The following is a 72089-nucleotide window of genomic DNA, read 5'->3' on the forward strand; positions in this document are numbered from 1 at the left end:
ATATAACTTATCAGATTATACCACAATTTCCTCTGCCTGTAAGCATACTGGTCATGATGGAGTCAGTGTCTTCTTTCATAATACTCTGAAAAATGTTGCCACTGAATTTATTGAATTTAAGTCAGCCAATGCAATAAAATTAACCTTTTTTCAAAACAACTATAAATATCATGTACTAGCCATATACAGATCTCCATCATTAAATGATCTTTTATTTGTAAAAGAATTAAAATCTTTTGTTAGAAATCTTGACAGAAACAATTTTACTTTTTCCATTTTGACAGGTGACATTAATATAAATATTAATGATAACAATATAAATGTAAATTGTCAAAATGAGTATCTAGATTGTTTATCAAGCTCTGGATATATGTCATATATTAGCTCACCAACTAGAGTAACCTTAAGTAACTCTGCATGTTTAGACCACATATTTGTCAAGTCGCACAAGGCGACCAATATTATCTCTTCAATTCTTGAAACTAATATCACAGATCATTACCCGACCTTTTATGGACACCATTTCAAAAATACATCTTTAAACCAAAATTCTGTAACTCTAGAAAAAGTAGACATTGATTATAAAACTTTAAACTCTTTACTTCAGTCAGAAAACTGGGAAAATGTTATATCAATAGAAAACTCACATTTAGCATTAGAGAATTTCTATAATACTCTTAGAGATTATATTCTAAAAAGTGAAAGTAAAATAGTTGTCACTAACAGAAAATATAAAAAAATTAAACCTTGGATTACAGTTGGATTAATTATATCAATTAAACAAAGGGATAAATTATATAGAGAAATGATAAAATATCAAATGGATTGCCAAAATAATAATCTCAGAACAATGCCTTATCTGAAAACAAAATATCTAATGTACCGAAACTTACTAAATAGACTGATACGAAACTGCAAAAAGAAATACTATTGCGAACAAATTGAAAATGCTAAAAATAATACTAAAAAAACTTGGAATATTATAAATGAAATTGCCAACAAAAAAATTATGTCTTCAAATATTGTAAATGAGGTTAAAATAAATAATGAAATAATAACTAACAAATCGACCATTGCAGAATGTTTTAATAACTTCTTTACAAATATAGTAGACGAGGTACTTCAATCTTCCGGCGTTAATGTTAATCATGATTATATGGAGACATCTCCTCAATTAGACTCTAATAACGATTCAATTAACTCAATAGAATATTTTTCTCCTATTACATTTAATGAAATTGAAAAATATATTGATAGCCTAAAACCATCCAACTCTAAGGGAAATGATGGCCTATCATGTGATACATTAAAAAAATAAAACAACATGTATTAACGCCATTACAACATATCTTTAATATATGCCTCAAAGATGGTCATTTTCCAGAACAGTTTAAAATCTCCACTATAATACCTATTCATAAATCTGGGGATACGCATAAATTAGACAATTACAGACCAATATCCCTTGTTTCAAACCTATCAAAAATATTCGAAAAATGCATCAAATTTAGAGTCATTGAACACTTAGAAAAATATAAAATTCTATCGAAAAACCAATACGGCTTTCGTAAAGATCTAAGCACTGAGGATGCCATATATGAATTGACAAAAAATATTTATACATCTATCAATAAAAAAAAAGAAATGTCTTGCCATATTCCTAGATTTAAGAAAAGCTTTCGACACCGTTAATCAAAATTTACTCATTAAAAAAATAACTCAACTGGGCTTCAAAAAACACACACTAAAATTACTATCAAACTATCTTAAAGACAGAACACAAAAAACAAAAATTGAGAATAATTATAGTTCAGAAACACAGATAAAAAACGGAGTTCCGCAGGGAACTGTTCTTGGCCCGATTTTATTCTTAATTTATATTAATGATTTATGTAATTTTGTAATCCCTGGTAAAATTGTTTCTTACGCCGATGACACGGCAATAATAGTGGATGGTAATAATTGGACAGAAACTTTTTCGAATGCAACTGTATGTATTTCACTTGTTTCAAAATGGTTAAAATACAACAAACTTGTCTTAAACTACAGCAAAACATTTTACTTACCTTTTTACAAAAACATCAAAAACAAACCAAAAGACAACATTAAAATTAGAATCCATAATACAACTTGCAATCAAGAAATGTGCTTCCTGTGCAACGAACTCGCTAATGTCAAAAATATAAAATATTTAGGAGTATCAATAGATATTAATCTTAATTGGAAATCTCATATTAATCAAACCACTTCTAAGCTAAGATATCTAACCTACATATTTTATAGACTCAAGGAAATATTAAACGCTGAAAAATTGAAAATGATCTACTTCTCCCTGGTGCAATCTGCAATCACTTATGGCATAATAGGATGGGGTGGTGCACCTGATACATTTATTAAGCCTCTACAAATAATTCAAAAACACATAATTAAAGTCATATATAACAAAAATAAAACATTTTCGACCAACCTATTATACAAGGAATCTAAATTATTTAACATTCGTAAATTATTTATATTACAAACTATGAAATATCTATTTAAAAACAATTTCAAAATAAATGAAAACAGAATGAGCAAAAGAACAAATAATATATTTTACACCCCCCAAACTAATACTAAATTAATGCAGACGCATAGCAGTTTCATTGGTCCTCGTACATTTAACCTTCTACCACTACAAACTCAAATGATAAATAAAAAGATAGAATATATTAAAGAGGTAAAATTATGGCTGATTGACGCAGATATTGAAACGCTTTTACTTTAAATTTATTTATCCTTTCTACAACTCACTTGCTGAAACTTCATAAATTATTGTACACAATGTTTTTCTCTTTACTTTTTATAATAACTATAAACAAAAACAAAAAAACTTTTTCTACTAATGTATATTATACTTTAGGTACTTGAAATATAGTAATCGTTTTATATTACCCACACTCAGGCAGTCAGTGCCTTAGTGGGTTTTCATTTCTTTTGTAAACTATTTGGTATTATATATTATGTTATTTTATACTATCTATTAATATGTATAATATGTGTAAAGAAATGAAAATAAATAAAATTAAAAAAAAAAAAATTAAAAAATAAAAAAAATAACGCCTCTTTTTCCCTGTTTCTCATCCCAAGTGTTTTGTCCTCTTTAAGTTCAGCAATTTTTAAATTGTAAACGGCTAGCTTTGAAATTTATTAGTAGGAAGACGCCTCCCCCTGCGGACATGACAGCACTGCCTGTAGGTCGTATACTGCTACGACGGTTGAATCTGTGCTTTTCTTGTCATTCTCCTTTTCCAATCTGGACAAGCCCTTTTCTAGAATATGATTCTCATATTCTCTCGTATTTTGTTTCGTGTTTTGGTAAATGAGATAAACATCACACTTATTTCTTTGGTGTGAAAAAAGAAAGGTTGTATCACTTGAAAAAACCCTGTGCTGGTAGTAGCTGATTCCTGCAAGGTTTCACTCCTTTCTTTCTTTTAGATAATCTCTGTGAAGCTCGGCGATAGATTTTCCACCATCGATATACTCCCGATATCTGCAGTAATGACTAGGAATTTTGGGATTTTTTTCTATGTGAACCTTTGCGCTCTTCACGAGTACTTTAGCCAACTTTCGATCCTTTTCATACTTGCCTCTCATTTCCAAGTTTATCACACCTGTGCTTTTGTCTGTTTTTTCAAAGGTTGTACGAATAGCTCTGCCCGATAGGTCAAAAATGTTTTTAAAAACTTGTTTGTATACCCGTATTTTTCACCATCTTTCGTTATCGAGTATGATTGTTTATAGCCCCTTTCCTTTTACGATTCAGTGTAATCCTCTGATTCTTGGGAACAACTGCCTGTGTGCTATCTTTTATGACTTCTTTTTGTCTTTGTAAGTCGCCCATTCCTCGAAAAATTCCAAAAATCTCTTTCCGATAGTTTTCATCAATTTTTTCAGTGCACTTGAGTTTACAGTTGTGGCAAGGAGGCTTCATGCTTCGTTGGTTCTCTCTTCCACGTGTTTTAGACTCGTATTCCTCACCGCAGTTGGTTTCGCATCTTCTTTGCTAAAGTTTTTTTGTTAAATTTGCGTTTTTTAATTTATTTTTTTAACCGGGATAAATTTTACCCGGAAATGGACATTTTGCTTTAGTTGGTTCGGTTTGTTTTAGTTGAGGCTTCTATAAACACTTATGTTAAGTGCACACCGGATTATCTGCCAATAAGTCATACAATAAGTCATATCTGGGTAATATTATTGTGAGATAATTCAGTTTTACTTACATGATAGACGTCTTACCCCTTGAAGGTTTTGAAGCAACTGGCGTATTGCGAAATAGATCAGTCTTCTGCTCAAAAAGGCGATTTCCGCGTAAATGCATACCGGCTCAACGCCATGTGATGGATTTTTATTCAACTATACGATATGCCGGTTCGATGTAAGTATAGAAGGGATAAAATAATTTTTTTGACAACAATTACTCAAAAGCTCAATTTTTGCACATATGCCGGTTTGATTTAACATCGACGATTTGTACCCCGTCAATCTAATAGATGTTGTTTGGCTACTAAATGCAATTTGAATATTTAACTATAGAACCAAGCCTACCATCATATCACAGGGATTGCAAGTAATAGTGCCCATGATCCCTCGAAATAGAAATCATGCTTCTACCCTCAGAGGGTGGCACCCAGGAAGCGCCCGTTAACATAATTCCCTGTCTCTTGGGAATTTTAATAAAGAAACGTAATAAAGTTCACGGGTCCTTCCTGGTAAAGCGGCCTTCGGCTGAGAATGCCACTAATACATATACCAGGCCCTGCCGCCGTAACAGTACGCTTTTACGTTGTTTTACGCGTAAATGTTTTAGCTGTTTAATCCAAGGGTAGACAGGGAGGATAAACCGCCACACAACTCTGTGTTGGCACACACTCCTTACTTCACGTACGTTCATATAGCGTCTTATGATTACGACTTCTGTTATTCTGACTCTTGACCGGACTCAATTATCGTATCTAGTATTGTCTTACTATCGCGCCCTTACTTCTACGGTTCACACCTGCGGCATATAATAATGCAAGACCCGCACGGTGGATTAATTTTACGTTTGTACCTGAAAAGTACCACTAACCACTGGAGCGACCACGCGAAATAAATAATTTTGCCACGATTGCTCGAGATATCCAGGCGATCATTTTTGTAATTTTTCGCCAACATTAAAAAAAACATAACTTAGAATTTTTACATGGAGTCATACAAACTTATTATGGCGCTATATAGCCAATGAGTTAACCTGTATTTTGTTGTTTGTTACATTTTTGTAGGATTTATAGAAATTATATTTTAAAAAAATCCGTAAAGTTTATAATCGCCCGAATCCTGCGTGTTTGTTACTTTGAAACTGCTGTGACAGCTACTTTTTCGAGTCAACATTAAATATTTTATATTTCTGTATTTTGTCTGTGGTTTACTTGATAATAAATGATACAAGTCTGTGGAAAAAATACTTTATTTTAATCGTAAACAGCCTATCAGAAATCGTGGGGGGAAAAAAATATTTTAAAGGATTTGATCATGGACTGTCCAAATGTAATGAATTAAATTACTATATTTAGTACATTTAACACACTGAAACTGTATTAAATTAGAAAGATAATTTTGTTTTTGAAAAATACCTCAGAGTCTCAACTGCTCCCAGCCTCTTGGAGCAATTGGATAAAATTGTGAGGCTGTAGGTTACAGGAAGGAGATATGCAAGTGGAAGGTGCTAAGAACCTTGCTATTCAAATCTGGTCACTGTTTTATTTGTTAATTGATCAATGTTTTATTTGTTATTGTGGAACCCGGACGATACTGTGAATATTTTCCGTATCTTTTAAAGGGATACATTGTGAAATAACAAAATTATGATAAATCATCTAAAATTATTGGCGCACGCCGGGATTTGAACCCGTGGCCTCATTATTGCTAGTCGAGAGCCTTACCCCGACCAAGGAAACCGCTATTGCCAACGATAAGTTCCCAATTTCTCAAGTTTTCACCTCATCCTATTTGGGACGTGATGTCGGTTATGCGTAGTTATATGAATTAAAAAATCGTTAACATTGATGTAAGAAAACTTGACTCCATTGACCTGACCTAACCAAACTTCGTACCGAAAGTGTCCTTCTTAAAGCACCGGTCTCTGAAGTGGTTTTTTCTTAAATTAACCTTCCACTCTCTTATCCTGACTCTCGCTTCTGTATCGTTAATCAATTAAATATTTCATTCCTAAATATTCTAATAAGTTTATTTTAAATTTGGGGGGGATTTACTTACAGAGATTGACATAGACCTTCCGGATGTTAAAGAGGAATGCTTACAATGTCTTGAAAGAATTACCCAGACAGCAGGTAAAATCATTTTTTTTCTTAAAATAAACATTTTCTTCCATTCTATTTTGTTAGATTTTTTGGTACTTACTGTCTTTTATAAACGTATAATTTGTAAATTTACCGACAGATCTGAAGACGCATCCTGTGGAAAAACGATTCTCTTGTCCCCATTGTAACAACTCCTATTCTCATAAGTCAAAATTCAAAAGGCACTTACGCACTCATACTGGGGAAAAACCCTTTTCATGTTCTGAATGCAACTATTCATATTTTCGAAAAGAACATCTGATGAGTCACATGCTAACTCATAACGGAGATAAACCTTTTTCATCTTCCGACTACAATGATTCATGTTCTCTGAAGGGGAATTTGACGAGACACATGCGTACTCACAGTGGAGAAAAACCCTATTCGTGTTCCCATTGCAGCAATTTATATTCTCAAAAGTCACATCTGACGAGCAACATGCTGACTCACAGTGGACGAAAACCTTTTTCGTGTTCCGACTGTAATTATTCATGTTCTCAAAAGGGAAATTTGACGAGACACATGCAGACTCACAGTGGAGAAAAACCTTATTCATGTTGAAAACAACTACTCATGTTCTCAAAAGGGACATTTTAGGAAACATATGCCGACCGACATAGGAAAAAACCCTTTTTATGTGCCCGAAAGGACCATCGACTCTTTTATTGATTTATTTATTTATTTTATTGATTTATTGTGAAAAACAGTATAATCCATTTACATTTCACAAATAACAGTTTATAAATTAAGTAAGTACATAGGTACATTTATTTGCATGGGTAAGTATATCAATACTATCTGATTAACCAGATTTGTTAAATAGTATGCTTATTGCCGTCTTAAATTCTCTTTGCTTCAAATTGAAAATGTCAATCACAGAAGAAATGTGATTTAACAAAGTAGTTATTCTCCCCAAAGGCATGATCATTGGTAGGTTGGTCCTGCCCCTTGGAAAAATAAATAATCTGTGCTGTCTAGCTCTGATGAAATTATCAGGGACATAAAAAGAAATTCGTTTCAGAATATCTGGATTGCAAATGTGCATTTAGCAGCTTGTGCGCCACTAACACCATTGCAATATTTCTCCTAACGTCTAGACGTTCTATCCCCAGCATTCCGGCAAGAAAATCAAAGGGATACAATAAGGGGTAATATCCGAACTCTTGCATGTAGAGGTATCGCATAAACTTTTTTTGCACCTTTTCTACATCATTTGAGTAAAGGGCATCTTCGGGTCCCCATATTATCGATCCACTCTCAAGAATACTGCGAACCAGAGAAAAATAAAGCATTTTTATGACTGCCGTATTCGTAAAAGATTTCGAATTACATAGGTATAACAAAACCCAGCATTCGCATTGCAGAGCTGCACACAGAATCGATATGAGTTCGAAAAGTCAGACGCGTGTCAAAAGTGATTCCTAAATCCTTCGTTATCGAAATATGTTTTAGAGAGGTACCAGAAATTTTATAGTTAAAATATAAAGTACGCTTTGCCCTTGTAATGCACATAATTGTACACTTACTACTGTTAAAATGAAGTTTATTTTGATGACTCCACTCTACTATACCGTCGATATCGATTTGTAGACGAATGGAGTCTTCATTTGTTGTTATACAGGTGTATAGTTTAATGTCATCCGCAAATAATACAAATTTTACAAATCTTATAAACATCCCTATGTCATTAATAAACAATAAAAATAATAGTGGTCCTAAATTAGACCCTTGAGGGACCCCAGAATTTGTGGCGTAGAGTTTCGATGTGAACTGCCCGTAAACAACGTATTGTTTTCTGTTAGACAAATAATTATAAAAGAACAAAAGCAGCATGTATGAGAAGCCGAAGCTTTCAAGTTTATCCATTAATATGAGGTGATCCACTTTGTCAAAAGCTTTCGCAAAATCATTATATGAGACATCTACTTGTTCGCTATTGTCCAATATATTTGAGACGTAAATACCATTAAGTTGGTCGTTGTAGACCTGCCCTCTCTTAACCCATGCTGCTGGTTTATGAGAAATGGTTCTACTTTATAGTATATACGTTTTTGTATTACGAGTTCAAATAATTTGGCTGGTGCCGAAAGAATTGCCACAGGTCTGTAATTAGATACACATGATTTATCGCCGTTTTTGTGTAAGGGCGTGACTTTTGAGATTTTCCAGCGGTCGGGGAACTTACCGGAGTTAAGTGAAATATTAAAGATATGTAAAAGCGGTACCATTAACGGATCTGCATATCCCTTCAGGACAATTGTGTTAATAAAATCTGGTCCAACAGATTTTTTTGGCTTTAGTTTTTTAATTGCAGCTAGGTAATCATTTTTATTTACACTTAAAATTTCAACATTTTGAGCTAGTGAAGAGTAACCGCCTGGGGTGTATGAGTCAAATTCTGCACTATGTTCGCTATAGACTGACTTAAAGTAATTCGCAAATGCTTCCGGAATATCGGGCCCAGTATGAGTACTTCCGTTCCATGACACTGAGTTTAGAAACCCACCGTCTTTCCTCTTTTCGGATACAAATTTCCAGAAGGATTTCGGATCACTCTTGACGTTTTTTCGATATTATTTATGTAATCCTTATACGCCATATTTATACTACGTTTGATTTTAGATCGTAGAATACAAAACTTTTCCCGATATCTTATCAATCCGGTGCGCCTCCAGTTTCTGTGAAGTTTGCATTTCTTTTTCAGGTCACTAATGATTTCACCGTTAAACCATTTAGGGTATCTTCTTTCAAAACAAGGTACACGCTTTCTCTCAAAACACATGTCAAAAAGGTCATAAATTACATTATAAAAATATTCCACTGCTAAATCTACATCTTTAAGTTTTAATAAGGGTTTCCAGTCGTGAGAATTCAAGTAAACATAAAAATATTCGAAATTACCACGTTCTAGATTCCATCCTCGGTTAACACAATTTCCATTGTCGTCATTTAATAAATTCCGACAATAGGCTTTGCTTACATTTAGCGCAAATTCTATATATAAAGATGGGTGGTATGAATCTTCACTAACAAGTGAGTATACGGATTTGAACACTTTTAGGTCAAAATTACTGATAATAACGTCCAGTGTCCTGTTCGTCATATTAGTGATTAAGTTTTTCTGTTCCAATTGAAATAGTTCCATAAAATATAACAAATCTGTTTGAGTTGCTTTGTGACTCACACAGGAGTGTAAGTTAAAATCGCCAACAATAATAATTTTTTTATCTACTAAAAAGTTAAAATTAGCTAAGATTTTATCGAAAAAATCAGAGTAAGTAGTTCTCTGTGAAGCCGGTGGAATGTACACTATACATATATAAATACTAATTTCATTTATTTTAGCCTTAATCCATAAGTTTTCGCCATAATTTTCTAGAAACGTGAGTCTCTGGCATTGTTTGACGCGATCACGTCTCGCGGCTAGTAGCACTCCTCCTCCTCTTGATTGGCCTGAAGTTCTGTCCTTTCTGAAGACGTCATATCGTTGATCGAACAGTTGACAATTATGAATACCTACTGTCATTGAGCCAGGTCTCTGACAATAATATAAAGTCGTTGTCAATAACACTATGTAAGAAGTCATCGGTCTTGGATCTCAATCCCCGCACATTTTGATAATACATTGTGCAGGGGAGTGAATTTACTTTAACTCTGCTCTCTAGTCATTTAGTGGCCACAGAATCGTTTTGTTTGCCTCGGTTTTGGTTAAGATCAACCGGATTTTGTCTCGGTTTTAAGTAACGGTAGTTTCTTACCGGTACTCCTCGGGGCCACAAATCTTCCTGCAAAAGTTTATCGTATAACTCATCTGTTACTCCTATACGGAACGCTGCGTATTCCTGAGAATTAGCGATGAATTTCTCTATCTCACAGTTTTTTATATTATTTTTCTCTAGATGCGCTCGGATATCATCTACTGTGGTGTCCTTTGAAATCCTAGATACTATGATATTCCTTATCCTTGGACATACCTTGATACTAGAGGATTTATCGCCATTTCCGACAGTCAGATTCTTGCTTGTCCGTTGTCTGCGTTTGACGTTCATCCATTCTTCCTTATTTGGCGCGGTTTTCGATTCAGATTCGGAAGTTAGAATGCGTGGTTCCGTCGTCTGTATTTTGGGGATCGCGCCACTGGTAGTGGGGACTTCGAGATGACTTGCGTTATTTTTGGCCTTGGTGGCTGCCCTAGTGCGCATACGTTATTTGGTTAGTGTAACAGCGTGCGGGTTGGCGGGGGGGGGGGCGGCGGGCGGTGCGGCGACGTCAGCCCAGCTGGCGGTAGCGGGAGGTGTAAGTAGACCATTAGTGTTTACACTGTTTGTCGCCTGTCGATTTAATATTTCTTCCACGGACTTCACACGGATTAATAATTTCATGTTCTGACTGCATTTATTCGTATTCTCGAAATGGAGATTTGAGGATCAACGTTTAGACCAACTTAAATATGAAAAAGTTACTTTTTTATAGGCCAGTTGTTTCACAGAAATTCAAACGTAACATTGTCATCGGATGGCTGTTTAGCGTATTATTTCTTTTTTTTTTCATTTTTAAGTTAATCATTACACGCTGATTCTGGGTGCTTTTCTGCTTTCCATCAAATTGTAATAAGCTGACCAGCCAAAAAGATAGTTGTTCTCTTCTTCTGAAAACAATTTGTTCGAAACCCGAAACGGACTTGACCACAGAAAAAACGGTCGTACGGTCCAGAATGGTAAATATTTCGTAGACCATAAATAAACCAATCATATCTCAAGGCCATTTAAAAAAGAGCAACCATAGACAATATAACTTCACCCAGCGAACATCGTTCATTCACTAGCCCAAAGAAAAGTATTTTAAAAATAAAAATATTGGAATGCAGGAATAGGAAAATAAAAAAAAAAACCTACAGCTATGCACACATCAAAATATTTTTTATTTTCAAAAAGACAATGGACAGTAATACAAAACAGGGTCAGTACAACCGATGTAATGAGCATTGATTTATCATTGAAGTAGAAGAAAATACTAATATATCTAAACAAAATATGAAACAGAACAAGACACATAAAAACAAAAAGGAGCGGTCTCAACTAGGAATCGAACCTAGGATTTTTGCCTTACTGCAACAACTTAATAGGATTTTATTTAACCTTGCACAAAAATAAAAGAATATATACTCAAAATACATAATAATATTCAACTTTTTGAAAGATATTCATTATGTCAAAATAAAAAAAAAATAATTAGAGGCCGGGCCGACCCTGTGCGGGCGCAATTAGAGCAGTCCGCTTCGGGCGCTGAATTTCCAAGGGTGATAATACCTAAACTAACGTGAGATTATCTTTCATAAAAACCATGCTACGCATACATACAAATCATCAAAATATAATTGATTACAGCGATCGCCTATCTACTACCTAGGGCTTAGGCATCTACTGGTTTTGACAAGGAGCGCTAAAATTTTACTTGTGTCATGCGCCATTTGGCTCAGGGCCGACCCTGACTAGACGAACAACAATAGTAACGCCTTTTGACTTTTACATGGTAAAATTTAAATCATAATACATAAACCATAATATAAGAAATAAAAATCGTGTACATAATAAAAGCTTGTAAAGAAATATAGCTTGTAAAACAACAAAAGATATTATATAATAGAAGTTAAGAACATGTAATTAATATTTCTATTTTTCATTTGGAGTTTGCATCAGTTGTTTGGTCTCCATTTTACAAAATCCAAATAAACAAAATCGAAGCAATTCAAAACCAATTCCTAAAATATATTTGATAAAAGTCATTTGTAAGATTTAATAATTATGCAGAGGCAGCTTCATACTTTAAAATTGATTCATTGAGTATAAGGAAACATAATAAGGATGCACTATTCCTGTATAAAGTAGTTAAAATAATATTCAATGCCCAGAGTTGATAAACAAGATTCCATTCAATGTACCTGCGCGTTCAACAGGCTCTTATGTCCTGTTCAGGGTTGATCAAAGCAAAACGAACACTAAGCAGAATTCTTGCCTGAGCAGACTATGCAATACATTTATAGCCATGGAGAGAGGTTGTAGATATAAATCAAATCTTAATAGAGATATAAACAATAGAGACATAAACATTATTCACAAACCATCAGAGAAATATTGCTGTCTCAGATAAAGTCGCAAGGAGGAAATCCATAATTGGTTTTATTTTACTAAATAACACGTACAAACTGATTAAATGTAAACTGTAGATTTCTATAAAATTAATAAATGAATGAATAAATAAAAAACATTAATATGTGGACTTATGGAACATAAAAAAATAATTTTCCCCACTGTGAGTCCGCATGTCTCCGTGAAGGTCGGTTTTTTGATAAAATGCATAAATTCACAAGGAACATGAAAAAGGTTTTTCTCCACTGTGGGTCAGCATGTGGATCTTGAGGTTGCTCTTGCGATAACTTGCATAGTTGCACACGGAACATGAAAAATGTTTTTCTCCACTGTGAGTCAGCATATGGCACGTTAGGTCGCTCTTTCGAAAACATGCATAGTTGCATAAGGAACATGAAAAAGGTTTTTATCCACTGTGAGTCAGCATGTGCAACTTAAGTTGACCCTTTCGATAGCACGTATAGTTGCACAGGGGACATGAACAATTTTTTTCTCCACTGTGAGTCAGCATGTGGGCCTTCAGGTTACCCTGTTGATAACTTTTATAATCACACTCCGAACATGAAAGAAGTTTTTCTCCACTGTGAGTCAGCATGTGGATCTTTAGGTTGCTCTTGCGATAACTTGCATAGTTGCACACGGAACATGAAAAATGTTTTTCTCCACTGTGAGTCAGCATGTGTCTATTTAGTTTACTCTGTTGATTACTTGCATAGTCGCACTCCGAACATAAAAGTGGTTTTTCTCCACTGTGAGTCAGCATGTGTCTCGTTAGGTTGCTCTTTCGATAAAATGCATAGTTGCACACTGAACATGAAAAAGGTTTTTCTCCACTGTGAGTCAGCATGTGTCTCGATAGGTTGCTCTTTCGATAAAATGCATAGTTGCACACTGAACATGAAAAAGGTTTTTCTCCACTGTGAGTCAGCATGTGTGCCTTCAGGTTACCCTGTTTATAACTTGTATAATCACACTCCGAACATGAAAGAGGTTTTTCTCCACTGTGAGTCAGCATGTGGATCTTTAGGTTGCTCTTGCTATAACTTGCATAGTTGCATACGGAACATGAAAAAGGTTTTTCTCCATTGTGAGTGAGCACGTGTCTCTTTAGTATAATCTGTTGATTACTTGCATAGTCACACTCCGAACATAAAAGTGGTTTGTCTCCACTGTGAGTCAGCATGTGTCTCGTTAGGTTGCTATTTCGATAACATGCATAGTTGCACTCTGAACATGAAAAAAGTTTTTCTCCACTGTGAATCAGCATATGCTTCTTCAGCTGACCCTTTTGACAACATGCATAGTCGCACTCTGAACATGAAAGAGGTTTTTTTCCACTGTGAGTCAGCATGTGCCTCTTCAGCTGACCCTTTTGACAACACGCATAGTTGCATACGGAACATGACAAAGGTTTTTCTCCGCTGTGAGTCAGCATGTGTCTCGTTAGGTTGCTCTTTCGATAACATGCATAGTTGCACACTGAACATGAAAAAGGATTTTCTCCACTGTGAATCAGCATGTGCTTCTTCAGCTGACCCTTTTGACAACATGCATAGTTGCTTACGGAACATGTAAAAGGTTTTTCTCCACTGTGAGAGAAGGAGTAGTTGCGATGGGGAGGAGTGAATCCTTTTTCCACAAAATGTGTCCGAAGATCTGTCAACAAATTTGAAAAATAACACGGATGAAAATGATTCAGTTAAACTTTGAGTAAATAAGTTCGTAGAAACGTTATAAAATATAAGAGAGGCCGTAGTTTTCAAGTTTACAATGATAATTGGTTTTACCTGCTGCCTTGGTAATTCTTCCAAAGCGTTCCAAGCATTCCTCTTTAACACCCGGAAGGGCTATATCAATTTTCATATAAGTAAGCCCCGCTTCATCTTGTCGGGGTCCAAGATCCGCGTTTATGGTAACTGTTTCCACATTTATGCTTCCTGGAATAAAAAAGGGGTATAAATAGAATGTATCTTTGTATGGCCAGCCCTGAGCTAAATGGCGCCAGGCGCGAGTTTTATTTTGGCTGCCCTAACAGTCTTAATTAGTACACGCCAAGGCAGGATATCACTGTATTCAATTAAATGATGATTTGTGGTTTTTTGTAGCGCGGTATTTACTAAAAATTAATATCAAGGGCGATGTGTTAAGTTTAGTATTCGACGCCCGGAGCGAACTGCTCCAATTGCGCCTACATAGGGCCAGCCATGTATCTTCGTACCAATGATATAAAACGAAATATTTTTATAATCTAATAACTATAAACCATTTTTAACGAATAAAAATACCATGGTAGCGGGAATTTGGATGAAAATTTTAAAGGTGTCAAGAATCTTGAAAGACCGATTCAACTAAAAAGAAAAACCCTGCTCTAGAGCACTGTTGGGGACAGATTAGCACCGTCGCACCGCGGAAATGCATAGGAATGGAAAGTTCGGATATGCCGACTTACCTTATCTATTCTTCCACGTTTTCTATCCTTTGCGCTGGTTCATACAAAAATCACAAAATTTCACCAAAATGCGCGAGCTCACGATGGCTTGGCTTTTAAGTTTCGACACGGTCGATAAAGGGGGCTCCGTAATGACAAGACGATAATAGTGACAGGACGATTTTTTAAACTCAACTAAAATTCACTAAGTCGGCAAAAGAGAGGTAGGAGTTGGGTCGATGGGCAACAATAATATTCATAAAGGAGATCAAAAGGAAAGGTGTAGGTAACACGATGCTAGGTACGAACATTTCCGCCCACCTAATTTGAACGAATTTATAATTATGATACAAAATTTAATAATAGGTAAACTTCAAAATACATGGGTAAATCGTTCATTCAAGTTGTATCCCTAATGCTTCGCAGAAAACCAGTAAAAAAACCCTTTTATTAAATTAAGTATAACTTTTCGAAGAATGGTTCCTGGACCATAACAAATATTTTGTCTATGAAAAATATTGAATATTGGTAAAAACTCCTTTGGTCTGGAATCTGAGTGAGAAACAAAACGAGAATTAGATTATAGGCATCAAATAACAAAAAAACAGAAAATATAGATCTCAATGGTAAAAAAAACAAAAATCACAAAAAAATGGAAAATGAAAACGTATTTCTATTTAAGATGTATATCTTAAGATTTATCACTAATAATAATTTTATTCTTCCGGTAACTGGTCACTAATCACTGGTCGAACCAACGAACCATTTTTAGTTTTAACAGTAGCTACCCTACTATTCCATCCTTACCGGGATGAACGTGGATAATTCGTCATAACACACACTTCATCGGTGGAAGACGATCGTTCTTTATTAACACTCATTGACCTAATTTAATGTTTGAATTAATTTTGCACTACTTTGATCGTTGTTGAAGCGTATTTAAATATTCTAAATGCCAACGTTTCCAGAAATGTTGCGAAATCTTTTGGAGATGTTACCCACTTAAACGATTAGACATGGTGTCAAGAAAGTCATATTCAGGCAAATCTAGTAGGAATCCACAGATTAATAAGTGGCCTAGGGTGAGTCCATTCACATCCTCGGGGTCTGAGCTCATTGAAAACAAAGGGCGGGAGTTGAGGATGGCCTCAATTCTAGTGAGAACTTTCGCAAATTCTTCATGAGTAAGATCGGTCTCACCAAGCACCGGTACCAATTTGCACCGACGAAATTGGTTCCGTTATCGCTTATGATTTCAGAACATATTCCTCGACGATCTGTAAACCGGCTAAGGGCTGCAATAAATGCTTGAGAAGATAAATCGGACACGATCTCTAAATAAACTGCTTTCGTCGCCATACATACAAATAGATATAAAAAACCCTTTGACGTTTTTGCTCCCCTACGTTTGTGATCTTTTAAATTGAAAAGACCTCCAAATCAACTGATGTACGAAATCACTCGAGAGGGAGGAAAATCACCCATTAGGGGAAAAAGCGCCGAAGATTTCATTTTATGGCAGACAATGCATTTCGACAGTTGTGAGCGAATTTTATTCCGTACAGCCACTATCCAAAATTTACGCTGAATAGTGAATTGAAGGCTTCGTGGCCCAACATGAAGATATAGTTTATGATAGTAATTTATAATTAAATAAGCTAAATGTCAGATTTTCGGAAGTAAGATCGGAAATTTACTTTCGTATGACAAATTTGAATACTTGAGACGACCTCACACCCTGATAATACCGTGGCTATCAAGAAACGGTTTCAAGTTTTGAATTTGCGTTGAACATGGACTGCCATTTCGCATATTACGTATATCAACAGAAAAATACGTTTCCTGTTCGATGCGTCCGATTTTCATAAGCGAATCATTTAATTCGCGAAAACTTAGATAAGTCGAGTTTGAATTTCCACTACCAGGACGTTTCTGACAATTATTTGCGAAATGCATTATCCAAGCGACGACGCGTTGCAGTTTATAAAATGAAGAATATTTACTTATAATCGAATTAGGGACTATTTGAGATGATACAAACCTTTTAAGGTTGCATGTTTTGAGTTCTGGTATTTCTCCGTCAGATTGATTGTACACAGCTGAACAAGGCTAGAGTGCTATTGGTTGGTGAAGCCATTTTGGTCACGTAAACCACAAAGGGTGTGATATAATGTCTGCTGGGAAAAGCCCTCTTGAACCAGAATCGGCACAATTTTCCTCCGAGACAACATGCTTCCAAACAGCAATTGGTGTATTTTCCAGTATTTGTACAACCCTATTATCGACAAATGTTTTCAATAAATATGGCGGCGTTTTTAACCACGCTAGTACAATAGTCGAATCTGTAAATAGAAAAACGTTTTCTATTTGTTCGGCAAACTTTACAGATGACATAATATACTTTACAAGTTTCGTGAGGAGAACGGCCCCACATAATTCTAGTCGTGGAATTGATAGGGTTTTCAAAGGAGCGACCTTCGACTTCCCCATTAAAATGTGAGTGGTATTGCTACTACGCTCTAATAAATATACTACTGCAGAATAACCTAATTGTGAAGCATTACAGAACCCTACGAGGAAAAGACGACTTGTCATCACTGTGTTAAAATATCTAGGAATATTCAATGTTCGAAGTAATGAAAGTTGACTTACAAATTTACTCCACGTATTATGAATATGTGGTGGAACATCACGATCGTCCCAATCGACACTTAATTTCCATAGTTCCTGTAATAGACATTTTGCGTAAAATGTCACTGGGGTGATGATCCCACGTATTATGAATATGTGGAGGAACATCACGATCGTCCCAATCGACACTTAATTTCCATAGTTCCTGTAATAGACATTTTGCGTAAAATGTCACTGGGGTGATGATCCCAAGTGGGTCGAATAAACGAGCTACCGTTGATAAAATTGTTCTTTTTGTGCATATCTCATTTGAAGGTAGATCGACCTTGTAGGTAAAATTATCAGTCGTTGGACTCCACTGAATGCCTAATATTTTAACAATTTGATCAGTTCCGGCGTTATCAAAAGAATGACCATCTTGCTGGTGCTCTTGCGAAACATGATCCAAAAGTGAAGGTGTATTAGATTGCCATTTACTAAGTTCTAATTTCCCAATATTTAACAATCCAGTAATATCTTGTTTTAGTCTGAGGGCTGTGCTAATCGTTTCTGTCCCTGTTACCAAATCATCTACATAAAAATCATCGCATAGAACCTTGGCAGCGTCAGGATACTTTGTTCCTTCATCTTGTGCTAGCTGGCGAAGGGTACGAATGGCCAAGAATGGCAAGAATGGTGAACTAGACAACCCGTACGTTACAGTTTGTAACTCGAAATCAATAACCGGTTCATTCTGAGATTCTCTCCACAAAATATTTTAGAATTTACGCTGAGATGGAAGAATTAATATTTGCCTATACATCTTACAAATATCAGCTGTAAATACATACTTGTGAAAACGAAAATTTAAAATCATACGTGGAATTTCAGTTTGCAATTTTGGACCGTTCAATAAGAGGTCATTTAGAGATAAGTTATTTGGTTGGGTTTTTGCCAACCTATCAAAAACCTTACGTAGTTTTGTAGTTTTACTATCAGGATTCAAAACACAATGATGAGGTAAATAGAATGCATCTAAATTCCGAGGTACCCGTGTCATGTGTCCCAGACCCTCATATTCTTGTATAAAATTTCCGTAATTAATTGCTAACATGGGATCCCTTTTAAAACGAATTTCTAGTTTGTTCAATGGCGATTCCGCAAGTTTGAACGAATTTTGAGAAGGCATAATTTCAGATTTTGTTAATAATGGTACAACATATCTACCATCACATTCTCGATAGTGATTCGAAGCGTAGATTGTTTCGGCTAATTCGTCGTCCGGATTACTCGTCACAATTGAAGGTGTTTCTTCAATTTCCCAAAATTTTCTAAGAGTATTGCTTAACGAATTTGTTTCAACAAACAAAGACAAAGGCGTTTGAAATTACGAATTTTCCATCTTCCTCATTATAATGTAACCGAATACACAGTTTATAGCACATGGTTAGCCGTGAATTATTTCATGACCATTATTAAATATATCCAAGTATACGTTAGCTCCTAACAAAAGGTCTATTTTGCCCGACATGTAATATGATTCGTCAGCTAATTTTAAATTTTTAAATTGTGATGTCACACTCGATGGGAAATCATATGACGGATGATTTGAAGTGATTTCTGTAATCACGACAGTTTGACATTGAAGAATAGGCCCTTTTTTATTTCGAGGTTTTATAAACCATTTTGTTTTTCCATGACAAGAATTTATACTAGAATTGCCTAAGCCATTCAGTGAAATACGATGTGCTTTAATTGACAAACCCAAGAGCTTAGCACATCTTTCCGTAATCAAAGAGACTTGACTCCAACAATCCACGACGGCGCGTATAGGTATATAATCATTATATTGATTTCGGACCTCAAGTTGACAGTTCCTAACAGAACGGTAGAAACGCTCGGAATCGTTGTTGCGGCCAGGGTTGGTTGCACTTGAATTAATAAATTCATTTTCGCCCGATGGTTCGGCGGCAATGTGCAATATTGAATGGTGTTATTTATTACAAACCTGGCATGTGAATTTTGATACACAATCTTTTACATGGTGCTGTTTCAAACAGTTGAAACAACGGTTTAATATTTTAATTTTGTCCCTTCTTAGACGGGGACTTAAAGATATAAAAGATGCACATTTGTAAAAAAAATGTGCACCTCTACATAATGGACAATGAACGTTATTATTATTCTTATTGGCAGATAACAACGTTTTAAACGAACCTTTTTTCTCTTTTGTTGTATGAGGAGAGGTCATCGGAAGAATAAGTCAATATCTTACCAAGACTTTGGTCGATCCTTTCAAGATGAACGAAACATTCCTTTTTAATGTCAGGATAGTCAAAATCTATTTCCGAGAATTCTTGGGCATGTTCTTCTACAGCTAGAGTATCTGGGTCACACTCGATCGCAGTAGCTTCATCTGTCTCCTGTTTGACAATCCCGAACTGTAATATTTCTTCATGAGGGGATGTTGGACTTTCTTCATCGGGGATTGTCTCCGGTTCAGACTTTATGACACCGACATCCGAGGTCATAAGATCCATTTCAAGTAAAACGACTTTCTGATTTTGAATGTAGCAAAATATTCTGGAAATGAAACAGTTATAGGTATGTCATATTCATATCACACTTTGCAACTACACAACATCAACATCAAACCGAGAGAATGGACTATATCGAAGTTTAAAAGCAGAAATGCGTCAAGAATTTAATTTTTTTCAATTTGATAGCATGAAACATAATGTTATTTTTTATTTGAATACCGCACTTGAGTCGCAGATGTTTCCAAGCGTCTAGAGCAAGTGAGACTATGGCATCCCCAATAAAGTTCAACACTTCTATTAGAATGGAGAAAGCAAGGACACTAATTGTAAATAGCATTTGTTTTGCTGGAGTCAGTGCACTATCCATAAAATTATGACAAACTAACCGCTGAACACAAACTGTTCTCACATTTGAAACCTTGAAAATCCTTCATATATCTTAGCCGACTGCTTTAGATGGAGAATAATATTTTATCAATTAATATTATCGACCTTCTTCATTGTTCAATTCTGATAAAAGTAGACAATTTGGTGGGATGAAAGAAGGTACGCAATTATTTACGTAAATGTCAAATGACATTGTCACCGCTAACACCCCGGTGTTTAAAAACAGCACTGCTTTGCGGCTTTCAAGGATCGAGCGGTCAATTTATATTTATTACTGGTATACCGGACCTCAAAGTTTCGACTACTGATAGCAGCCCTAAATTACTATCCAATTGTCAAAATTGCACCTAAAATATTGCATTAAATATTGCGTTGTGAGTTGTGCTGAAAAACTTGTACTTGAGTATAATGTGCCAGACTAGCAGTTTACAAGATCAAAACGTGTGTTAATAGTCTGGACTACATTTTGTTTGAGATGCGGCATTTTTATATAAGACTAGGGGTGGGTACCAAACCTAGGACTGAATTCTAAACAAATGATTTAAAAAATTTTAACCGTCTTGTTGTATAGGCGAATTGTCATGGAAAATTGAATAAAAGCCTCACGAGGTGACGACCTTATCGATATATATTATAAAAGTCAGTGTACAATGTTCGTGCTGCTAAAAGTCAGAACTGAGTGCCGGTACGATCAAGGGTAATGTGGTAGCACTCTGTGCCCAATCCGTGAATAAGGTTCCCGTTTTTAAATGAAGAACCTTCTTTTGATGAAAGTATCGCCCTTCAGAATTTTTTAGAACATTCGAGAGTATTCGAGAGCATTCCACAACATTCCAGTACATCCCGGAACATTCTAGAATGATATGGAATGTTTGGCAGTAACCTGGAACGTTTGGGAACCTCCAAGATCATAATGAACCAAAAGCAGGATTACAGGCCGTTTCCTGAAAAACTTTTAGTGAATTCGTAATTATGACAATACTTTGGTATCTCTAAATACTATAAAACAAAGTCACTATTCTCGTCTATCTGTTTGTGCTCTTAGTTCTTCTAAACTATGCAACGGAGTTTGATACATAGATTTTATATTTATTGAAAAGTCTAGCAACGCCGGCTACACGTTACGTATATTGAATAAAGGGTTTTTGAAGTGACAGCTTAGTAAATTAACTTACCTCTTCGACTGGTTGGTTAGAATTGGACATCGGGTTATTTTATATTATTATAAATACTTTCGCATTAGTGCGGACGAGACTACGACGCTGGTGGGTTTAATTTTGCAAATTTAATTATTTAAAACCAAATATTTGAGAGGTATCGTGTATCCAGTTCCCGTTAAATCTACGTCAAACAATGACAGGCTGTCAGGTAGGTAAAATGATGTCATAGACAAATAATAGCAAAGACAAAACAGATGACGGTACGACAGTTAAAAAATTTCAGAAAAATTATATGATGGTGCTGCGAGGGTTTATAATGCTTTGGGGATTATTTTTTTAAACATGTGAATTAAATCATAAACCTGATAAAAAAAATCTGAATGTAATGCAGAGGACATAGCTCAATTGGTAGAAAGCAAGTTTCGATAAGATTATAAATAAACCGAGATGGAAAGGCTGACAGAGATATTGAAAAAAAGGTTAATGCAGGTAATAATGGTGGGGTGACGTTGTTGACACTAACAAAATATTCTCCAAAGAAGCGAAGCTAGCAGTCCACAATAAAGTGTTGGTACCTCCTTTGATGTATGGCAGTGAGGCATGGAACTGGCAGAGGAAGGATGAAAGTAAACAGGATGCTGTAGAAATGAGGTCCCTGAGGCATATGTATAGGAAAGCCATATAATATGATCATGTGAAGAATGTGGATATACGCAAAGAATGCAAGTCTGATGTAAGCGTAATGAGTAAAATTATGAAAGGGACGCTTAGATGGTTTGGGCGTGTAGAGCAAATGAACGAAGAAAGTAATGTAAGGAGATTATATGATGCAAATTTGAATGGTAGAAGAAGTCGGAGACGCCTGACGAAGACATGGCACGATCAAGTGAAATAGATAATTGAGTCAAGCCATGTTAGGAGTCAGAATAATAGAAGAGCATGTATGAGACAATGTACAATTGTAAATGAGGCAAGGAGTGTGTGCCAAGACCGATTATTATTATTATTTTTTAAATCTTTTTTTATTTTTTTTTTATAGTGAATACCTCACAAGAGTCCCAACTGCTCCCGTCTGGAGCCAGTGAGACTATGGCATCCCCAATTGGGGGATGTTGTGAGGCTGAAGGTAAGTGGGGAAGGGAAAGAGGATGGTGGGGAAATACCTGGCTATTCAGATCTAGTCACTAAACACGGCTAAAGCCATTTGGAGCAACGTTTCAATTCTGAATGGTGGTCTTACACCAGGGCGATACTGGTAGTATCTTCCACTCTGGAACGTGCCGCAAATATACTATATATTATTCTAATTAATTAATTGTGAAATAACACAAATCAATCAAATAAAATTTATTTGCGCACGCCGGGTTCGAACCCGCGACCTTCGGAATGGCAGTCCAATGCCTTACCACTGGACTATGCCGGCCGTCAACGCCGTCATTATTCCCTTATTGACATTCATTAATCAATTGATTTCAATTCATGTTCCTAATTTAGTCACACGAACTAAAAATATATTTCACTCCAACAATTACGTCAATACTAATTCGTTTTGTAAACTTCCTTTAAACCATGCATAAACAGTTTAGGTTACCAATATGCAGAATTATAACAAAATAATTTCGAATATTTTTTAAAAAACGGAATGCGTAAATGTTTTGTATTGTTATTAGTAAAAATGTTTTATTTTCTATTTAAAGTTACCGGTATTGCATTAAATAGTAAATAAATTTGCTGTAATTATCAATTATTCACAATCACGTAGAAACTGTACTCAACCCTGGAATTGCAGTGTTAAAACATATTGCGGTGTTGTACGTAGCACTGCAATTACAGCGTCATCACTAGGTAAAAACGTTCATTTTTCCTTCGAATATTAACCACAACTAATTAATTAAAGATAAAATTAAAATGAAGTATTATCTGCGCTTTGTATTTAACGAATCTCGTCGACTAAAAGCGATTACTTTGTGGATAGTTCACTTTTTTGTAAAATTGACTTATCAATAATGGAGTGCTTTTCAGTGGACTTCATTCAAAAGAAAAATTCAGTATTTAAAATACAAATGGATTTACGAAAAGAGAATTTATAAAGAATACGTGATTACTTAATTTGGAATTTTAGTAGATCACGTTTAACTCGTAACCGACGAATCATTTATCTATTTAAATATAAACGGAACAACATGTGCCATTAACATAAATATAAAGTTAAAAAGTACAAGATATAAAGTATGAATAGTTAGTAAGTTTTTGAATAATTAAGTCAGATAGATACTAAAAATTCGTAATCAATTGTAAAGCGCCCAATTTTTCACAAAAACGGCTAAAACCATACAAGTTATCCAATCATTATTTCCAAATAGGTTTAAATTCTAAGAAATTTCCTATAATCTGCGAAATTTTTATGAATTGGCAGGTTTAAATTCTAAGAAATTTCCTATAATCTGCGAAATTTTTATGAATTGGCAACTCTATTAGCGGCTATCTGTTACAAGCTGGTGTTGCAATTATATAAATAAAAATAATTAATTTATTATTATTGTCTTAAGTACCTATTTTTTTTATTTCTTACTGATTTATTACTTCATGAGATGATGTATGATTTGATGTTTTGTGAGATAAAACCAGACATCGCCTGAGAGTTAAACATGAAATAATCTCTTTCATTTGAAAGATTAAGATAATCAAAATATACTCGTTAAAACCTTTAAAGTTTTCGTAAAAAAAAAAAAATAAATAAATAAATAAAAATAAATCTTGAAAATTCCCTACGTTTGTGCATGTTTAAATAATGTAATGTAACATAAGTGAATTGAAATGTTGCTTGGTTTAGCTTTAGCCATGTTTGTTGACCAGATCGTTACCAATTTGCTCTTCCCTGTCTTTTTCGTCTCCCAAATACCTTCGACCTCACAACATATCCCATTTAGGAAGGCCGTAGTCTCACTGTTGGGTTCTAAAAGCAATGTTGTTTAGTAAACATGATAAACAAAACGATTTTGTAATACACATACTTTACTAGGATGTTTCATAAATAATCAATCCTGGTGTTGCCATTGAAAGCATTATGAGCGACGGCAGCACCATATTATGTTTTCTAAGCACGGTCATACTGTAATCTTTTATGTCTTTACTGTTATTTGTCTATGACATCATTTTACCCACCTGGCTGCCTATTTTCGTTTATTCTTACGCCAATTATTAAATATTTTAGTAATGAATACTCAACATTTCTCAAATATTTGGTAAGTTTTCAATAAATACATTTTCAAAACAACGGCTGCCAGCGTCGAAGTATCATCAGCACTTATACCAATGTGCAAATCTCTAAATAGTATCTCATCCGGATCTGTCTGTTTGTGTGCTTAGTTCTACTAAACCACGCAACCAATATTGATAGGATATTTACTATCATTAAGAGAATTTCTTCCGGAAGGTTTATATATGTAATACTTGCATGCTATACATATTAAAAATAGAGAAAAGTCGAAGTTTTGTAATCAAGTCGATACAAATTTTTCATATGCCTACAATTGCTAAGGCTGGCTAAACGTTATGAGAAACATCAAAATAATGTTGAACGGAATTGTATATCTTAAAGGCCTAAAGAAAAGTCTCGTACGGTATATGTCTATCTCCTAAAGATAACCCCTACCAACGCCGGGTACCTACAGGTCAGCTATTATTATATAATCCGATATCTACTTCTAAACAACCAGTGGAAGCGGTAATGCAATTAGTGTTAACTTGTCACCTTGTGAGATTTTTATTCAATTCACCATAACGATTCGCAATCACAAGACGTTTGAAGTTCTTATATGCTTGATAAGCCTCAAAGCAGATTTATTTTTAGTTGGCGAGGCGTTAGCAGTGACACCTGTCAATTTTGAAATTTACGTAAATAAATGCATACCTAATCTAATCCCAGCGGAATTTACGTAAATCGCCCACTTTTTCCAGAATGTACTTCGATGGTTCATGGAGCGAACGAATATTCCCAGAATTCCCAGGTTACGAATAACCTGACAATGTTTGAAAATCTCCTACTACCACCATAGTAAGCTGAAAATGTTGCTTGTGTTGTGATGGAGGACTTAGCCAGCCGAGGAATTGAACACACTACGCCTGGGTGGGACTCAAACGCGATGTCAACTCGGCCACCGACCGGTCACGTGGACGGTCACAATTGACGCTTTTTGCAGTTTTTGGTCTTTCCACGTGCAATATTTTGTAAGTATCTTTTGTCATTAATCGTAAAACACGAAAATATTGAGGCATATCTGCTTTTAGACCTCGATAAAGTCCATTGTCTCGGTTTGATGTTTACGACAGTTTAGTTACGGAGTGCGATATAAATAAGACATACCTAAGAGTATTTCTTTTTCCAGAATATCTTCCTACCATAAGAATCAGAAAGCAGTTTACCTAAAATGGATCTTGTGACTTCAGATGTCAGTATCGTAAAGACCGAAAAGGAGACAATCCTTGAAGAAGAGAGTTCAACATCCCATTGTGAAGCAATCTTGCAGTTTGAGATTGTTAAACAGGAGACGAAAGAAGCTACTGCGATCAAGTGTGAACCAAGGACTCTAGCGATGGAGGAACATGCGCAAGAATGTAGCGCATCCTCTGTAATAGATATTGACTCTCCTAATATTCAAAATAAATCTTTCGTTAATCTTGAACGGATCGAACAAAGTCGAGGTAAGCAATTAACTTTTTTTCCGGTTCTCTCTCCTGTCAGAGGTCATTAAAAAATAGATTAGAAATAGCTTTTATTCATAATTCCTAAATTCACATAATATGCTTTACTTTTAAATTATCCTTCAGCTGTTGAATAACCTCGATACCATATATTTTTTTCTGTTTTTCAGATTTCGTTTCAAAAACATATATTAATTGTGCAAAACATCCGAATGAAAAAAAATCTGATACAACGAAGAAATTATTTTCTTGCCCTACTTGTACTTACAAGTGTGGGTTTAAAGCTAATCTGGTTGTACATATTAGAACCCACACTAAAGAGAAACCATTCTCGTGCTCGGAATGCATGTACATGTGTTCTGTTAAAAGCAGTATGGTTTCTCATAGTAGAACCTACACTAAAGAGAAGCCATTTTTGTGCTCAAAATGCACGTACAAGTGCTCTCAAAAAATCCATATGGTTTATCATGCTAGAACCCACACTGGAGAGAAACCATTCTCTTGCTCAGAATGCACGTACAAGTGCTCTCAAATAAGCCATATGGTTCGTCATACTAGAACCCACACTGGAGAGAAACCATTCTCGTGCTAGAAATGTACATACAAGTGCTCTGAGAAAAGCAGTATGGTTTCTCATACTCGAACCAACACTGGAGAGAAACCTTTCTCGTGCTCAAAATTCACATACTAGTGCTCTAATAAAAGCCGTATGGTTTCTCATGCTAGAACCCACACCGGAGAGAAACCATACTAATGTTCTGCGTGCACGTACAAGAGCTCTGTTAAAGGCAGTATGGTTTCTCGTACTCGAACCCACACTGGAGAGAAACCTTACTCGTGCTCAAAATGCTCGTACGTGTGCTCTCAAAAAAGCCATATGGTTTCTCGTACTAGAACCCACACTGTCGAAAAACTATTCTCATGCTCGGATTGCACGTACAAGTGCTCTATTAAAAGCAGTATGGTTTCTCATACTCGGACCCACGCCGGAAAGTAACCATTTTCGTTCGTGTAATGCATGTTCATGTGCTCTCAAAAAGCAGTTTGGTTGACCATACAAGAACCCACTTTGAAGAAAAACCTTGGAGTGCACGTATAGGTGCGCTGTTATAAGCAGTATGGTTTTACACACTCGATCCCACACTTGACAGAAACCATTATCGTGCTCGGAATGCAATTACAGGTTCAATAAATAGTGTCGTTATTTCATTAAAAACCGCCCTTACAAGGAAACATTCTCATCTTCAGGATGACCTTTATAGTATATCAGTTCAAACTCGTATTCTGTCGCACACTTCGGTCATCATAGTGCACATAAAAAAATCGATTAGTTGTGGATTGATGTATTTTCAAAAGATCTTTAGTAGAATTTATATCAGTAAGTATATCAACAAATATAATTAAACAACTTGTTTTACTCTGCTTCCACTTATTTCAATTGTATAGTCCCAATGTCCTATTTTTCCTTCTTGCGTGACGGAGTATTTTATTTTTGTGATATTTTGCCTGCTTAGTTCTTCTTTGTGTTTATTTATTTATTTGAGGAACATAAACAGTCTTAGTAATACAATATACATAAGAGGATAACAAAAAAACAGACCAATTATTAATGTTCACAGATATATATTCAGAAACATAAAACTAACCTGTAAACGATAAACCTATAATTTGCCTACCATAAAGAGCAATAAATAAAAGTGATTATAACTATACTTAAATAGACTTGGGTTGGAACGGGAAAGGGGAGGAGAGGGATAAGGAAAAGTTGCCACGCAAGTAATATTAAAATATTAGGTACAATCAATTTAACAGTCGTTAATATGAGTTAGAATGTGATACAATGAAATTCTGTAGTGATAGTAACTAGCAGTGAATATGTCATCACGAGTGTCTATATTTGCAAATTTATTATTATAGTAGTTACATGTCCTTTGCATCATTTCATTTTGGTTGGAATTGGTATTGCATCTATCAATGTAGAAAAGGGTATTTTGTCTGCTGTATCGAATTGGCGCAAGGAAATTTATTTTGTTCAGCAACTCCGGGCAGTCAACTTTTGAGTTAATAATTTTATACAAAAGCATCTGATCAGCGACAATCCTCCTGTCGAGTAGTTTCGTGATTCGAAAATGTTTCTCGATTTCGTCGTAAGAGTTGTATATGTTAAATGATTTAAAATTGAGGAATTTGAGAAATCGTTCCTGAACTCTTTCTAACCTGTTAACATAAACAATATAGCGCGGGTTCCAAACCGGTGAACAGTACTCCAGGTGAGGACGAACATGTGAATTGTAGAGAGTCAGATATGTCTTGGTATTTTTGAAAAATTTGCATGTTCTCAGTACAAAACCTAGACTTTTTGATGCTTTGGTGACAATGTTATCAACGTTTTTATCAAAGGTAAGTTTAGAATCCAAGAAAACCCCGAGATCACGCACATAGTCTTTATTTGTTAAAATCGATCCAGAAATGGTGTAATCATGCAGTATTTTCACACGGTTACGTGTGAATGTGACTTTGCAACATTTGGAAATATCGATAAAAAGCTTATTTCTGAGACAGTAATCCGTCAGTCGATCAAGATCTGCTTGTAAACGCGCAGAACAGTCCGGGAAGCTATAGGAAGGTATATCTTCATATCGTCAGCAAACAGTAAAATTTGAGCGTTGTGAAAACATATCGTAATATCATTAATATAGATAGAGAAAAGCAAAGTACCCAAAATGGACCCCTGAGGCACACCGGAAGTAATGATTTTCCAGACGGATGAAAATCCACCCACTGTCACAGCCTGGGACCTGTTTGTTACGTATGAGGATAACCAACGAAGGAGATCTCCATGAATACCACGATTAGCAAGTTTTCTAAGCAGAATGTTGTGGTTGATCTTGTCAAAAGCCTTGCTATAGTCGGTATAGATTGTATCAACTTGCACACGTTTATCCATGGAGGCAGACAAGAAGTTTGTAAAAGTTAGAAGATTAGTAGCAACAGAGCGACCTGCAAAGAATCCATGCTGAAATTCGTTGATCGAATTCTTTACCACAGGGAATAACTGGTCATAGACTATGTTTTCGAACACCTTTGAAAAAATGCAAAGCTTGTAAATGGGTCTATAATTATCTGCTTCACACTTAGTTCCCGATTTATGAATTGGTGTGATGTAGGCTCTTTTCCATATATCTGGAAATGTACCAGTCTTGATCGATATATTAAACAGTATTGATAGCGGGAGTGACAAATGATTTGCGCACTCGGTAATGAACAGTGGTGGGATACCATCCGGCCCAGCTCCCTTGCTAGAATCGAGCCGTTTTAAATATTTAGACACGAGGTCAGCATCGATAAAAACTGATCCCATCGCACAAACCTGCTTAACTACAGAGTCATCGCAGGAAATCCCCAGAGGGTCAGCCGGTTCGTAGACAGAATGAAAATAATCAGCAAATAAATCACAGACTGCCGTCCACCCTCGGCTGTTACATCCTTAAGATTGAATACGCTAGGAAGAGATGCTGATAGTTTTTTTGATTTAACATATGACCAGAATGCCTTGGGATCTTTGGCGATATTCTCTTCAGCATTATTAATAAAGTCTTCGTGACACTTCTTTGCCATTTTTTTCTGTCTGAAAAAGTCTTGAAAAAGTAATGTAATCGGAAGGGTTCTTGTAGGTTGTATCTGTGAAATTTCTGCTTTTCACGAATAAGTTTAATTAATGATGAGCTATACCACGGGGGGTAGGAATATTTACCAGTACGCCTCAATGGAACCTTATCAGCGATCAATCCTACATGTAAAAATGCGATACTGTAGGATTGACGAAATCGGTAAGGTTAAGTGCGTTCCAATCTTCTTGTGCCAGGCTATCTCTTATGTCATCATAATTAACCTTGTGGAATGAGGGCCGTTTAATTGAGTTTTCCTTTATGACCGGGGGTTCAACGAACTCAGCAGTGATAATGATGGATTTATGAAGAGCATCCTCAGGAACCAACGGATCGTTCGCGGGAGCTACGCGTACCGAAAAATTACAGAGAACGAGATCAAGAATTCTTCCTAATGTATTTTGAATACCATTATATTGGTGGAAGTTACAGTAATTAATATTGTCGGTAAATGTTGAGCTTATTGTAGAAGTGTAGTTGCTAGGAATCAAGTTAACCTCACCCACAGGAAGAGTCCAGGTAATATCGGGTAGGTTAAAGTCTCCCATGATAAGAAACTTGCCGTCTGGTTGATTCAAAAGCTTAATACCTAGATCATTCGAGAAAGCGGTGATTCGAGCATTGAAGTTGAAACTTTCTATATATTATAACATTATTAAATTTGATTTATTTTAAATTTATTTAAAAAATTAAATGGAGTTCTACGAATTAAACACCAAAACAATAAATAATTTGAAACTTTCTGACAGGTAGGTACAACAGAGATGAAGTAGTGAATCCAGTTGCAGGTGGGATGCGAAGAGTCACCCATATGTCCTCATCCGTAGAACACCATGAGTAATTATAAATTGTATCGAGTTACTTTTTGACAGCCAGGAGCACATCTCCACCCAGAGTTACACCTTCGATACTTCTGTTGCGTCGGAATACGTTGTATCTTGAGTCAAAAAGCTCACAATCTGAAATAGCATCTGTAAGCCAAGTCTCTGTTATGCCGATAACGTCATAATCACCGCTCGTAACACTACGAAGAAATGTGTCAGTTTTAGTTCTCAGGCCACGTACGTTCCGATAAAAAAACACTTAAAGGCAGTGACTCTTTTTCAGTTGAGTGTCAATAACAGGGATATGCAGAGAATGCGTGAACAGAATGTGAGGTATAATATAGTATTATCTGCAGAAAATAAAATAATAGTAATATCTCTAAGTAATTGTTCGTTACGAAAAGGAGTGGATGCCATAGAGGCATACTACGTTGTAAGTAACATAAAAGTGCATTCGGAAATGAACGCTTAATGAGCGCTTCGCACATCAGTATTACAGAATCCCGAGTAAAATTTTCGAGTGACATTTGAAATATGACAAGTACATAATAACATGATGAGTACAGAAAGTGAGAATATCTTGCAGTTGACAGGAGTTGAGAACAGGATGATATAATAAGGTAATGTTGTGAGAGTATAATAAATATAATAGTAATGCAGTCGCAACATGAGAGGGAGGGTAGCGGGCGTGTGGAGGGAGAGGGTTTCATGCTCTAATCTGTTTTGTCTATGGTGTTATTTGTTTTTGACATCATTTTACCCATGTACCTATCTGTCATCACACGTCTCAAATTTCGATTAGTTTTTCAATAATTAAATTTGAAAAATACTCGCAACCGCCGACGCATGCTCGTTAACACAAATACGAATGTGAATTTATATAATCTGATGTCTAATTCTAACCAACCAGTCGAAGCGGTAAGCGCAATTACTTTTAAGTTGTGACCTTGTGAGCCATTTATTCAATTCACAATCATATCAGGACTTAAAACTCTTAAACCGGTTGTTTGGATCTCAATCCTACGTTTGGTACCCACTTCTAGTCACAAAAAACAATCCACATCTAAAACAAAGTAGTTGAGACCCGGTATATCAGTAGCTCCGTATCCTCGCTAAATACGATATGCATCACTCAAATTTAAGCAAACAATCGGTCACACAGTTCCATTTAAAGACGACAAGCCGTTTGGAGTGACACTTTTGAAGTAGACATTTACATAAATAATACCTCTTTCTTCGTCTCACAGAAATTTACGCACATTGCCCACTTTTATCATTATCAAATTGGATGCCTTATTGAGCTCAAACTCACTCTAAAACAGTCCGGTAAGGTATTTAAAAGATTTTAAAAGTTCTAATGTGGCAACAGTTTGTGTTCAGCGGTTATTTTGTCATAATTTTATTAATAGTACCGTGACTCCTGCAAAACAAATACTATTCATGATTAAGTATCCTTACACGTAGGACCATTAACTCGTTAATTAAACTGGCGTAGAATAAACTTCGTTCGGTGACATTTCGAAACATCGCATAGTCAGTTCACAAGAGTTTGGTTTTGCAAAGGAAAAATAAACAAATACTTCTTTTAAAATTAAGTTTTTACAAAACGTGAAATTTTGGTTATATCTGTTCTTATGACCTATATACGGATTTCGTAAGCTCGACATTCCAACAAAATTGGGCAAGCAACCGATATTGTCAAGCATAATGATTAGACCTAGGAGAACAGCACTCACCTTTTCACATGTGATAAATATAACGAAAGCATTAAGCAAATTAAACTCAGGTTTCGTGGATCGAGACAATACTGTTTTTAGTCAGAGAGGCGAAGATTTCATCTGTTTGATTAATGAAATCGCGACTACAGATCTCAAGAGTTTGGTTTTGCAAAGAAAAAGTACACGTTTCTCTACTAAAATCATATTTATGACAACAACAAAAAAAGTTGGTGATATCTATCCGACCTTTATACGGATTATGTGCTTGATTATGTCTCAATTAAAAGCCAAGTCCATAAACAAGCTTATTGCAATTTTCATTTATTTTATGGTTGCCTCATTTTGAATATATTTTTTGTAATTAAGTGCTCCTCTCACTAGGTTAAAATATATTTCATGGTATCGAATTGTTAAAAATTACAATCTTGATGCATTTATGCATTCAAACTTCAATAAAATCCATTGTCTTGGATTGGTGTTCACGACAGAGTAGTCACAAATTTCCATAGTAATATGGCATATCTACAATTATTTCTTTTTTCAGAATATCATCCTTAAATCAGAATCAAATTGCAGTTATCCTGAAATGGATTTTGTGACCTTAGATGTCGGTGTCATAAAGTCAGAACCGGACACAATCCCCCAAGAAAAAAGTCCAACATCACCTTATGAAGCATTATTGCCGTTCGGGATTGTCAAACAAGAGACAGATGAAGCTACTGCTTTCGAATGTTACCCAGATACTCTAGCGGTAGAAGAACACGCCCAAGATTTCTCGGAAATAGATATTGACTATCCTGACATTAAAAAGGAATGTTTCGTTCATCTTGAAAGGATCGACCAAAGTCTTGGTAAGCTATTCACTTATTCTTCCGATGACCTCTCCTATCGAACATTAGTTTACCCCGCAGACTGCTGCCCCGAAAAGCTCTGGAGAAATAAAACAAACCGGTAACTTCGGTATCGATACGTATCACCACTAGAATGTGATTTTTTTTTGATGATCTTCAGTTGGAATTCCTAATTTAAAATTAATGAATCTCAGGAACTTATACTGCACTCTCTCAATTTTTAGTTGGAGAATCTTATAAAATGGAGCCCAGATTATTGCATTAAACTAAAGATTACTTCTCACCAAACCATTGAATAGCAATTTAAAGAAGTTAATTAATTTTAAATCTTTCACCGTTCTCAAAATAAACCATATACATTTCATGGCCTTATTAGTTATTTCATTTACATGAGGAATAAAATATTATGCACTGTCAAAATCAATCCCAAGGTCCTTAATTTGGTTTCTCTTTTTAGAAAAAAAATTGTTAGTGTTATATTGATGCAATATGGGATTTTTAATTCGGGCAAAAGTTATTGTTTGCCTTTTTTCGATGTTATGAAACAGTTCATTACAGGTGCAACACTCTTGTAGCCATATAAGATTTTATTTTAATTCGTGACAGTCATGGAGATAAGTAATGGTTTTGTAAATTTTAAGATCGTCTGCATATATGAGTATTATAATATATGGAGTTATAACTCCATCAAAAACGGTAGTTATGTTTATAAACATTGAAAACAATACTCTACACAAATGTGACCCCTGTTGAACACCGGTGAAAATTTGAAATTAGTGTGAATTGTGTTAGTTGAGTTTGACTGATATTTTTCCTGTTATTTCAAGAATTCTTAGTTTATGTATAAGAATTTTATTTGAGACTTGGTCGAAGGCTTTACTTAAGTCAGTATACACCACGTCTGTTTGAAGAAGCTTGTTCATGTTATTAAAAAGATATTCCTGATATATGATTACATTTATAAGAGTCTATCTTTTGCCATGAAACCATGTTGTCGATGTGAAATCACTTTATTTAGCTCGAGCGATAGTTTTAAGAGAAGAACGGATTCGAATAATTTAGGGATTGAAGACTGTATACATATAGGTTTATAGTTAGAAATATATGATTTGTGACCTTTTTTAAATATTGGACACAGAAAACTTGTTTTCCATTGTTTCGGTAAGGAACCACTTTTTAAAGATGAGTTAAAAGTTTTGTGAGAGGAGAAGTTAAGACTGATAAATATTTGGATAAGAATATTGGAGGAATGGTATCGTGGCCTGCCGATTTGTTAAGATCAAGGGATTTCAGTTTAGTTCTAATATCACTTTCTTCAAATATACATCGATTAAACTCTATCTTATTTTTATTTATAGCTGTTGTAGTGTTGAACAATGGAGACTGTTTGAAGTATCATAGACTTTGCTGAAGAATTCAGCAAACAGATTCACGACTTCTCGTGGGTTATCGGCCATTAATATATCTAAATACATGTTTGAGGGTATACTTGAATCATTGTAATTAAGCATGTTTGAAAATGTATAAATGTTCTGATAACTGACAGAAGTCAATTCGTCGCAGCTACCGATGCATTTTTGTAACATAACTTCTACATTTTTTGGTAATCTTTCTTAGTTCGCAAAATTTTGCATAATCATTAGCTTTATGGGCAAGTTTTAGTCTCTTATTACTCTAATAAGGTCGTTACTAAACCATTTTGGCTATTTATGCAAAATAATTTTATACACGGGTAAATACAGATCGAAAGCATTATTAAGAATAAAGTAAAATTTATCTACCATTTCATTGGCGTTTGGCAAGTCCAAAAATTCCAGTGAGTAGAAGACAAAAGATTGATAATTTGACTATAGTCTGTTTCAAAATTGATGACGTAGACCAGGGGTTCCCAACCTTTTTGTACTCAAGAGCACATTCCAAAATATCGGTAGGGTGGCGGGCACCACCAATTTTTAATCGACAAACTCGGGGCAGCAATCGCAATCAAAATGACAACAACGCGTTACCAGGCGGGGAATGCTATTTGCACATCACTCCTTCTACACGCCGAAAACCCGAAGTGAGCCAATGATCGCCGAACCGATCGGGACGGTACGAGCACGTGACTACTGTCAGTTTGGATGTCTGGGCCATGCTTATTGCTTTCACTGACAGACAGAGCTGGCAGAGTCATGTGCCATGTGTTTTGGCGCCTTCGGCGTTCATCGGCTCAGGTCTTGGCGTTCGTTCACTTCGGGTTTTCTGCGTGTACAAGAAGTAATGTGCAAATCGAACTCCCCGTTCCAGATTAGCGTGAAGAGTGGCTCGCTGTCGACAGGTTGCGCAAGTACTGTCAGCAAAGGAACCACTCATGCATACAATATCGCAAACATACGAATGTATTTAATGAACCTAGGCACTAAAAAAAATTAAAACTCTAAAAAATATATAAAAATAATTCACATTTTTAATTAATGTTTATGAAAAAATTATTTGACTGTCGAATAGTGGCGGGCACAAATGAATCGTTCCGCGGGCGTCATGGTGCCCGCGAGCACGGGGTTGGGAACCCCTGATGTAGACGGATGTTTTTTGATAATTGGACTTTTTTTTTTTTTTTTTTTTTTTTTTTTTTTTTTTTTTTTTTTTTTTTACAGTAATACCGCACAAGAGTCCCAACTGCTCCCGTCTGGAGCCAGTGAGACTATGGCATCCCCAATTGGGGTATGTTGTGAGGCTGAGGGTATTGGGGAGGGGAGGGAGATGGGGAAGAGGAAGGTGGGGAAGTACCTGGCTATTCAGATCTGGTCACCAAACACGGCTAAAGCCATTTCAAGCAACGTTTCAATTCTGAATGGTGGTCTTACACCAGGGCGATACTGAGAGTATCTTCCACTCTGGAACGTGCCGCAAATATACTATATATTATTTTAAATTAATTAATTGTGAAATAACACAAATTAATCAAATAAAATGTTTGCGCACGCCGGGTTCGAACCCGCGACCTTCGGATCTGTAGTCAAAAGCGTATACCACTAGACCACGCCGGCCGTCATGGGTTAGAATGGACTGTAGAATTCAACCGTTAGAGGGGGATGATAGTTTTCGATTGGGAGAATGAATTCGTCAGATGCGTATACTTTAACGGGGGAAGAATCGGAAAAATACAAGATCGAGAAGACGAGAGTTTGCATTGAATACATAGTTTAACTGCTGAAGGCTTAGAAAATTTGACATCTCGATTATTGCATGAGAAACATGATTGATGTTGTCCGTGCACGAAGTTTAATTGTTGTCTATGTCCATGTAACATAAACAGATTGTAGTCTCCTGTCGAGATCATAGTGGCAATAGGAAATTTTCTTCGTAATGTTTCAGCATCTAGGTAGTGGTCTTTATATAGTTGGGGGTCGGAAGATGGGGGAATATAGATACAGCCGATTATATTTTTTTCCTTTTTGGCAGACACCATGATGAATAGTTGTTCTAGATGTGGATTGATGCATTTGAGTTTTCTTGAATTAAATTTGTTATGTATGGATACTAACACAACACCTACTCTAGCTTTATTGCTAGTGCTTTTATCTTTTCTATGTACGTATGTTCAAGGAAACCCAACGCTTTATTGTATATATTTTTATTTTGCCATGTCTCAATGAAGGTGTAAGAGTCGTAGTCCAAGTAAGGGAAGGTTGATTTCAGGTCCTGTAATTTAGTTCTTAGTCCACGTACTTTTTGATAGAAAATTTTTATGATTTTATGTTTTTAGATACATTTTGACAATTGTTGGATTATTGTTATTTTATTTTTTGTGATGTCTGTTTCGCCAGATGTCTTTCTTTTTTTAGTTCGTCTCTTAGGTCAGATAACTGCTTACGCTGTAGAATTGTTTGATCATGGTAAAACCTTATATTGTTTATAAATATGTTTCTTGCCTAGTAAGATTTTCAGCCACTTTGTTTCTGGAAAGTCGACATTTATTCCTCTCGGTTTTTCAACATTCCTTTTACGCAATCTGTAAATTTTTATTTGTTGAAATCTCAATGTAAACATTTTTTTCTTGACAGATATTATGTTTTGCTGTCGAATAACGACGATATCATTATTAATTATTTCTGTGTTTTCAGATTTTGTTTCATCGAAAATATTTGTTAGTGATACAAAACACCCGAATGCAAAAAAGTCTCTCACAAGAAAAAAATTACTTTCCTGCCCAACTTGTACCTACAGGGCTAGGTACAAAAAGGATCTGATTAGGCATATTAGAACACATACCGGCGAAAAACCATTCTCATGCTCGATATGCACCTACGAAAGCTCTAGAAAATATTCTTTGCTTTCTCATGCAAGAACCCACACCGATGAAAAACCATTCTCGTGCTCAGAATGCACGTACAAGTGCATTCAAAAAAGCCAACTGGTTTCACATACTCGATCCCACACCGGTGAGAAACCATTATCATGCTCGGAATGCACATACAAGTGCTCTGAGAAAAGCAGTATGGTTTCTCATACTCGAACCCACACTGGAGAGAAACCTTTCTCGTGCTTGGAATGCACGTACAAGTGCTCTACAAAAAGCTTATTGCGTCTTCATACTAGAACGCACACTGGAGAGAAACCATTCTCGTGCTTGGAATGCACATACAAGTGCTCTTATAAAAGCAATTTGGTTTCACATACTAGAACCCACACTGGAGAGAAACCATTCTCGTGCTCGGAATGCACGTACAAATGCTCATATAAAAGTAATATCGTTACACATTCTAGAACCCACCATGAAGAAAAACCATTCTCTTGCTCAGAATGCACGTACAAGTGCTTTCAAAAAAGCAAAATGATTTTACATACTCGATCCCACACCGGTGAGAAACCATTATCATGCTCGGAATGCACATACAAGTGCTCTTATAAAAGCGCTTTGATTTTACATACTAGAACCCACACTGGAGAGAAACCATTCTCTTGCTCTAAATGCACGTACAAGTGCTCTATTAAACGCAACCTCGTTCGTCATACTAGATCCCACACTGGAGAGAAAACATTCTCGTGCTCGGAATGCACGTACAAATGCTCATATAAAAGTAATATCGTTACACATTCTAGAACCCACCATGAAGAGAAACCATTATCGCAAAATGTTTTTACATACTAGAACCCACACTGGAGAGAAACCACTCTCGTGCTCGGAATGCAAGCGATTGTCTATTTAATGACAGTAAAAGCGGTATTTGTGCCATATGTTCAAAAACATTGTTTTTGTTAGTTAAAAATCGTTCTCATGGTTGGATGAAATTTTTAGTTTGATAGTTTTATTTTGTCAATGTACAAGACGATAGATATATTATACGCACATGAAACATATAACCTCCATTTGCATGATTCGCTTTATTGCAACGAATGGTGAAAGTCTCAAAGATTAATATCCCAGTCAATCTACACAAAAAATCGACCCTATCTGGATATAATTAGGGGAAAACTGAATTTTCGCAGGTGAGTAGTACCTCCTCCAGGAAGTATTTTCACAAAAGTCCCTACTCTTCCCACAATTTCTTCCTCACCTGCGCTCCCCCAACCATTTGATTTGAGGGTTCTACTAAAGCCATTATATCTCCTAAACTAAAAAATGTATCAGTTAAAGGTTTCCAGAAACAAACTTCTTATGAAATTACCTTAAAATAATTTATTTTTTTTTATCTGCAATAGTTAAGACATTCTGTGCAGTGAAGCAGTTGAGCGCAGGATTATGAGTAAATACGAACGTAAAAAGTGCAATACTGGATAGGATATTCCATTACGTTCCATTACGTTTCTATATTCCTGTAAATATACAGTTACTCTGTGTTTGATTTAAATGTTTTTATCAACTTGATGAAGGTTCAGGGTGAACCGAAACCGGTTGGTTTTAATAATTTGTACAGACTGGTACAAATTATTCTTAGTCTACGGTTTTAATATATAACATATAGGGGGTGGGGGAGAGGGGTGGTCTACAAAGGTTTTTAATCAATTATATTAATTATATTTGTTACTAAGTCGTTTTAGACTGTCGAATTTCTAATTATTTTGGTATTTCCAGTAGGTCAATTACCGGGGGGTTGAAGCTTGCTTCGATATTGTTCAGGGAAAAACCTTACAAGTAATACGAATTATTAATGAACGAATTTTATAGTCGAATCGTTATTATTATGGGATTTCTTTAAATTATTTTTTGTTGTATTTTAAAGGGATGTGTTTGCATTGGTATAGGGATGGTCATTATATAAACTATATACATATTTTATTTTCAGAATTATTATGAAAATTATAATGGAAACAAAAGCGGAGACTAAACAAATGATTATAATTGCTTATTCATTACAATTTTTTGAGTGAAGCGGGTAATTTCAAAGGATTCTAGTCTATCAAGTTTATGAGCAGTATTACAAGTGTGGAGAATTTCAACATCTCTGTCTTTATCAAACGAATGTTTGTTTTCTAATGATGAAGCATCAGACTTGTTTGGTCCATCTAGAAGTGTTTATGGAGTCTGTGTGTGATGTAATCAAAGATTATTTTTTGATTTTCTAGATACTTATTTTCCATGAAGGGGTTAATCATTTAAATTTTCTGAATTTAATGTTAATGTTCTTTATACAAATAGAACGGCGTCATATGAGCTTCATATTTTTCACCTCATATGGATGTTTTAAATATTACCTGGCTATTGTAGACTAAGGGGGTATTTCACTATCTCTGATTATGTTCTGACCAAGCACTAATCCGCGGATTAGTCATTTTTTCGTTTTCACTATATCTGAATAACGCTAACGCTCGGGTTAAAGTTCGATTTGACTAATCAGTGCTCGAACTTCACGTTAGGCGCTATTTCTCGAATCAAAGATGGCGTCAAAACATTCCGAGTTTGACAGCTGAGAAGTGAGTCGAATTTTGTTGAATGAATTTGAATGCTTGTATGATCCATCCTGAATTATTTGATTGTGTTCAAAATAAGAAACAATGTATTAATTCGACACGAATCTATCTAAAATGACCTGATAATCAACATAACACAACCAAAAAAATGCACACTTCGCGGTGTGCGGACTGTGATGCATGACAGCCGTGGCAGTAGATGGAGTAACTGCAAACATTTTGCGATGTTGCCAGACTATTTCGAGTGTTATCTATCCGGAAGCTCGAAACAATGGTCAAACGGTCACCGTTGAATAACGAAGTTATTCTGATCTTTAAAGCCAGCCAACGTATAGCTAGTCAGATATTTAGCCCGACATAGTGAAATACCCCTTTAGAGCCCTTGTGTTTTCTCGGTAGGAAAAAAAATTGTTACCTTAATACCCTAATAATCTAAGGTTGATTTGATTTTTGATTTTATGGATTCTTTCGTAATCCTCTAACTGGCAAGGGCTTATAACAATACCCTTTTATTTTTATAACTAACTAGTACTGCGTCCCGTTTGGCCTTATTACTATTACCATCGAATGTTGTACTTACTTGGCTGAATTTACCTTACATTAATGAGTTTTATGAGGAAAAATTCTTAACTGGATTAAAAACCTTGACAGGGAAAAGAAAAACTTTTAAACTTTTTACTCTACTTGTACTTCTACTCGTAAAAAAAATTGTTTGCATATTCCGGTTGTAATTTATTTTCATTAGTATGGCAATATTTTTGGTAAGCAGGTACTAGCGAAATTTCAATCACTAATTTTCATTCCTGGCAATGATTCCCTTGTCTGCTAGCAACATTAGTATTATTCCTGTTAGCCACGAATTTCAAATATGTATGCATATGCAATTAACATTTTTATAAATAATTAATAAGATTCGAATATCTACATACGTACAATTAAAATAAATTGTTATACAAGTTTTTTAAGTACAAAGAAAAATATTTTTATGTACATTATTATTGTGCTGTAATTTTCATTTGCTGTACTTTGATATCTGTTTTATATAATATTGTAAGCTCCTGCTGAATAGCTACTTAGTGTAGCCAGTGGGTACAAATTCCCATTAATAATATTTATAATGTACCTCTTAATAATAAGATAATAATTATATGCCGTTTTGTTAAAAATAACCTCTAAATCTCATGTACGTTGTAGGCGCCTACTAGAACCCAAAACAAACCATTCATTCATTTGTAATTTGTATGCAATTCACAAATTATTATTAAGTAAATAAAGTTATTTTACTACAGAAAGCGTTTCATTTTAATTACTAACTAAGAGACACCGATGTTAGTTTCATTCATGTTAATTTCAAATAAATTAAATATATTTGTTCGTAGCATAGGTAGCAGATATATTATGTTTATATGAACGAACACATGTCACTTGATGAGTTTAATATATACTGAATATTGTATACTGCCCGAAGAAGCTACGGTTGTAGTGAAACCCGATCAGCATTAAATATAAAAATGGTGTTTGCTAAGTTATTGGTTTATTTTATTTTAAATATACACCACCCGAATGTCCCGAATAGACGATACATAACCTAAAAATAAGATAGGTAGATATTAAACCTTCAATTGTAAAAAAACATCTCCATGAAAATCTTTTACACATAAACTATCCCTACTGGAAACGTAAATCGTCACCTTAAAGTATTAATTCATAATTTACAATTCACACACGAGGTTGATTATAACATCAACATGCTTCAGTAGGCAGCCAACAATGTACTTCGTTTGTCAAGCAATCTGAGATATTTTGACATCTCGAAATATAACCTCTCGAATGTGAGAATCGATTTGCGTTTTCGAACGAATTCTGACAGTTTGAAAACGATTATCTCGGACTGAACATTTGAATGATTTCTGACATTTCAGAGCGATTGTCTCGATTCCACTTTCGATGACATTTGAAAACGATTATTTCGGACCGTGCATTCGAATTAATTCTGACCAATCACAACGCTTGGCTGGCATCGATTATATTATTTCTGACCAATCACAGCGACGACTTTCGATGACGTTTCAAAACGATTGTCTCGGAGTTGCATTCGAATTAATTCTGACTAATCACAACGCTTGGCTGGCATCGATTATTTCTGACCAATCACAGCGACGACTTTCGATGACGTTTCAAAACGATTGTCTCGGAGTTGTATTCGAATTAATTCTGACAATGAATCGAGATATTTCGAATGGTAAAAAAAAACGAGTAAACCATCGATGATTCATCGATTCCACCCATCGCTAGCTCCAACCCTCAAAGAGCTGACTTTCACATATAATTTTAAAACAGTTTTCTGCCTATAAATCTGGTGTAGCCGTCAATTACCTGATACCAAGAACTACTGAGCTTAGCTCCATAGTCTCTATTAATATTTACGGTATTTTTATAAATTTCAATTGCCCCAATAATCAGTCGTGCTCTATATGTTTTCGGTCTCCCTAGAACTTCAGAAACAAATCTAAAGTAATCTCCGGTTTCGATTAAATGTTCGGCAATTGTCGATTTGTCAGGGTGGCCGAGTTTACATGCTCTGAAGTGTTCAGATATTGTTGGCTTAAGAAGGAGGTAGCCCGAAAAATAAATCAATTTATAACTGTAATTGTTGGACGGTATTTCACAGCAACCGTCTTTCCTTCACATTCGGTTCCATGATAATTCAACACAGTGACAATTCAACACACTTTAAAAGGTGATATAAAGTCATTAAAAACATGAAAAAAAATTTAACCTTACCTTCTTCTTCTTTATGTGCCGTATCAGGTCCCCCCGACGTTGGCGATCACTCTTGAAAATGTCTCCTTGTCTTGCGCTGCCCGGAATAGCTCCTCCACACTTTTAATGCCGGTCCACTCTCGTATATTTCGCAGCCAAGACATTTGTCACCTACCAGGCCCTCTGCGACCCTCTATCTTGCCTTTCAATATTAACTGGAGCAAGTGATACTTCTCCCCTCGAAGTACATGACCCAGATATGAAATTTTCCTGATTTTTATTAATCTAAGCAGTTCTCTCTCTGCTCTAGCCCGCCTGAGAATTTCTGTGTTGGTGATCATGTCGGTCCATGGGACTTTGAGAGTATTCTCCGGTGAAGCCACATTTCAAAAGCCTCTAACCTGTTCATGGTATTTACTTGCAAGGTCCATGTTTCACATCCATACAACAAGACCGACCACACATAACATTTAAGCATTCTCTGCCTTAGTTTTAAGCTGATATTATCATCGCAGAAGAGGGATTTCATTTTAATGAACGCAGTTCTTGCTGCTTCAATTCTGCACCTAACCTCTACATCTGGGTCAAGAGTCTCCGTGAGAATACTGCCGAGGTATTTAAATCTTTCGACCTTTTCGACATTGCAACCATTTAACTGTATCACTGATTCAGAGTGATCTAGTCGTCCAAAAGTCATCCATTTTGTTTTATTGACGTTGATTGTTAGGCCCAGTTGCTCACCAGCATTATTAACCCGGCGATACTCGCTACCGGGTAAAAAATACCACAGAGTACAAAAAATTGGTTGTATTTTTTTTTCTACGCGTTCTAGCAACCCAAGATTCTAAGTACCTTCAAGCCGATAGTTCACACACCCTCACCCCGCGCGGCGGTCAGTTCACGCACGGCGCTTGTTAACGACGGACGTGTAAAGTGAGTATGGGCAAAAAATACCCGGTAGCGACGATCCTTGTTCCATTATTTTTCGATATGTTTACGACTATGTTTTTTGTTTTAGAGCTGTAATACAATGAGTATTCCTCTGAGTGACAGTACAATAGAACAGCTGCTTCAAGAAGAAGACATGGAAGGAAGACATTTAGACATGGCCGATCAACCACTACAAATTTAATGGTATTTACAGATTACTTGTCGAGAGCACTCGATAACAACGAGCAAGTTGACGCATCTTACCATGACTTTGCAAAGGCTTTCGATAGAGTTGATCACTTAGTGCTTCTAAATAGGCTCGAAGAAATTGGTTTTTCGGAAAACTTATTGAAACTCTTTTGTAACTATTTGAGTGAAAGAGAACAATTCGTGTCCTATGGTGAGTTCAACTCTAATGCATATCCTACAAATTCTGGTGTACCGCAGGGATCCAATTTAGGACCCCTATTGTTTTTAATTTTTATAAACAATATTCAGAGAAAGATTAAATTCGTCCGTTTTCTACTTTTCGCCGATGACATCAAACTCTTTCTGAGAATAAGATCGATAGAAGACTGTAGAAAGCTCCAGGAAGATATCGATGCAATTATTGACTGGAGTATTGATAACAAACTTGGGTTCAACTTCCAAAAATGTTCAGTGATGTGCTTTACAAGGGCACACAAGACCATATATTTTAATTACAAAATGAAAGATACGTCACTGAAGCACATGGTGACTTGCAAGGACTTAGGAATTGTGTACGACATTCGCTTAACATTTCACGCTCATATTGAAAAAATCTGTAAATCAGCCACTAAGATGTTGGGTTTTGTCATACACAATTCGAAAGACTTGACCAACCTTGCAGTAATAAGGCTGCTTTACTTTAGCTTAGTGCGTAGCATTCTCGAGAATGGATCTCAGGTATGGGGGCCAGAGGACACTGTCTATGTACTAATGGTCGAGAAGATACAAAAAAAGTTTTTACGATACCTCTACATGAGAGAGTTTGGTTATTACCCATGGCTGTTTCCAACAGCATTTATCTTGGGAATGCTGGGTGTATGCAGCCTTAGTTCCAGAAGGGATGTTGCATTACTCCTGATGGCGTATAAGCTACTAAACGGTTTAGTATCAATACCAGACATTCTGGCTAAAATAGGATTTTATGTCCCGGATAATTTTGCGCGAGGCCGCCAACACAGGCTTTTGATTCTTCCTAGGTGCAGAACTAACTTACCAATGGTGATGCCCTTGGGAAGAATCACTAGGTTAATTAACTGCCTCGCAGGAAATGTGGATATTTTCCACATGTCCTACAACGTATTTAAACGTGAAATATTATTATTCAATACTTAAAATTGTAAATCTAAATTCGAAACTTTTTTCTTTGTCCCACTTGTAAATGTACCTATTTGTTATTCACTTTTTTGTAAATGTTAATTATCGATATTGCAATGTTCTGGTTCATACTGTTTTTGCAAATAAACAATAAAAAATAAAAAAAATAAAAAAATAAAAAAAAAATAAAAAAAAACTCTTGTGAGGTACCGCATTAAAAGACAGCGGAGAAGAAAATGTGTCAGAAAGAGAAGATTTTGAGGTGAATAGTGAACACGAAAGTGAAACTGAACAAGAAGCTGATAGTTCAGTCGCGCCTTCAAATTCAGAAAATGTTTTTGACCGTCTACCTTCAGATTCAGAAGTTGAAGAATATGAAGAACTGCGTCCAATAGATGAAGAATATTTAGAAGATGTGCCATTGAAGTACCGGATGCGAGGAAAGTTTTTTGGAAAAGATGGATCTACTCAGTGGCAAGTTCTTGCGCCAACGCAACGTGTCCGCACAAGATCCCATAATATTTTTTATCATTTACCAGGACCTATTGGCGAAAGAAGATCGTGTACATCTATGTTAGAAGCCTGGGATCTTATGATTCCGGAAACTTGTCTACAAAAGATAGTCTATTCCACTAATATTTATATTCAAGAGCAGAGATCAAAATCGCGAGAACGCGATTGTAAGAGTACAGACATTGTGGAACTTAGAGCTCTTTTAGGATTACTATATTTCTGCGGAAGACTGAGAAGCGGTCATCTGAATACAAGAGATCTCTGGGAAAAGGATGGAAGTGGTTGCGATGTATGCATTGCCACCATGTCACGAGAGAGGTTCCATTTTTTACTGCGAAATTTGCGTTTCGACGATATTCGAACAAGGGTTGAAAGAAGATAAACGGATAAACTGGCGCCTTTTCGCGAGATTTTCCAAGAGATCGTTGACAATTTCAAAAAATATTACAGCGTTGGCAACGATGTAACGATTGATGAAAAGTTGGAGAAGACTCGTGGTCGGTGCCCATTCAGGCAATATATACCCAGCAAGCCAGGTAAATATGGCATAAAAATTTTAGTGATGGCTGACGCGCGAACCTTTTATACCAATAACATGGAAGTCTACGTTGGAAAAAATGACGGTCCATATGATCACAGCAATTCACCAAGAGATCTTGTCAAGCGTTTGGTAGAAACTATAAGAAACAGCCACCGAAACGTTGCGATGGATAACTGGTTCACCAGTTTGCCCCTATTGAGTGACTTGCTCAATGATTATGGATTGACAGTACTCGGCACTTTGAGGAAGAATAAAGCTGAAATCCCACCTGTTTTTACGACAACTAAGGGCCGAGATATTCACAGCTCCCTTTTTGGGTTTCAGAAAGACTGTACTGTAGTCTCGTATGTCCCCAAAAAATAAAGTAGTGCTCTTGGCTTCAACTATGCATCATGACGGCAAGAAAAGTTCTGAAGAAAACAAAAAGCCGGAAATGATTATGGACTACAACAGAACAAAATGTGGTGTCGATGTTGTAGATGAGATGTGTGCTACCTACTCAGTGTCACGGGCAACCAAAAGATGGCCATTAATACTCTTTTATAGTCTTCTGAACGTCAGTGGCATCAATGCGTACGTTGTAGTGAAAGAAAATAAAGAACATAGCGGATTGGTTATGGTCCAGAGAAGAATTGCCTTGAAAGATCTGGCTTTGAGTCTTGTGATGCCGCAGATAAAAAAGCGATATTCGGTACCTAATATGTCATCATATATATAAACTAAAACAAATTTTTTGGTCAGTGACGACTCGAATGACGAACACACATCCGCCAACGCTGACTCATCCAGGTCGCGTCCGCCTATATCTGCTTCTCGCTGTGCTGTTTGTGAATGGAAGAAGGATCGGAAAACGAAGACGGTTTGCGAATTGTGCTTCAAAAAGATATGCCGCGAGCATACAACCCCAATATGTGAGGATTGCTATGATAGAGTGAAGTAGTTTCGTTTTTCGCAAAATATTTGAAACAGTTTGTTTAGTGTTGATTATCTCAATGTTCACTCAGTATAAAGGTATCATTATTTTTTATTATTTTAGGAGTGTACCTAGTTTATTTTCGATACCGATCTCAATTTTGCCAAATTTGTAAGAAAAAAAATATTATTGTTGATTTTCGTAAGATAACTAAGAATTTTTTTTTATTTTTTTATTGTTTTTTAGGATAAACTCTAAATACAAAAAAATAAATATTAAAACTTGCATTTGTAGTTTTATTTATGAGCAATAGTACCAATAACACAAATACATTGTCAAACATTGTAAATCAAACATATTTTTGAAAATAACGGCAATTAAACTCTGTGGTATTTATTACCCGGTAGCGAGTGTTCTTGTTCGTAAATACCTAGCGAGTACCGCCGGGTTAACAAGATTTAATAAGTCTTGGAGGTCATCGATACATAACCTTACCTACTTAACCCAATTAATAAAGTTTTTGTTTCAACACTTTCCATGACTTTATATAACTTTTTAAAGATGAGATGAATTATCATTGTGATGATTTATCCGGTCACCATTTTTTGAACCGTTTCATCACGTTTTATGTTCTAATGTGTTTTGTCTATGGTATTATTTGTCGTTCACATCTTTTTACCCATGGACCTATCTGTCATCACACGTCTCTCAAATTTCGAATAGTTTTTCAATAATTAAATTTGAAAAACACCCGCAACTGGCGTCGCATTCTCGTCAACACAAATACGAATGTGCATATATATAATGTGATGTCTCATTCTAACCAATCAGTCGAAACGGTAAGTGCAAATACTTTTATGTTGCGACCTCGTGAGATATTTATTCAATTCACAATCACAACAGGTCTTCAAACTCTGATACCGGTTGTTTAGATCTCATTCCTACGTTTGGTACCCACCTCTAGTCATAAAAAACAATCCACATCTCAAACAAACGTAGTTGAGACCCGGTATATCAGTAGCTCCGTATCCTCGCTAAGTACGATATGCATCACTCAAATTTAAGTAGACAAAATCGGCGGCTCAATCCTTGAGCCGCAAAATAGTTCCATTTTAGGACGGCTAGCCGATTGCAGTGATACTTGTTAACCCTCGAGACGTTGTTGATTTGCACGGATCGAACCTTCTACAAGATTCCATTTTTTCAAAGACAATAACAAGCACTATTTCGTTCTCTTTCTGACATAAAAGAAATAATTCATTTTTAGATGAGAGGAAGAGAGATATATGCATTTTAATAATGTGCGGTCGTTCTGGGACAAATATGGTCTTAGGAGAGTATAATGCGCGCACGGCATTTGGGACTGTTTGGGTCTTAGAAGGTCCCAAGGGGTAGACATTTACTTAAATAATACCTCCTTTCTTCGTCTCACAGAAATTTACGTACATTGCCTACTTTTATCATAATTGTGATGTTCTGTTTCCCGTGGTATTTTTTATATTAGTTTCAGGATTTTTAATGAGGCTCAAGGCTCGTTATATTATTAAAAACTCTCAAGGTTCATTACAGATTTATTACGATAAATGATTACTACAACCGAGCTAGTACAATAGAGGATGATTACGTCTGTTCGCTAGTGGGGTTATTTCTCGTCTGCCGGAGAGCCAAGCTATCCTGGCCCGCCTGGCCGTTCGCACAAACCGATCGGAAATGCTCGGCGTTCCCGAGCAGTTCCGAACGTGTTACCATACACTACATCAATGAACTTGGATGACTCATCGAGCGAAAACAGTCCGGTAAGGTAATATTTTATTTTATTTATTGGACAATTTGTATAGAGCCGCTTTTGTGTGATATCACCTCAGGGGCGCTTTACAGTTGATACAGGTATTACAAAAAATATAAATATTACAAACATTAAGTGAAGTGTTCAGATAACGCTGACTTAAGAAGGAGGTAGCCCCAAAACCATTTACTTTATAACTATAATTGTTGGATGGTATTTCACAGCAACCATCTTTCTTTCACATTCATATTATTATATTTTGTAAACTTTTTTACTACTATTTTGTCTTTGGTACTATTTGTCTATGACATCATTTTACTTCTGTCATCGTTTGTTGTAAGGATATTTTTTATTGAATTTGAAATATATGTTAGATATTATGTTTTGTAATAATTAAGTTTGTGATGTATATGTCACCAGAGTCGTAGTCTTGTCAGTACTAATACGAAAGTGCGTAATGTATAATCTGATGTCTAATTCTAACCAACCAGTCGAAGCGGTAAGTACAATTACTTTCAGTTGTCACATCGTTCAATTTTTGTTTCATTTGTTCAATTCACCATAACTGTTGGAGTTCTAAAATAGGTTGTTTAAATCTCAGTCCTAAGTGTGTCACCTCTAGTCATCTCACGTCTAGTCGCATCTCACACAAACGTAGTAAAGACTTTTACGCCCGGTATTTTTGTAGTAGTTCCGTATCCTCGCGAATTACTGATATTCAATCTACCACAGTCTGGTAAGTATGGAAACAATTTTAATAGATCTAATGAAAACAGTCTTTCCCCAGCAAAACTAACGCCTTTTACAATTAGTAACTGTCGTAAAACTGAACTGCATTCGTTGACATTTTGAAGCATTACGACGACAATAGACAGGAGTTTGGTTTTGCAAAAAAAATCAATCGTTTCTCTCTTAAAATCATATTTATAAATAAAATAGAACATAACTTGTGGTTATTTTATTTTTGTTTACACAGTAAAAATACACAGATACCGAGAGTAATAAACATGACAGTAAAAAAATATCAATTGGAAAATTCGGCTGCATCCTAACTTATGTATCACATTTACATATTGATACAGCAACGTCAGCAACTGATAAAAAAATATAATAATAAAGCAAGATATTATATAATAATAAACTAATCTTAATAGATATAAATTAAGTTTCACTCTGTTCGTGCACGCTAATCTCCGAAACCGATAAACCGATGAAAAAATAATTTTTATTAATGCGTATGGTTGGTTATTGCTTGAAACATAGGATAGTTTTGGACCTGAAAAAAATACACATTACCACAAATTTTAGCTTCTCTACACCACATTTCATAGGAAAAAGGTTCGTTATTCGTTTTTAAGTTGTGTGTTATCTTATCTTCTTTATCTTTTCATACTGGCAAAGACGGATTGACAGAAAATATTGCTTACCAAATCGCACTACATCATATTTATTTACCTCATTTATAACATGTAATAAGAATAATTTATTTATCACTAGCTGAATCTATTATAAGGTATGGAATCACAGCATGGGGACTTTCATGTAAAACAAATATAAACCATGTTCAATCAGTTCAAAATTCACTAGTTAAATTATTAGCTCATAAAAGTTTATACAAACAAAGGCATAATATTCCATACCTTTATCAGAATCTTAAAATTTTCTCTGTAAGATCAATTCTGTGGTATAAACTTTTATTTCAGCATATGAATAGCCCTATATACATGAATAGACTGGACCACACTTACAATACTCGTTTTACGATAAATGAAGGACTAATTGTACCTAAGCATTTAAACAAATATGGAAAAAGAACACTGGACTACATGATACCTAGTTGCTTAAATATGTTACCTGCTGAAATAAAAAAATGTACAAATGTAAAAACAAATATTATGTTGAAAAATTGGCTCGCTGAAAGAAATAGCTTGTATTAGAGTCTAATACAAACTATAGGTAGATACCATCACTGTTGTGTATATGTTTTTATATTTTTAAAACAAATTGTTATTTTTTATTGTTATCACTGTTGTCATTAAGTAAAATAAGTTTTTATCTTTTTTTGATATTTTTTATGTGAAAAGTTGCCATCGACAAACTACTTAAAAGTAGTTTATTGGAACTTTTCTGTTTTTTTCTGTATTTTATTTTATTATTTACTGTAATATATATTTTTGTATTGCTTTCTTTAAATAAAAAAAATAAAAAATAAAAAAAATATTTATACATTATCTATTGAGAATTTTCGATTTATTTATTACACTTGAATAAGGGATGAATAAAAAATAAAATAAAACGCGTTTATCGAATGTGATAATGATAGTATTAGTACGTCATCGTTATTCTGCAATGGCACAGGTATACCACTGCGGCTCTCAGGTGGCCCATGTTTGTTTCCTGGCCAAAGTGGGCCAGGTAAAGCGGGTATTCTGTTCCCGGGGTGGTCATCACGACCACTGTCCTTGCCGAGAAGCCTTGGTTCTCCAGGTCTTCCACTATGTCACCTGGTGACATCTTTGGGAGTCCCCTGATGACGTTCTTCTTCAGTCTGTCCGCTCTTGTCGTTCTATGGTAAAGGTGTGTAAAGGGGGTGCGCCTGTTCTCACATTGCCGGAGGATTGGGGGCGGAGCTACGAAGTTTGCCGAGTGAACACGAAGGCTCAAAGCGGCTCGGAACTACGAAGTTTGCCGAATGTACACGAAGGCTGGCAACAATCAACTTGATTTTGAATAATTTGTTTGAAGTTTTGAAGTTTGACTGTGGTTTGACGTTCGAAAATCTCTCAAGTATGAGGGAGATTTTGAGTTGTGGTACATACCTTTTCTACCAGTTATGGTAGAAAAGGTATGTAGCCCTACCCTACTACAATCACAGAGCGTGCAGCGTCTAGCCCTGCCCTTTTGGCCAACATAAACTAATTTGTATTCCATTTTTTTTTTTAACCTAACCTAACCTAACCTAACCTTCTACTTCCTGGTTACGAAACCATTACTAGGATAGGTTATTGTACTTTTTATTACTAACCTCCAACTTACCTAGCTCTGGTAGTTTGTATTGATATTTGAAGGTTATGTTTGTATTATTTAAGCTTTCTGCCAGAAGCCTGACCTCACAATTGTTATTTAATCTTATATATTCTAGGTTTTCCGAATAAAATCACAAAGTAGAAGAAATTTGTGTTTAATCCGTGACCTATCCTGATATTCCTTTACGATATGCCTACTTCACTTGTAACTCTTAAGATCATTTAAACTTGAATGCACTACTTGTATTTTTATGACAAAGTGCCTTCTTCGATGTAATTGTTATGCAGTCTTATGGAGAAATAACAACCAACCAAGAAAGCCAAGTTCTCATTGTCACAGGTTTAAATTTGCCGGGCAGATATGAAGTGAAGTTCGGATTTCGTAGCTCCGCCCCCAATCCTCCGGCAATGTGAGAACAGGCGCACCCTCAACACAATATCTGCGATGGATGTGACTTGCGCATGTGTTTTATGTATGTCGAATATATAAAATATCCAACAGCAGATAAAAGGCGGTATACATAAAATGAGGTCTTTAAAAAATGCTGTCTACATAGAAGGCATTCAGCCCGGTCCCACTAATATACTACATAATAAACCTATATATTATTTATTATAAGAAAATTATCTTAGATAAGAAGGGGAGAAAGTTCACAATATCTATTAATAAATTTTTTAAAATATTTTTTGAGAAAAAAAAGAAAAATCATTTAATTCGAAAAACATACAGAGAAATGAGAATGTTTATAGTGTATAAGGGAGGAATGTCAAAGTTGTTGTGATCGGGTCTTAATTAGACACGCTTATTTTGCTTGGTATCTGCTTATAAGGCAAATTGAACATACAAGTATTTAAAGCTTCACTAACTAGATAGTTCCTCAATAATTAACATTTGAACATGTTTAGTTGCCTGTCCATATGCACGATGGGTGTCATTTTTATGGGTGCATTATTTTGTGTGTATTTTTTTTTCAGTTATCATACAATTTTTATTGCTCATATCACTAGGTCACATTATAGTTCATGCGTTCAAATTGTAAAAATATACAAGTTTGAAGCATATTTTGCATTCAAACTTCATTTAAGTCTATTGTCTCGGATTGATTTTCACGACAGAGGAGTCGCGGAGTACGATACGAGAATTACATAAATATGACTATTTTATTTTCCAGAATATATTGCTAACATCAGAATCTAATATCAGTTCACATGAAATGGATCTTGTGACCTCAGATGTCAGTGTCATAAAATTAAAACCAGAGGCAATCCCTGAAGAAGAAAGTACAGCATCACCTTATAAAGCATTATTGCAGTTAGGGATTTTCAAACAAGAGACAGAAGAAGCTACTGCGATCGAGTGTAAACCAGAGACTCTACCGGCAGATAAACATACGCAAGAAAGTGACGAATTCTCTGAAATAGATATTGACTTTCCTGACATTAAAAAAGAATGTTTGGTTCATCTTGAAAGGATCGACCAAACTCTTGGTAAGCTATTAACTTATTCTTCCAATGAATTCTCCCATCGAAGATTAGGAAGAGCTGAAAAGAAATAACTTGAACCAGTAACTTCGGTTTTGATGCCATGGTTCTTGACAAACCTGATGTTTAAGTCATTAAGTAGGAAAAAATAACAACGAATTTTTCCGTTTTCACGTACATATATAGTTTTCGCTCAAGGTAACAGAATGAGCGCTGTGAATGAGCGACAATCAGGTTATCGTGCATATAAGAAATGAAATTTAATTTGCTTTTATTCAGTATCGCTTTACTTTTAATTTGTCTCTTAGCTGTCGAATAACCACGATATCGTTATTCATTCTTTCTGTGCTTTCAGAATTTGTTTCGTCGAAAATATCTGTTAGTGATACAAAACACCCGAATGCAAACAAGTCTCTCACAAGAAAGAACCCTCAAGAAGAAAGTCCAACATCACCCTATGAAGCAGTATTGTCGTTCGGGATTGTCAAACAGGAGACAGATGAAGCTACTGCGATCGAGTGTGACCCAGATACTCAAGTAGTAGAAGAACATGCCTGAGAATTCTCGGAAATAGATATTGACTATCCTGACATTAAAAAAGAATGTTTGGTTCATCTTGAAAGGATCGACCAAGATCTTGGTAAGCTATTTACTTATTCTTCCGATGACCTCTCCTATCGAACATTAGTTTACCCCGCAGACTGCCGCCCCGAAAAGCTCAGGACAAATAAAACAAACCGGTAACTTCGGTTTCGATACGTATCACCACTAGAATGTGATTTGTTTATCTTTTCAATGGCAGCTAGTTCCATTAATAATAATAATAAGAATTTATTCCAGAATGTATGCAGGGGTATTAAATAATCATTATTATTAATTATTTATTATTCAATGCAATGCATTCCATATTTGAAATAATATACATAATTTGCGTAAGAAAAATATTAAAATACTTGGGTGATTCCGATAGGCACAAACATGCGGAATTTAAGTGAAAAAAAAAAAATATATACACAAAAATTAGTGAAAGCAGCCGTTTATGGGGGATATTTGCACATCTCTCGTCTCCAGGGGGCCACCAGAGGGGACTCCATCCAGGCAACCATGGCAGTGATGATTTTGTTACTTCATTGGCGTTGTCTGCGCAATAAGCTTCCCATGTGATTGCGGAGAAGCGCTCTGAAAGAGTGTACTCGTCCCTCCAGGAATATTTCCGTGACGCTTCAGTATATCGGTAGGCGGAATAGTTGGCGATAAGCATTTTTGTAAGCGACTTTTAGTTTATGCCTTCGGGATGCAGTGTAATCCGCCCACAGTTCTGACGTGTACAGCGAAAAAATATTTTTTTCACCTTTGTACTGCAAAGGTGAAAACCCCTTGACAGCATACTAGCTCTAACGGATATCGCTCTTCTTTGCCTTTCCATATCCTCGATGTCTTTCAGGTCGTCTGTGATAATATGTCCCAGGTATTTGACGCTACGACTAACATCCATTTTCCTTCCATCTAGCCATACTGCAGGTGTTAGCATGTTTTCGTTTTTGCATTTGAAAACCATAACTTTTGATTTGGACGTATTAGGTATATACAAGGTTATGATTTTTGGAAAATCTTCACATATTTTTGGTAGTTTCATTTGTGCGCTAAGTGACGGTGCTAGAAGAACCATTTCATCTGCGTAATTAATATTGTTTACACATACTCCTTGAATATGACAACCTATTTTAGTGTTATTAAGTCTTTGAATCAGTGATGGATCAAGTTTTGTTGATTTAATTATGGGAATAATAACCGTTTTTGTCATGTCGTTCGGGATGTACCATATTATTTGAAAATAGTTTTGCTAGGATAATATGAATCGCTGGTCTAGCATACTTAATGTGCTCAAGAGCTATTGAGTCATGTCCTGTGGCTTTTCCTGTAGCCATTTCTCTTACAGCCCTTTCTAACATATGTGGAGTAATGCTGTTAGTGTTAATATTATCTTCGGTTTTCGAACTAAAATTTACATTCAGAGATTTTTCCGCTACTTCTTCACCTGCCATGGAAAGGAATTTACGAAATTCTTGGCCATTCGATGTAGGACTTCTAATCTTCTCACCTTCATCTGTCCAGAGTTATTTTAGGCCTGCATGGGTAGATTCACATGGATGACTGTGTGTTATCTTTGTTTAATCTTCCTTATCAATGCTGTACAAAGTTTCTTATTATGTCATGAAATAGGCTAACATAACTACGAATTTTTCACGAATTTATATATATGGTTTTCACTCAAGGTTACAGAATTGCTATGACATACACATACATTCACATACATGGTAACATACATTCATACACATATAAACATACATACACACACTCACATATCCATTACATTCATACATACACTAACACAAACATTACATAACAGTAACCGAAATAAGTTTTCAGAATAACACGATAGGGAGCTTTAAGTCTTATAAACATTTGATTTGAAGTTGGCCAATGATGACATTGACGAATCAATGAAATGACTTTTATATGTCTCGTTAAAATTATGGCACATTCTCGGTAAAGGTGAGGCATACCTCAGTCTAGTTTGATATTTTTTAATATGTAACGGAATATAACGTATAAGTCTGGAACAAATTCTAGGAACGTTGAACCTGATTTGATGGAGTAGAAAAGGTCAGTTTATTAAAGCATTAACAATTTTGAAAAGAAAATTTAGACCAATATTAAGTCTTCTCTGTCTTCCTTGTACGTACATTGTAGAAATTTAGTTTATCGTTGTAATGAGGAAGTGATCGAGCTTGCTTATCACAATACGCTAGGTGGTACATAAAATGTTTCTGAACCCGCTCTATTCTCTGAATATGAACTTTATAGGTTGGACTCCATATAGAACTTGCGTACTCCAACACGTTGCGGGTGAAGGAAACGTACAGCGTTATTTTTCATTTGGGATTTTGAAAATGTTTACTATTTCGTTTGATAAATCCTAGCATTTTCAGGAATCTAGAAATAAAATTGTCTATATAATATAATAATAATAATATAATATATTTATTGTGACAAATTTTCAAACTATAACTATAGAAATACATGAAAGACTGTTTTGTGTACATTGGTTTATAAATTAGATGAGTATATAATTTTATCAACGGAAAATATTATATAAACAGTAGGTAAAATAAATGTAAATAATAGAAATGTTTATGTAGTTATGTGTTAAGGTTTATCATAGCCCGCCTCACTAGGCTTAGCCTGTGTTGAGGCAGCTATCTACCAAGTTTATTTATAGATCTATAACGTACCTACAATTATATAACAATACGAACACTCAATAGTTAGGTAGCATCAATATCAATACATCATTTACCAAGTTCGTTTATAGTCCCAATAATGTACCTACAATTATATGAAAATACATACAATAATTAGGTTGCATCAATAACTTTGGCAATATCACAATTGGCAACACTGTCAAGTCTAGTATTGACGTTTTTCTGTATATCCTTCAAATTATCAAAAAATTAACAAAATCAACAATAGAAAATAGCTAAAAAGTGGTTTATTCATCTAAATCGAAGATTGCGCACTGTCCAGTGTATTTCTTTTCACAAAAAGTGTGTTTTTTGCACCAAAAAGAGTTTTTTGTTTTTCCTCGAGAGCTTGTGTCATAAACTCAAAAATCGGTGCCATAGTTCTTGAACAAAAGAGTGAAGATCTCAAGTGTAGCAAAGTTATCCATCCTTAAAGGAAACAATTATTCAATAGTGCTCTTTTAGTGTGAATTTCACGCTCAGCGAATTTAGAATGAATACTCAATGTACTGCATGCGAAAAAAACATCGAAGTTCCGGCCGACTTTATAGCATGTTCTGTATGTGAAGATGGATATCACATTTTGTGTGCGGATATAGTGGAAACTTCTCGCCGAGGTGCAAAAAATCAATCTCAATCGCAACAATGGAAATGTAAGAAGTACATTAAAATTCCAAAATCAACTAAACAGAAACTTATCGATAATAACATGAATGAACTCAATCAAGACCTGACACCTGTTGCCAAAAATCAAAAACGAATTGCACAAACAGCGAAGCTTACAACCACACCTACAATAACCAGTGAAAATCTAGCTTCATCATTCACAGATGGCTCTAATCAGCCGTTAACATTGGAAATATTCTTGAAGGAACTTGAAAAATTTAAAACAACAATGATTTCTTTTGTAGACAATAAACTAAGCATCTATGATCAAAAATATGAAGAAATATTAAAACAAAACAATGATCTACTAAAGTCATTCCAATTCATGGTGGATCAACAGGAAGATCTAAAAAAGCGTGTGACTTCTATGGAAAAATTACAGGTTAAAGATAATGCTGATCTAATCGAATTAAAAAACCAAAACAACATTTTAATTAATACAATCTCACAACAAGACGTCAAAATCGACAGACTAGAATATATGTCTCAAATATGTAATATTGAAATAAGAGGCATTCCAGAATCCATCTCTAATAACTATTTAGAAATTCTCAATAAAATAACAAAAATTATCAACTTTGAGGACTCTTCAGGAAATGTGAACTCGGTAATAAAAAAAATCTATAGAATGGGGCCTAAAATTGCTGAAAAAAATCCCAGATCAATCATTGCGACCTTTAATAACACACTAGATCGAGATAATTTCTTATGCAAAATAAAAACATACACAAAGGCCACAACTCCCAGCACAAATAAATTAAATACATAGGATCTAGGAGTATCGCAAGATGCCCAACGAATATATGTATCGGATCACTTAACACAAAAAGCAAAATTCCTCCTAGGACAAACTAAACGATTCGCCAAAGAAAACAATTTTAAATATGCATGGACATCTTCAGGACGTATCTTACTGAAGAAAATTGACAGCTCAAAAATCATAACAATAAATAATGCTAATGACCTGCAACGTTTAAAAAGTCAATCTATCTGACTTCTATTTCACTCTGTCATTATGGCTGTTAATGAAGATATCATTTCATGTTCTCATATTGTAATATATTGTTATAGAATATTTATATACTCATTTATTTTTATCACAATCAGTAAGATCTCATGCAACCTCATACTTCTTGTAAATCTATATAAATCTGGGAAAAAAATAAATGAATATATCTATATTCCTTTTATGGTCAGATTCTGGAATAGTTCGCAGGTAATTGTAACTTCTTTATCTATTGCAACACACCCGTCGCACCTACATATTTACAGATTGAGTACTCACCGTGCTATGATTAAGAATAATAAGTCGGTAATTATGAAATACATTACTTGTTCATTTAAGACTCATTTCATAATTTTCAATGGGATAATGAATAAGCAATGTGATGTATTCTATATTTACCTACCACCCTTAGCTGTTGTTATCACATATAATTTGTCATTGGGTAATAACATACAAATAACAACTGTGCATATACCTGAAAAAAAAAAAATTCATTGCAAATACCTACGCACTATTTTGGCCACATCGCTGTGTATTTCAAATGTTTTTGTATGTATTTATTTTATGTCAACATATTCTTTGCAACATCTTTACAACTTAAGTACGCTCCATGCTCTGAGCTATATTTTTTGTTAATATCATTTAATAATTGTTGTTTTGTTAATATCATAAAATCATTGCAAATACCTGCGCACTATTTTAGTCACATTCTGTGTATTTCTAATGTTATTGAATGTATTTGTCATTTTAGTTGCGTTCTTGATGCTAACTTATTTATCTTACCAATCTATTACCACCAAAAGATCTACTACCACTCTATAACCACTTTTATTGCTATTATTCACTTTATTATAAATATATACTGTAAGATTGATAATTATGTAAACATAATTTCCTTCGTTTGTACCTTCACGGGATATACCTACATTTTCGACAAGTTTTCACTGGCTCAAATTAATATACACCCATTATTATTATTATTATTATTATTAATTACATCGCATATTATTTGCTTTTGTTTTATGAGTCACACCACCAACAGCAACATGTATAAAAAAGTATTAATATGGATTCTATATTCGATGAAGAACTAAATGATGACAAGGAAATCAATATCAACATAGATGACCCATCAGTATGTAATGAATTTCTTAACCATTCTGCTCTCTCTAAATATTGTATGAATATAAGATGCATAAAAAAAAATTTCGATGATACTATAGCTGTTCTCGACGCAATACAACATAGATTTGGCATTATCGTTTTTAGTGAGGCTTGGTTGAAAGATTCAATCTATATCCCAAGTATTACTGGATATTCATCACATAGCACCAAAATAAATTATTTACAAAATGATGGAGTTGTCGTTTACACTCGGAATGATGTCATAGTTTCTGTTGAAGAAATAACTATTCCACATGCCAACTGTCTTAAATTACAACTACCTTATAATGTATGTGTTTTAGCAGTTTATAGATCTCCTTCTCAAGCACACATTGATACCTTTCTTGACCACCTAAATGACTTACTACGTTCTGTATCAACACATAACCATGAAGTGATTTTATGTGGTGATATAAATATAAATATTCTGGATATGAACAGCATAAAAAGTAATCAATATCTTTCACATTTGATTTACCACGGTCTAAAATCATTTATTATTTCACCGACTAGAGTAACATCAAGTACTGAGAGTTGTATTGATCACATTATGGTTAAGTCAAAAGACGATCCTCAGAGTGCTGTATTCAGGACCAGTATTACAGACCATTTTGCTACATTATTGAAATATCCTAAATCCAGAGTAACAAAATCAAAAAAAATAGACGTAAAGCTTAGACTAACTGTGGATAATGACCTACTAAATTCGACACTGAAAGAGGAAACATGGGATACAGTCTTATCCACCAGTGATGTCAATACTGCAGCTGATAATTTCATAAGACGTCTAAAATTACATATTGGAAATTGCTCATATACTAAGAGAATCCATTGTAATAAAAAGCACTTGAAACCATGGATAACTTCTGGAATTGTTAACTGCCTCATTAAACGTGACAAATTACACAACAGTTGTCGTAAAGAACCAAATAATATCGAACTGTTTGCACATTATAAAAGATACAGAAATTGGTGTTCTAAAATTATAAAAAACGACCAAACAGACATATTATAAAGGGAAGCTTCACGAGGTAAAAGGAAACATAAAGCAAGAATGGAAAATAATAAAACAAGCATTGGATTTGCAAAAGGAATCAGTGCCCATAAATAAACTGAAAGTAAATAATAACATTGTATCCATAAATGATAATCCAACAGTCATTACTAACCATGTGAATAATTTTTTTAGTGATATAGGTCAAAATTTTGCTAATCTTTTGTGTAGTGCAAATAACACCAGTGAAGAATCTTTGGTAAAAAATTATAATCCAACACAATCTATGCAAAATGCCTGCTTTGAATTCAAACCAACGAATTGTAATGAAGTTTTAAATGTGATTAATGAGCTAAAATCAGGTTTTTCGAGTGGAAATGACAATATAAGTGCAATGGTCTACAAACAAAATGCTTCTGAACTAGTAATACCTATTACACACATTGTAAATGTTAGTTTTGAGAATGGCTTGTTCCCTAATCATTGCAAAAATTCCAAAGTTATTCCTTTATTCAAAGGAGGAGATATCAAAGATGTAAATAACTATTGACCTATCTCCTTGCTAAATACGTTATCAAAAATAATAGAGAAATTAGCTAAAATTAGGTTGATGTCTTATGTAAAAAGATATGAAATTCTCTCAGATAATCAATTTGGCTTCCGAGAGAACATGGGAACAAGTGATGCTGCATTAAAAATGATCACGACAGTCGTAGAAGCTCTTGATACTGGCAATAAAGCAATGGCTGTCTTTTTAGACTTGTCTAAGGCATTTGATACCGTATCCCACGGTTTACTCTTAAAAAAACTCAGTTCAATGGGTATTGTTAATAAATCTTTAGATTGGTTCAGATCATATCTTGAAAATAGAACACAGAGAGTAATAATTAATGATCACATTAGCTCAAATAAATCAATTGTATATGGTGTTCCTCAAGGTAGTGTTCTGGGTCCAATTCTATTTTTGTTATATATTAACGACCTCTGTAAACTGAAATTTTCTGGATCTTCAATTGTATTTGCAGATGACACTGTCTTGGTGTTTGCTGCTGACACATGGAACGAAACTTATGCTAAGTGCGAGGCAGGATTAAGGGCAGTCAAAAATTGGCTTGATCAAAACTTGTTAACCTTAAACATGAACAAAACTAAATATATTACTTTTAGCATTTCCTCTGTAAATCAACCATCTTTGGAACGTTCATTAAAAATACATTGTTGTGTGCAGGAGTGTAACTGTCAATCTTTGGAAAGAGTAGACAACATCAAATACCTGGGTTTAATTATTGATAAAAATTTAAAATGGAACAATCACATTACTACATTAAGAAACAAAATAAGAAGGCTAGCCTACATTTTCAAAAATCTAAGAAACATATTGGACAAAGTTACATTAAAAACTGTATATTATGCTCTAGTTCAATCAATGCTTTCATATAATGTTGTCTGTTGGGGTTCTTGTAACAAGACTACCTTAGAGCCTTTGAATGTTGCGCAAAAATTAATTTTAAAAATAATTTATAAGAGAAATTTTATGTATCCATCAAAGTTATTATATAGTGAAAGCAAAATTATGACAATAAGGCAGTTGTACATAATACAGGCTCTCTGTAAATTTTTCAACAACACTATTACTGCTAAAAGATCTCAACAAGTGCGCAGCACTAGAATGGGTTCTTCTTTAATGTATCAGCCGGTGTATACCAGAACATCCTTCGGACAAAGGAGTTTTTCATATAAAGCTCCGTTGCTATATAATATGCTTGGAGAAAAAATAAAAACTATAGGTACGTTAAATTTATTCAAGAAAATGGTCAAAATCTCCGTACTAGCTGAGAATGATGATTTTGGATCACCCATGTTGTCGCTTATATCATTATTCCTTGTGGAAGCTCTGTTTCGATACAATCCTTATTTACTTACTGCGCATGAACTTATTTACTTTTAAAATAACTTTTGGTTATTTATTATTATGTTACTTATTATTATTATTATCTACTTAATTATCGTATTATTATTTACTTTAATTATTGTCTAGCTAAAATCAACAAATTGAAAACGTAAAGTACCTGTCGTGTTCTGTCAAGCTGTTATTTATACTAAAAAAAAACACAGGTTTAACTAATCCGCCGAAAGTAAAAAACTATCTATCGTGAAAAACAACGAAAGTTCAACTTGTGGAAGTGTTATTTCTTAATTCATTTGCTTTTAAGCACATTTTTAAAGTTATAAATTAATCATCCATAATAATTGTTTCACTAACAGAAGTACCTACCAAGTGATATTTACAACAACAAGTGCGTTCATTGGCTGCCTTTGATTATGAGCTCACTTCTCTGGGCTCCAATTGGTTGCCTTTGATTATGAGCTCACTTTTCTGAGCTCCAATTGGTTGTCATAGTGTTTTGAAACTTTAAATATTTTCTGCATTCTAACAAATCGAAAATAATTATTTTATTTAAAAAAAACTTCGTTTAACCTTTGCCGTTGAAACATATGTTTAAAAATTATGGGGAAAAAAAAGGACTCTGTTAAAAGCCCTATAATTGCTTCCCCTTACACCTCCCAGTCTGAAGAATCGGACTCCGACGCTGATGAGATTGAAGCCGAAAATAACCCTGACCTGAGTCATGTATCAGGACATAAAATATTATCCGGGACTCAAATTGCCCTAAAAGCCTTACAGGACGCATTGGCTGAAAAGCCATCCAAAGTGTCTAAAGAGCAACAGCTCAAAGTATCGAGAAACGTGACAAATGTTCTCGGTTCCGTTGCCCAACTTTTGCTGGAGAAGGAAGAGCTAAGAGGAGACCTTAATTCGGCCCTAGCTAATATCAAGGTCTTGCAGGCCGAGAAAACAATGGCCGAAAATTATACAAAACAGCTGCTGGACAAAATTCAACAGCTTGAGTCAGATCTGGGTCCAGTAATGCGCCGTGTGGCTGATGCAACAGAGGCTAGCCTGTCATTTGCTGAAGTTACAAAGAAAAAACTCCCAGTGCCTCCACCACTCACTCGTACCAGTATCAAAATAGGGAAACCAAGACCATCTGTATGTTTTTTTCCCAAACTACCGGGGGTTGATGATAGCGATGGGACTAAAAAAATTATTAAAGACATCGTTAAGCCATCGCAATTAGGAGTGAGGATAACGGGAGTAAAAAACATAAAAAACAAAGGAGTCATTATCCACACTGCCAGCAGCCAGGAACAAGAAAGGCTTTTAAATGATCCTGTTATATCCAGTTCTGACTTGCTGAGTGCCCTTCTTCCAGTTAGGAGGCAGCCAAGGTTAATATTTTTTAACGTGCCCCGTGAACTATCGGATGAGAAATTTTTAGAGAATGCCCTCTCTGGAATCTCTGAAGGTGACAACTTTAAAGAGTGTGCATCCAAGTGCAAACTTAGTCATATGGCTGGAGCTCGAACCGGACCGTCTTGCCACAGAGTGTACTCGGTGCCCGCTAACATTCGTCATGCATTGGTGCAACAAGGTCGTGTATTCGTGGACTGGACCGTTTGCGGTGTGCGTGACTTTGTAGGACTTACAGTGTGTCTGAACTGTCAAATGGTTGGACATTCTCACAAGTACTGCAAAGATACAAAGAGATGCTCTCACTGCGGTGTAGAAGGACACGCGCGCGAGGCCTGCCCCGCTGCTGCTGCAGCACCCAGTTGCGCTACATGCGCACGTTTCGGAAAGCCTGCAGCTTCCCGGGCCCACCTCACTGGAGATAAGGACTGCCCGGCGTACAAAGCTGCTTTATTGAAGGATCTCTCCACCATCGACTATGGCGTTTAATCCTACGGAAAAAGATGGCGAGGCAGTGGCTGTTGATGCATTAAATATACTATATCAAAATGTGAGGGGTATTCGAACAAAGACCGTAAGTGTGCGCAATGAAATTTTAATCAATAATTATGACATTATTTGTTTTTCTGAAACATGGCTGAACTCAACAGTGTTTAGTGAAGAACTGTTTGATGACAGATATATAGTATTTAGGAGAGATCGTGAGTCAACCAAATCTGCGTCTAAAGAAGGTGGCGGAGTTCTAGCCGCCGTTTCTAAAAAACTTCTTGTGTCCAGAAAAACGGAATGGGAGAGTGACAATGAAGATTTGTGGCTTGTAATTAAGTCTCGTTCCAACTCGCTCATCTTTATTTGCATCCTCTATATTCCTCCTAGTGTAACTGTAGACAATTATTGTAATCAGATTGAAAAATTACAAGATCTGTATTTAAAGTATTCAATTTCCAATTCACAGTTTATTATTATAGGTGATTTCAATTTGCCCGAAATAAAATGGTTACCTGACAATTCATTTAAAAATAATGTACTTTCACCTTCTAATTATAAAAGCATGAAAGCACACAGTCTTGTCAACCTTGTAATGTTTTGATCTTTTTGGGTGTGAGAATAATTTTATATAATTCTTTTTTTTTTGTTTAAAACAATATAGAATTTTCTTCTCTCTTGGCTATGATCGATATTTATTTTTCTTTTCTAAGGCTTTACATATGTGTTCGTAGGGTTGGAAAATTCTTCCCCTACAACACATAAGCCTCCATGAAAATTGGACCCTTAATTTCTTTGATAACTACAGAAAGCTACTTAAAGCCCTCTTGTATTATATATCTTTATAGACATATGTACTTAACTAATTAATACGTTATTTACGGCTTTGAACGCAAATATTTTCGTATTTATATTGTAATTAAATTCCATCAAACGTTGTGTAATTTTTTTGATTTATGATATAGGATTTTAATTACTTTCATTTTTTTTGTGGTAACTTTGGTTCTTTTCAGGTTAGTGATTGGGTAAGGAGATTGGATTACGTCGAGATATTGCGAACGCTGGTATCATTTAACCTAACTAAAATTTTCCTGAGAATCCCTATCTCCTAATTCTAATCCCTTTTGAAACCGTAAAACCTGTGGAAAATACATAACATTTAATTTAGTGTCAAAGCATACATATATAGTTAGATCAATCGAATATAGGTTAGTACAATATTAGTTATGAATCATATGTTCTCCAAAATTCTCTCCAGTTCTGCGACGACCTGTGGGGTACATACATGTTGATTTAATCTTTGTAAGTACGGTTAGTGTTTATGATTTTGTACGAAGACGAACTCGGAATAACCCCTTACTGGCAAAAATTTGGCTCCAGTCCTCCATCAAGTAAACGAGATGATCGGGAGTCGACTAGAAATTCGCACAATCTTTTGACACGGTTCTTTGATTGATACCTAAGTTATCGCGTCCCAAAGAGCCTTCCACGTCATCATGCACTGCCTTCAAGTTTCCCCTCGGGTCCCGGTACCCCCAAATTCCAACACCTCCTGGACTACAATTTACTTAGGGCGAACCGGTTTCGTCCTACATACAATCATATACTCACGGTTGTTGTAATGACAAGTTTCCTAGGCTTGCCACCACTCCAAGAAGCGATGTGACATGACCATTCTTAGGCCTCAAACGCCAGCTGTAGGCGGGTTCACATCACCCAGTGGATTATACATTCAAATACATATATGTATACATACGTTTTTTTTTTTTTTATAATCTGCAATGTATTACTTTAGATAACACATCCCAGACCAGGGAGTGCCAAGCTACGGGGCTGACACCACCCGTAACCGGTTTACCCTGTTTATATACATTCTAATATACATTCTAATATATACAATACATATAATAGACATACGTTTGGTTTTGGTTGATAGTTTTATTATAGAGAGCTATCATCTCATGGTTGTTTGGTACTGGGAACCTGAATATGTACTTGTGTAGTACATTCTTCATTGTTTGTTGAAATTTTTGTTTAATTTGGTATCGCGGTCTGACAACCACATTTTCTTGTTGATATTATTTTGACTTCTAGCCAGTGTAAAAACACACATGAATATGCTTGCTGTGATTTGGTATGAAGAAACGAGCTTTGAGAAACCTGCCCTTATCAGACACGATTTTTTATTTATTTTAGAGTTCGACTGGAATGCAGTTCGTGTAATTAAGAGGACTTTGACCTATTTTAGGGTCTTATGAATTCTTTGTGGGTTATATTTGTATCTGATATCAGTGACGTAATATCTACATCAGCTGATAGTTTAGAAGACCAATCGTACATTATCGTCTTTTGGATTTTCATAGTACATGTTGGTAAATAAGGTTTACCTAATTTTGAAAGGATATTTAGAAGTAGGTATTTGTTTTTGACACGAATGTGGTAATAGGTATTTGAAGTAGACATTTGTGCATGACACAAGTGAGATAATAGGTATTCGTGATATATACATATTTATGTGTGAAATGGTACAAAGTTATACCATAATATAGGTATCATATGTACCTAATTCTTGGGATAGATCTAGTTGCTGAAATATCGCAACCAGAGGCTGGACCGGATTTATAACCTGTATATATAAAATATAAAATATTATAAGATTTCACTTTTTTTTTCTCGGCTTTCAGGAACGTTGTCTTTTGATTTCTGGATTTTTATTTTCTATTTTGATTTCTTTAGACTCACCTACCTTGATCGATCATGCAAATATATCCGTTCGGGTTTACACGAAATTTGCGATCAAGGTTCCAAAATATTACCTACTTGCTGTTTAGAACGTAGTCTTAATTAAATTGATTCGTAACTACCATTTTTTTTTCCATCTGACCGCGGCATTAAGGTATTGATTTAGCTTTCGTAAGTGTTGATTGACGTAGGGACTGAGGTTAATATTTTCCAAAATATATCGCAAACAATGATAAGATATTTAATATTATTATTTATACAAAATCTGAACTAATCGTATTATTATTACTCCTTTTATTTCGAAACAAAGGAGAGTGATTATTGTTATTTTTCCCGAAGCACTATTTTAAGACAAAAAGGTAACGTTTATTTTCATTTTAAACTTTACTTTAAAGTATCCAATGAATCCTTTATTTTCAAATTTATTTCATTATTACTTTTTAAACAAAGAAACAGTATTTATTTTTATAATTTTCACTTTTTTTTTTAATCCTTCCGAATTCTCTTCGTACTAATTTTAACTGGACAATAAAATCACAAAGGGATTAAATTTAATCAAATCTAATCATTGATATTACTTTTCGAACTGTATAAATTGTGTTTCTTTTTAAGCTAATGACCATTCTTATTATTAATATTTTTTAATCAAAATTGATGCTAAATTATAGTCTATCTTTAAATATCAATACGCGATCACGTTCACTTTAGATATCCGATAAAACACTTAAATTGAATTTAAATGATTTTCACTTTGAATGAAATAATTAGTTTAGAATTTAAATAATTTACGAAACACCTTTTTGCACTTTCCACTTCAACATTCTTAAACACTGAGATTAGACTCTATTTTATTATAAGATTTTACTGATGGGATTTTCAAAGAGGATTTAGAAAACTGAATTTAACTTTTATTGGAAGCCACTGAATATAACCCTATTTTATTAACACTGTTTAATTAATTAAAACTGACTTGTTCAAATTTCACTGATTGGATTTTTTTCAAAGAGACTTAAAACTGAATTTAATACTTTTATTGAAAATCTCCTAAGTCCAGGGACTTATTAGTTACCTTTCTCGACGTACACACACGCGTAATTCGCACCTCCCGTCCTTTCAAGCCAACAAAATCCCGGAGAACTCCCCGAATCCTCTCGCGCGCTCGTTTTTATACTGTCTTCAATACCAAAATGACTTAAGTCGATTTCATCCTTCAGGCAATTAGATCATCAATCAACTCGTAAATTGGAACATATGTCCCACTAATTTTGGTTATTTAAGTCTGGTCACTTATTCATACGACATAGTCATATCTCGGCTACGCCTTCAAATTTACTGTCTTTGTCCTCCGCAGTTGCAGGGCTGGATCAGCATCCTTTAATTGTTTTCATAGAGTTCGTCGTAAGGTTAGATGTGTTTTTCTAGCTGTGCTTAATTTCGTTTATTTTTCTGGGAATATATCAGTCCATTACCGTACTCCCTACGCACACTTCACATTCAACGTTCCTTATCTAATTCTTTATCTAATAAATAATTTTCCCTCTAATTTTTGTTCTTCTCGGGATTGCGCTTCATAATTCAGTCATTATTGTTCCTGTCTTAGCAGGCAAGTTCATGTTCGCATTGGATTCCTTCAATCCAATCATGTTTATTAGTGTTTACCTTTATTTCATCCTTCCTCTGGTTATTATGGCACTGTAAATTCGTCTCCACGCTCCTATGATGCCGAAATCAACTTCATAATACTGCTATTTTCGTGTATGTTCCAGTTTTTGCCAATCTGTTGGTCTTTATGCGTCCTTTCTTCCAAGGCCAAACTTTCTATTCAAATTTCGCTTGGAAAACAGAGTTCAAATGTTTTCATTTATATCTCTATGCATTATCTCAGTTTAAGTGTACGGGCAGCACTTCTAACCACCTCAATCTTTATGCACCTTAATGTCATTATACCCGAAATAAACATTATTTTCGCCCCTTTTCACCGTTTCGCCACTGTAAAGTAATTAGATATTAAGGCGTTACCCGTATTGCATCTTGTTCCCTCGAAATTAGTCATTAATTTTTGATTTATATGGAGTCATTATTATGAAATCTTTGTACCTCAGCCATCAATTCCAGTTAATGTGTCTGCCTGTCAATCTAATGAATTTGGTCTTAAATAAATAGTCCCATATGTCCCATGTTAAATTTTATTACCAATTCCAGCTTAATTGTCCTTCTAATGATCGTGGATCTTGTATTGTTTATTCCAATATAAACACATAAATTTATGAATCAGGCCATTGTATTTAATCTCATCGATCCAAAACCATTGGTTCCTCGGCCGGTAGTTTCCTAGTACGATCCTCTCAAATTTGCATATCGATTACGCGTTTTTCTTGTTGATCTGTAGATGTATTTTCCCTCCATCATTCCAAACTATAATTAAATCACTTAGTTTTGTCTTGTTTTCACCTCTCTACACAGTTTTTTTCAGGTTCTCCTGAGTCTACTCTACCCTCACGCGTTAATTTGACTTATTAGAAGTTTCTTGTCCTTTCCAGATAGCAGTCTATCATACTTTACTTGATTTCGAATGACAATCAATCCTTTTTTTTCATTTGTATCAATCTCTCTTCGTTTCTTACACCGAAAGTTTATGACCAATGTTTCCCCCGTGAGAACATGTTTATCTTATAGTGCATTATCCTTTGACTCGATGTCTTCGTTCCCATGTTAATAAATAATGTAGATTTCTCCATTGTCCTGTCAAAAACCCAGTGTGATTGGCTAATTTTAGTAATAAATTTGAGTAGGCACATCCCACTAGAACGCCTCTTTTTTCCAATTACAGTCTCCTGCGTTTATTTCAATAAAGTCCGCTAGGTGTCTCTAGTGTGATGATTTCTTCGTAATTGAGGTTTAGCTTTCATTAAATACATTTTCTTTTGGAAGAAACCTATTTCATCACAACCTTTCATCAATTTGCAACTTGTATCAATTCAATAATGTACTAAATACAAATGAAAATTTATTGAATCTTGTTTTCTCTGATAAAGTTAACATAGATATACATATAGCACCAGGCTTAACCAAATTGGATCAATATCACCCTTCATTTGAAATAATGGTGAAACAAAATAAAGATCAATTTTTAGAAATCAATAGAAGTGACTCAAAATATAACTTCAGGAAGGGAAACTTTCATGAATGTCGACAGGATCTATTATCTGTTAATTGGATAACTCTTTTTAAAAATGAAAATGTGAATAGTATGGTGATCTTGTTCTATGAAAAATTATGGGAAATAATTGAAAAACACTTTAAAAAATATATTACTAAAACAAAAAATCAATATCCTGTCTGGTTTAATCAGCAATTGATTGCTCTTCTTAAGAAAAAAAAACAACATTAGACTTAAGGTAAAAAAACATGGTAACGAGTCAGATTATAGAGAATTTTCTTATTTAAGGAAAGTTACAAAAAAAATACAAAGCGAATGTTATAAATCATACATCAACTCTGTCGAAAGTGGTCTGCAAGGTAACATAAAGGTGTTTTGGTCATACTCAAAATCATTACGAAAAACCAATTGTATTCCTAAAGTAATGCATCTTGACGATATTTCCGCAAATGACGGTGAACAAATAGCAAACATATTTTCTAAATATTTTTCATCTGTTTATACCAATTCGGAATCATCCACTAATGGTTCAATGCCAAACATAACTGAACACAATCAAAGCAATTTGGGTAAAATACATATTGGTGCAGATGAAATAAAATGTTTTTTGAGTAAAATAGATTCCAACAAGGGTCCAGGCCCAGATAATATTCCTCCTTTCTTTGTCAGTTGGTTTGCAGACTCTTTATGTTTACCGCTTTTTATAATTTTTAATGCATCCCTAACCACGGGAACTTTTCCTGATCTGTGGAAAAAAGCACATGTGGTACCAGTATTAAAATCGGGAGACCAATCTTTAGTAAAAAATTATAGACCAATCAGTATATTATCCTGTTTTGCTAATGTTTTTGAATCTTTGATATATAAAAATATTTTTTCGCATTTTAAGCCCCTTCTCTGCACTAGGCAACATGGGTTTGTTCCTCAAAGATCTGTTAACTCAAATCTTTTGGAATTTTGTAATTATGTTTGTAATTCTTTTAATGAAAGATTACAAGTAGATGCAATTTATACTGATTTCCAAAAAGCTTTTGATAAAGTTAATCACTCCATCTTATTAAAAAAACTTGAACAAATGGGAATACATGGAGATCTACTTCGCTGGGTGAAATCATATTTGTATAACAGAACTCAATTAGTTCTTATTAATGGATACAAATCATCCCCTATAATTGTAACTTCCGGTGTACCACAGGGTTCAAATCTTGGCCCCCTACTTTTTCTTATATTCATAAATGACCTTGGCTCGAAATTAAATTGTGATTATGCTTTTTTCGCCGATGATCTTAAAATTTTTCGTAAAATCAAGTCTGTTTCCGATCATCAACTGCTTCAAAACGACCTCGACACACTTAATAACTGGTGTACTGTCAATGATATGCACTTAAATGTTGAAAAATGTTACATTTTAAACTTCACTAGAAATAGAATTATAAAGGATTTTTCTTATGTTATTAATAATATTATTCTCAAAAAAGTATCTTCAATAAGAGATCTAGGAATCACTCTTGATTCTAAATTCATATTTGATGTACACATTAACGACATTAAGTGCAAATCATTAAAAATGATGGGATTTATTCATAGAATATGTAAACCTTTCCAAGATCCTCAATCAATTCTAACTCTTTACAATGCC

The sequence above is a fragment of the Hesperophylax consimilis genome, chromosome 17, assembly GCF_061612785.1.
Source record: "Hesperophylax consimilis isolate HC1 chromosome 17, BYU_Hcon_1.0, whole genome shotgun sequence".
Taxonomy (NCBI): Eukaryota; Metazoa; Arthropoda; class Insecta; order Trichoptera; family Limnephilidae; genus Hesperophylax; species Hesperophylax consimilis.